The sequence below is a fragment of the Phoxinus phoxinus genome, assembly GCF_949152265.1.
Source record: "Phoxinus phoxinus genome assembly, chromosome: 1".
NCBI lineage: Eukaryota > Metazoa > Chordata > Actinopteri > Cypriniformes > Leuciscidae > Phoxinus > Phoxinus phoxinus.
The window spans coordinates 18169136-18241224 of record NC_136876.1 but is presented as its reverse complement, the minus strand read 5'-3'; the positions used below and the strand labels follow the sequence as shown (position 1 = coordinate 18241224).

Below are 72089 nucleotides of genomic sequence, written 5' to 3'. Positions count from 1 at the left end.
TGAATGCCTCCTTTTCTCGATCCTGCCTCCCAGTCGAGGTCTTGTGTCTTGCTCGCTGACTCTAAATGTTGAAAAAGTGCCTGTAAGAGTTTTGTGAGTGCAGTCCAGCCCCCTGCCCTTTCTGACACTGAGAGGGAGGGAGGGAGGGAGGGAGGCGGGGGAAAGGTTGCCAGCTAATGTAACAATAAAATGAAAATAGGCTTCATGGTGTCAGTTTGGTGTTGAGTAAAGTTCCTTGGGTGCTAATCTGTTCTCAGAATCTTTACTATTTCATTAAGAAGCAAAACAAATGGAATAAAAATCAATATAATAATACACATACAGCATTAAAGTCAAGTTGCAAATCAACACTCTTAAAAGGTTAAATGGGATTCTATATAGAACCCTGAGGTTCTTGACTGAATTTGTGAAAAACCACACATGCCAAATAAGGTTCAATATTAGGAGATGTGTCTTAAATATTTGCATAATACTTACATTTAATTGGTTATTTAATTTGATTTCTCGTGATAAAAAGTAACTACAAGATTTTTAATTCATTCAATTTAATAAAATAAAAAAATGAATTAAAACAAAATGAATTAATTAAAATGAAATACATAAAATAATCCCATGATGTGAACCTACATGAAGTGCCTGATAGAAATCTTTAAGGTTATATATATATATATATATATATATATATAGAAAGTTTTCTTCTGACGTAGGTACATTAATGCTTCTATATGTCTCCTAAAAAAAAAAAAAAAAAAAAAAAAGACAATGCGCACAATAAATGTGGCTTATTTATGTTTTAGAAACATTTATTATAAATTTGTTACAGTGTAATCATACATTTAAGTACTGAGTAAAATGATTTAACATGTACTCACTAAAGTGTTATTAATTATTTATTTATAAACAAATACTTTGAAAACCCTGAATTAACTCTGGAACTATATGCTGTTTCACACTGATGATGCATTTGTACGTGTTACTTCCTGTTTTCGGGTTGCTATGAAGGTGTCAAAGACCTTCTTCAAGAACGCTTTGCTTTCAGTGTTGATGTTTCATCACACATGCAGTTTCTAATGCAAAAATGTTTTTGGGTTAACAATAGTCTTATGTTCCTCCCTAAAAATGCTTTAACCGAAATAACCTTTTAGCCTGTATTCATATCAGAGGTTCCTATGGGAATGTTTGTGTGACAGATTTAAAGTCACATTGCGCTGACATTGTCCAAAGTTAAACAATGTCTTCTGGCTGCATTCCTTTGGGCTAGATTAATGAATTGGACAAGTCAACAAGTAATGTCCCAGACCCTTTTGTGTAGTGTTGGTGGTGCTGTGATGTGGTGATTGATTCTTTGATATTGCAGGTTTGCAGGAATTGTGGAACAGAAATGACTTTCTTTTTAGATCATATTTCAAACTTGATGTTGGAGAGATTATATCTCGACCACCAAAAAAAAGAGAAGATGATTCTGTTTCAAAACCTACACAACAGCAGAGTCTGTTTCCAAAAGAAAAATTAAGACATGGAAAAGACAATCCTCATGAAGACAATCCCATATAACACACTCTGGTGAACTATGAATTATGGGATTAATAAACAAACACCCTTGTTGTCTACTACTCCATCTGCTCTGGTGATCGTTTTTTTAGCTGGTTCAGACCAAAGTCCCTTTAACGCAACAAGTCATTTCACTCGTCGGCCATTTTTGAAACGCCTTTCGGGCAGCTGTATCTCTTTGAATGGGGAAACATCACATTCCTCAAAGCTGTTCTGTTTGGGTAATGTCACGTTCTGTTGCATTAGCCTACATTATATGTCAATTTCAAGGACTTGTATTTTGCAATCATCATTTCCCGAATTTCCTTTCTATTTTCACCCATTATTATGGTTTATCATTGTCTTATTAATTACACACACCTATTCCTAATTTGTTCATTAGTTCCAGTGTATATCCGTAATGTTGCTATTTTAGATCTGCTTCGGCTCGCCGCATCTTCATCCTCATCCTCAACCCGCAGTGTCAGAGTGTCTATGTAGAACATTCCAAATCAGTCACCTGTGTGCTTTCATTTTATTAGAATGATGGATAGATAAGACATGTTGTTTGAAATATGTTTGATAAATTAACTTTCTAATTCGGCCCACTGAACTCAATCAACACATGTAGAGTGATAAGCCACTTTTTCACTGATGACTATGTGTTTCCAACTTGTGGTTAGTTACCCTGAAGACACAATTTTTACGCCCATAGAAGTGTCATAGAAGTGTCAATGGATCATGTTGTGTGCAGTAGGTTAAATATATTAAGTACATATACAGCATAATATTTTACAAATTAACCTACAGTAGCCTATATGTTACTCTTACTAGAGCACGGTTAACAGGAAACATACTCAGAACATTGGCTAACATCCTAGCAAGGTCACCATCATTCCAGAAATGTTAATAGAATGTTAATTCAAAGTTATCTGGTCTTCAATAATGTTCTAAAAATGTTAGCAAAAAATAAATAAATTATACTGTACATAGTTCATGGAATTTTTTTCTGAAACATTTCAGAATGTTCAGAGAGCATTCAAAAGTATCCCATAATATTTGCAAAATTATGAAATGGAATGTGCTGGACACGCAGTGCTGAATTCCAGTCAAAATAGTGCTGCATGCACACTCAAAGCTCATGAAAATAATGTGAAGTGTCCTGAATGAGAACGCCAGGAATAACCACCTGATAAGTTTGAGAGTTTGAGGTTTACACACTGTACAACAAAGCACTCCACCCTTCAACACCAGTGTTGGGGAAAGTTACTTTTAAAAGTAATGCCTTACAATATTGCTTTACTCTCTCTAAAAAAACAAAAAACAAATTGTGTTTAGTTACTTTTAAAGGTACAAAATGTAAGAATTTTGTAATAAATTATCCAAAAATCACTTGCACAGTGTGATAGTATATTTCCTGCAGTTGTGTACTTAAAATATCCCGAAAGTTTCCAAAGATTTTTAATTTCAGGGAAATTCCAATTTTAAATAATGGGCCGTCCCGGAATTCCTGTTCACTTGTAGCCTGTCAATTACGTAATATCCGCGTTATCCCTAGTTTCGTACTGTCATAGTAACCATGGCGACAGACGTGGACAACTGTGTATGTTTAGCAGGGGGGCAGTGTTCCGGAAGACACTGAAGCATCCCCGGGCGCCGCCATTGGCTAGCGGACCCCCACCTGCTGTTAGCATTGACTCCCATTTATTTTGGCGTCACTTTGACAGCGAAAAACTTTACATCTGAGGCGTTTAAAGACACCGTTTGTCGATTGTTTATTTCTAAAGAAACACGAAAATGTATAAAAGGCTCCATTACCTTGAATCTTACGTTATGGCCCCGTAGAAGCAGTTTTTGTAAAAATAGGCTAACGATTGCGTCATAACCGCGCGACTCTGTCGCACAAGTCGAGAAATTACCGTATGGACAGGCAGAGAAGCTTGCATGCAATCGGGAGGACGTGGAGGCATAAAGTGAAGGGAGAAGTCCATAGAGAGTGATAAAGTTGTCCTTTCTCCCCCTCCCGTTTTGTCCTTTCTCCCGTGAAACTCCCGTAATTTGTGTTCCCAAACGTTGTTATATGAATAATCACATCAATATATTATTCCAAGGTTGCCCAGTTGTCAGATCTTGTATGAAACCCATCCTACTCGCGCAATCAACACATCATACACATTTCAACCCATTTGTGAGCTCAACCTGGCAACCTACAACTCAGTTGCGCTGTTGACGTGCGCAGATCGACGCGGGAAGTTGAATAAAGCGATCACTGGTAGAAATGGGAGGAGAAGACTCCGTGGTAAATAACGCAGCATCCGTTTTTTCTGTCATCCTTTGGCTGGCGTTACATTATATGATGCGCTTGTATTCTTGCAAATGCTTTTAAACCATTCACGCAAAGACAAATTGAGCGCCAGAATCGAGTTCTCTTTCGGCTTGAAGTTGACCGAACTAACACGCAATTCTGCAAAAATGTCCGTTTTGTCGAGTAGCCTATCCTCATAAGAGCAGACTGGGCACTCTTAAATTAGTTAAATAGTTTTAAATGAACATAAAGAAGAGTTGTGAGAGAATGATGCGCGTGTGAGATCCGCGTGCGTCTCTCTCTGTCAGCAGCGGCTGCTCTTAAAGACACAGTAGCCAAAAAACCTTTCTGTCAGTAAAGTTAATCAAAGAACACAGGGAACAGAGAAAAACACTCACTGCTCTTGACAAAAGAACATTTGTAACTTTAATAATGATTAATCTATGTATAATTTAACATTTATGCAGTGCAAACTGTTTGATAACTTTATAAAATTTCTGTATATTTCCTACCTTTTAGACAAATATTTAAAATATACTGTCTTTGTTGTTTCTACATTAATTTGGAGATTAAATGTGAAATTATGACATTATAAAATATATAAAAAACAAGTTTTTTTTATCGTGAGTAATCACATAATTTTTTTTGTTTCTAACCAAGCAACCCCCCCCCCCCATTAACATTATAACTTTCATCGCACTCAAATGCAGTTTAGTGTGATAGTGTAGACCCAGTGAAACAGCGCTGCGTCACCTCACAAGTTTCATTCGTCTAATAAACTGACCTGTGTGACAGTGTGAGTAGTAATACAGCACTTGCGGCAGTGATGCGCGGGTTGATCCAAAATGAGCGGTTGCCTGCGGTCACCCGCGGTCACCCGCGGTTACGAGTCATCCAAAAATATTTTTAATGATATTCGGGTCGCGGTCGGTCGGTTAGTTTGAAATAAAGATGCCAATTAAACCTTTGTAATTTATATAGTAGGCTACTAGACACAATGTTCTATGAAATACATAGGTGTACACTTTATTGGCTGAATAACTGCGCGAGGATGACGCACGAGCTCATCAGAGATGACAGTGGGAAATCCTGAATGTTGAGCGCGTTATTAACTTTTGACTAAAAGCTGACGCGGGACAAAATGCCCGATTTCCCAACACGTTGAACTGAGCAATGCCATTGTGCCATTTTAATAGGCTACTTTTAAACGCATAGCTCAGTAATGTCAGTTTTATGTATTTGCTAGGGGGCGGGGGGGTTTTTGTTGGGAAAGTCGGGGGAGAAACGCGCACTTCGATTAGACTGGATAAACACATGCAGCATCTTAATTGTTAAGAAAATGAAACGAATTAAATGAATAAATCAAGCCTTTATTACAAAACACTAGGCGATATCGTACAGCATTCAGAAAAATGCTGCGCCCTTAGTTCCTCCGTCTATGGCCCAATGACTACGATGAGCATTTACTATAGCTACTTTAAAAAAACGCGGGTCAGGAAGCGGGTCGGGTACAATATTTTCTTTCTTTTTTTTTGCGGTCCGAGTTGCGGGCGGGTTATTGAAAACGTTGGTCGGGTGCGGGTTGTTTATACATTGACCCGCGCATCACTGACTTGCGGGTAGTTCGGTAGAATTAAATGTCCTTATTCCTTTATATCAGCAGGACTCGCGGGACTCGTGTGTGGCGCTGATATCTGTCTCTCATTAGCAATCGCGGCCTACTTTATCCCACAGTCATGTTAAAAACATAAATTTATTCACTCATCCATAAACATTATTAGATCCATCAGCTTGACGACAAAATCCATAATTCCCCTAGCGGCGAAAAAAAATTGTAGCTTTAATTGAAAGTAATGCATTATGTTACTTTTGTGTTACCGTTTCTCACCTGGGCTGGACTTGTTTTTTTACCAACAAAAAAAAGAATAGTTTTATTTTTGGCAAATTTAAAGGCACTTTCACACCAAAAGTGACATGAAGGAAATGCAAATTCACTCCTGTACAGTGGAGGATGCAGCTCAAACAAACCTTTCAGCTGTGCTGCCATTCTGGATCACAGAAGAATATATAGAAGTCACAGTCTTTGATATATATAGCCTATGTCACAGTCTTTGCATTAATCTACAGTAAGCAGAGCATGCAATATGTGCAACAACAATAATACTCCTAATGGTTTTGTTAATACTCCCCTTGGTAGAAATCGCTTTCATCTAAAAAAACACACTTCGTCCAATGCAACCCTCTAAGGACAATTCCATTCCAATTCCATTATATTAGCCTTTTGAATGTGGATGGACTATTCTTAAAGCCCATAGGCATAAACTTAAAGTGATACAGTCCATCAGTGGTAAAGTCTTTTTCCTGTCATCCGGATTTAGTTCTACATGTACAATAGCCTAAAGTCATGTCCATTCTAGAAAAAGACAGAGACCCTGATAAAGCATCAAGACTATAGTCCACCCGAGGAAGCGGGTGTGCATCAGTAAGGGTTATGGAATTCAATTTGCTATAGTCAACGCAAATTCTGCACGTATTGTCTTTATTCCTCAACATCACCACAGGACTTCACCAAGGACTATCACTGTCCTCTAGTATATCTTGTGCTTTGAGTTTTTCTACCTGACTGTGAATTTCTGCCTTGAAAAGTCCTGTACACTTGCTGGGAAATGGGAGTGTCATCTACGGTCCTGATTTTGTGGGAAACCAAGCCAGTCCACTGTAGTCCTGAGCATGCAGAATGAAAACATCAGAGAAAGAGGTTAGTAAATATGTCAGTCTATTTTGCTGTGTAACAGATAGCTCAGTGTTAGAGAGATCTGGCAGTACAAATGACTTGGGTATTGACGCTCGACTGGAACCAAAAACTTCACATTATTCAAATTTTATCAATAACCACAAAACCATCCTGATCACTCTCAGAAATGGGATGGAAATAACAAATTGGAGTGCCTAAGTGCAGGGAAATGGCATCTGGCATAAAGTGAACCCTTATCTGCTTTCATCACAGGCCATGCAAATCCTAGCCATTTGTGTAGCCAGGGGTAGCCTTTTACCTCACACAGACATGCACTGAAAATTATTTTATGTTCAAACCAGCCTGTTCTCACGCAAATGCGTCTCTATAGCACGCATTGTGTTTATCGTGCAATTTATACGCGAAAATGAGTTTTTACGTGGATATGATACGCAGTTTTGCGCGTGCATATGATACGCACTTAATTGCGTGATATACACACGCACCCCACACCACTAATCCTACCCAAGCGTATAATACACACGCACCCTACCCCACCCTAAACCCAACCATGTGCTATCCATGCGTATACTATGCACGTAAAAACTCATTTTCGCGTATATATTACACGATAAACACACTGCGTGCTATATAGACGCATTTGGTGAGATCGGGTTGGTTCAAACCTAAGTCAGACAATAATGGAGAGACTCAAGAAGAAGTGACAACATGTAGAATGCAGCAGGACGTTTCTGAATGGTTAGTTGATGAATTTATGTAGTTTATGTGTAGTTATCTTCTAGTCATTGATTAGCATAGTCTGTCATGATAATCTATAAATCGTGTTCTGGGGGCGGGGTTTATGTACATTTTACGGTTAGTGATGTCAATAATCCGGGAGGCATGTCGTGTAGTCCTTACCAGCCGCTTGTTGTAGTCCTTAAAAAAATGATTTCTTTAAAAGCAAATATCTCCCTTTGCTTTGAACTTTGAGCGTTGTAACTTTGCAGATGTTGTTTATGCTCAAACAGCGACATTGCACACTAACTAACGTTAGAAAAGTGAAATCATACTCAACCACCCCTTTAATACCTGCCGAAGAGTAAGTTCACTCAAGCGCCATGCATGTCGACCAAACCCGCTGCCACTAGACATGTAAGAGGGGCTGCAGAACATAGGAGCTGTAGATGGGTTCGAAATAATAATGCAGGCATACACAGAAATACACTTTTGTCAGAGCTCATGCTGTTAGGAGCAGCTTAAGTTACAGCTTGCTTCATCTTCTCCCGCACATACCACATGTGTCAGCGCGCCAATTACCAATCCTTTTCAATAATGTCAAGTAAGTACACCGATAGACAGCAAATTACCAAATTACCCAATTTCCATAACCACTAAATATTCGTACAAAAATAAATCTAGCATCGTGATAGCAGCACGAATTGTTTTCATTTTCTTTCATAAATCTAGAAATTTTAAATGTTATTTCATTTGAACATTATGCTGCTTTGTTGGTGGATTGTTTTTTTTAATTTCATGATTGATAGAGAATATGAATGAGGGAAGGTTCAGTTGAATTACATCTCTATTCTGTTCGGTTTTCTCTGTAGCCTTATCTTATGGTGCATACAGTACATGGACAGGATATGAATAGGAAATTACAACAGATGGGACAGGTCTGAAACACTTCAAAATAAACACATACATCTCTCTCATTGTTCTCCAGTGAACAATGAGAGAGACTCTGCAGTGGTGTTGCAGTTTTCATCACTGTTAGAATATGAAATCATATAAAATCGGGTTCTCCTCCTCACAATGTGTCAAAACAATTGTTGTGGGGTCAAGAGACAAGAGAGCTGTGAGATGTTGCGTAGTAGTGGTATATATGTCCTTGTTTTCTCACAGACGCAAACTGTTATTGATAAGTGTTATTATGCACATACAAACTCAGCAAGCTCAGATTTCAGACATACATCTGTATTTGGGAGAAGAATAAGAATCTGTAAAAGGAAGTAGACAACCTTGATGTAAGCATTGGGATTTATGTGTGTGTGGATCATGGTTTGGATCATGGTAGGACACTTGTGTGAATTTGAGGAAACTGACTTCATACATTTACTAAAAATGCATTAAGTCAGAACGATTTAGTATTATCTGTATTTAATACAGTGATATTTAGATCATTTAAAGCATAGCTTAAGTGTCAAAAACATTACACTATCATGCAAAACTTTGTGGTCATCAATGTTACATTTATTTGATCGTACAGTAAAAACAGAACTCTTGTGAAATATATGATTTAATATAAAATGTAATACAATAAAATGTCATTTATTCCTGTGATCAAAGCTGTATTTTCAGCATCATTACTCCAGTCTTCAGTGTCACATGATACTTGAGAAATCATTCTAATATGATGATTTGATGCTCAAGAAACATTATTTAATATTATCAATGTTGAAACCTGTTTTTTTAAACTAATTTTTATTAATAGAAAGCTCAAAAGAACAGCATTTATTTTAAATTGATTTTTTGGTAACAATGTTAAAGTCTTTATGTCACTTTTGATCAATTCAATGTGTCCTTGCTGAATAAAAGCATTATTTTCTTAAAAATTAAATAATTAAAAAGATTCTTCCTGAGCCCAATCTGCATTGCTGCCATTTTAAGTATCCTATCAATCCAGTTCTGCTCAGTGTTCTCAACATGTTTATCTTGCACTATTGAAACCCACAGCTCTTCCTCTCATTCTACTCTTGTCCTACACACTGCTGACAGCAAGAGAATGAGTGCTGAGAAATGGTCTATTCCCATGGTAGGCGATGTTTGGTGGAACGGGGATTTTGGTCTCACAGCTTGCACTGTCAAACCTCTGCAACTGATGCTGCAGCTAGAGAGGTCTTCAATGAGCCGAAGAGAGCACACGTCACATTCAAGTCACTGACGTTTGCCTACAGAACAACCACTGGCACTGCTCCATTGTACCTTACTCATTACTTCAGACTTATGTGCCATCCAGAAACTTGCGCTCTTCAAGCGAGCGGCGTCTTGTGGTGCCATCTCAAAGAGGCACAAAATCTCTCTCTCGACCTTCACCACGACTGTTCCCTGCTGGTGGAATGATCTGCCTAACTCAGCCAGAGCTGCTTAGTCCTTAGCCATTTTTAAGAAACTGCTGAAGACGTATCTTTTTCGGCAGCACTTGATCAAGTAATACTAATACTTTCTCCTCTATTCTATTAAAAAAAAAAAAAAAACCTATAGATTGAACTGCAAAGGGTCATAGCACTAACATACTGTTGTCCTACTGCTAGTTTAATTGGTTGTTCTCATTTGTATTCGCTTTGGATAAAAGCGTCTGCTAAATTAATAAATGTAGCCTAAATGTAAATGGTGCACAGTATAAAACAACCCCACTTTGGGGAATACTCCAGCATAAGAGAACATGAATATCTAGAGAATGTGATTGCAGGTGTGAAGGAAGACACATGATGTATCATCAGAAACAAATATTCACTGTAAAATATAGTGTCACGGTTTTTCTATATAATATGCTTCTTAATTTCTCTAACATAGTCTTTCATTTGGGTGTGTTCGTTTTATTTCATATTCTATAACACTTATCAAAATTAATTTTTAAACCTACAAAGCAATACACAAAATTGAATCAATTTATTAGTGATTCGGTTACACCATCCCTACTTTCTCATTATCTTTGCTCTGCTGGGTTGCTTTCTCTGTATCAGCCTCTTTGTAAAATCTAAATTATGGTTCTGAAGTTATGGAATTCATATTCAATTCTGCTTCCATTAGGAATGCTCCTTCACTTGATGTGCTTTAAGAATCTTCTCAAAACAGTTTCTTGAAACAGTAAAGTTTTTAATATTTAATTATCTATAGCTGCGTTTCCATTACCCTTCAAATTGTGAAAACTAAAATTATGAATTGAAGGCTATACGGTCAAAAGAAACACGTCAGTTTCGCAAAAACTCCCATATATCGCAGAAACGTTTTTTACGCTTGCATGAGGTGGTTTTCCAGGCAATTCGAAAAAGGAATGTTTTGCAAAACTGCAATGGAAACAGTTTTCCTTGCCATTGATCCATTACCCTTCAAATTGCACAAATTAAAATTGCGAATTGAAAATATGTCCATGGAAACACGTAAATTTCACTAAAAATTCTAATTTATCGCAAAAAAGTTGTTATGCTCGCATGAGGGGGTTTTCAGGCAATTCGAAAAATAAATATTTCCCAAAACTGCAATGGAAACTATTTTTGCGCATTTACAGGTCAACTGACGTAGATGATGCGGTATTGTTTGGACAGAATACGAGACAGAGGTCTTTATTAAATTCATAAAAGATAAAATAATTACAGGAATACTGGATTCTAAACCTCAAAGAAATGCCACAATCAAGACCTCGGAGCAGATATGAGAGAGAAACACCCAGAAACACCACTCAAGTATAATGGTCTTTCCTTGCCATTAATGATTGATAACACACATATGTCTCCTTCGATTAATAATAATGGCCAGTGCAGTGGCTGGGATATACATAAACCTACCAATGGCCGTTGCCATGATTTTTGGAATGACTTATCGCGAGAGGAAAAAAAGAAGTTTTAGTCACATAACATAGGCATAATGGAAAAGTATCAAACATATATTACAAGTTAGGCAGAACCTCTAAATGTTAATGACCTCTAAATGTTCATTATTATGTGATGAAAGCGAAAATCTTCAACTGTCTCCATCCTGTCTTTCTGGGAGAAAGGATGTTATTTTCAGGTATGCTCTTTGAAGTGTGTCTCACTTTAACTTGTGTAAGTTTTCTTAAATCTTTCTCTTCTGCTCAGAAATTCAAGGGCATGTAGGTGTGAACCAATAGAGACGAAAGGAAGCATGGAAAAACAATCCAGCACAATCACTTCCTTATCACACAACAAATGGTGTCAGAACAGTGTACAACAACACAAACAATAGGAAGCGGGGGTCAAAGGTGACAAACGCACACCCTTTGGGTCATAAATCATTTTTGACATACAGTCTGTTATATTTTCTTATTGTGCTGTAGTGCTACGAGTAATTTAATATTATAAAATGCAAAAGATATTGTCACAAGGCTATAGCACAGACTGAAGGCAAATTAAGAAAGTTAAAATACGACATTTAATAAGGGTTCACAAAATAAACACTGGGCCCTGATCTGAGGAAAAGGAGGACCTTAAGTACACATCCAAACAAGGCTAATTAATTAAACAGCTGAACCAAACAAACTCATAATGATGGTGACCATGGAAACAAACGAGGAGTGGGAAAATGAACAAAGGAAGACAGAAAACTAGGGAATACAAACTAAAAGTCCATGAATACTAAAGCAAACTGAACATAACTGTGACATATATGTGCATACTTTTTTTTTTTTTTTTAAAGGTCAGATTAAGATGAAACCTGTAGTGGAAAAATACTGAAAAGTGAAAAGTCATGTAAGAGGAGGCAGTGCCTACACATCGCTGTGATTGGCTGATTTTAAACTGAATTCCATGACTGTGATGTTCATGAAACCCACTTTGTTTACAGCAGATTGAGTAAGAACAATTGTGTATTACTATTAATAGCTAAACATTAGTAGCAAATAAAATGTACACTTAATTCTGTATAAGTGTAGTTATTATTTCTGAATCAACACAAAACAAGTTTAAAACTTATAAACTTGGTGAGACTTTGATGTGAATTGGTTTGAATAAATATCGGCCCCTTTCAACTAAATGTTATGTAACAGTAATGGTTGATCAAGTAAAAATGCTACACCATCAGTGATTAATAGTCAGTACACAGTGTTCTGTCAGTGAGCTGTCCTTCCTCTTCCTTAGCAGCTCTTCATGCACTTTCATGTCTACTTTCATCTTAGTGCTTATATAGGGTTTAATTTTAACCAGGAACTCCCCAACAGCCGCCTCTTCCGCCAAGAAAACCACAAGACCAATAGTTTATGTGTCACTGCTTCACTCTGTGTGTAGGTGTGATGCCTGAAAGCAGATTAGTGACGAACACACAAAACATGATGCTTCTCTCTGTATGATGTTTTCATGAATCCTTCACATTTTACTAAGTACATAGTGTCATAGTTACACAGTACTTTGTACATAGTTACTAAGTGCCACAGTTGCTGGTGTAAACATCCGCTAACCATAATCACCAGATTTGTACATCTTATGAATAAAGTGAGTGGTACTTGAGGTTATAAATTATGTTAGGGAATTTCTATGTGGTGTTTGATTGGTTTTCTTGGTTATTTCTAGGGTTTTCTAGATGGTTGCTAGTCTCTGTGATGTTCTGGTCTGTAAATATGAATCTTTGGGATATTTTGAGCCCGCTTTATCGCCCATCAGGTGCGGTTTGTAAGTCTAATAGATTATAACAATATTAGTACATCTTCCCTTAACCAGCTGCATTATTTGAGACATCTTTCATGTCAATAGCACAAACGACGTGGGCCAAAGTTTAATAGGCCTACTAATATTTTATTGAAACCCCCAAGTGTGAGGAATAGTTACAGTGATGCTTGCCTTATTTATAAGCACTGGCTGTATCCATTTGAGAAGACTGAACATTAGCACAGTTATAAGGTTGTGTATTTGCTGTTTACTCAAGAACAAAACTGCTTCCTGTTTCCATTCAGGTTATTGACCTTTCGCACATCCTCTGTGTGAGGCCTAATAGAGGAGAACCATATAGTTAAAGCATAGTTCACTCAAAAATTCTGTCATCATTTACTCACCCTCATGTCATTCCAAACCTGTAAGTTTATGCTCTGATAATGTTCCCCAACTCGAAGGATTGTTTTTATCCCGCAGGACAATACTGTGGATTAAGGACCATCAGATCAGATAAAAAAATGTAAGATTTTTGTAATAAAATATCCAAAAATCACTTGCACAGTGTGATATATTTCCTGCAGGTGTGTCCTTACAATATCGAAAAAGTTCTCAAAGATTTTAATTTCAGAGAAATACCAATTGTAAATAATGTCTCGTCTCTGGTAAAAAAATAGGCTAACGATTGCGTCATAATCACGCGACTCTCTGTCGCACTGTAGAGAAATTACTGTATAGACCGGCGGAGAAGCTCGTGGGCAATCGGGGGGACCTTGAGGCATAAAGTCCGATAAAGTCAAGGGAGAAGCCCATAGGGAGTGATAAAGTTGCTCCTGCTACTAGCTCATGGACAGATAATACTCACGCTCTCTGTCTCTGCGAGATTCAGAAGGGAATGATTCAGATTTCTCTCGGCACATCTACTAGAAGACTGAAAACTGTCAGACACGTTGCTCACGTCACCAAGCTCAGTTTGAGCCTGCGCAGTACGCCTGGCAGTCAGGAAGTGAGTGCTTCAAATGGGCTTCACTTTTCTCCGTTGAAATCTATGGGGTCGCTGTGTCCATCTTATATACTGTCTATGGTAAAAACGGTAAAAACGCAAAAGTCTGCTAGACAGTGAAGGCGTCGCGTACGCGTTTATGTCACAGGCATGCGCCAGTAAATAACAAAACATTATCAAACTAAAATATAGCATTAATTTCATTCACAAAAAAAATAAAATAAATTCTGTCATTTTTGAGCGACACGCAAAGAGCACCGAGGGTCAAAGCAGCAGCTTTACCGTATTAAACATGAAAAACTGTGCCCGCGTCTCTTTCTCTTTCAGTGCTTCCCATTGCCACCTAGCCGCCTGGAGTGCACACTACATCGAATTTCACACACTTTTGCGTCACCATATGCACGCAGATTTCCCCCCCATAACGCTCGTCTAAACGCAGAATAAAAAGTGATAACGCAACGCCACTTTTGCGTTTTCTCTTCAGATTGTTTCCGTGTAAACATAGCCTATATTACACTAAATAGTTCCACTCGGGACCTGAAGGACAAAAAAAATCCCCATTGAAACCCATTAAAACGGCAATTTTTAATCCCAGGGCCATTTAACAATAAAATGATGCAATCTTTGTTAATAGGCTTTCATTCTGTTGGCAAGGCTTCAAAATTAAAAATTTTACTCAGTGCCATTTTCTCAGGTTTGACCTATAAAGCAAATTCTCACTATACAATACTTTATTCCTGTTTTCTGCCTCTGGATATTATAAAGCCAATTGTGTGAATTTTGCAGCTATAATTGTGTGGGTGTGTTGGTATGGATGTCAGAGTTAGATTGGTTTGTATGTGTGTAACAAAAAATAGCCTATTGTGTGCGTGATATTTACGAGAAAAATTCTACTGAAAATCACAAATCCAACCACTGTGTTGCACATTGCATCGCTTTCTGCCAGGACTTTTACGGGCTTTTCAGGTTAGCGGGAGCACAAGCCATCAGGCAAGTGTTATTTAAATAAACTCCTGATGTACTTACAAACTTTCCAATGCCTCGTTTTATGACTACAGAACATATGTGTACTACTGTAGAAGCTTGGTAGCCATTCCGGGCATTATTACGGATTATGGATCCATTAGTGCCTGCACTAAGCCATTCAGCTGATATCTCTAAATAAGCTCTATCTTTAATAATGTTCGACCAGGGGAAAAAAAGACCAGGGGGGTGTTTGGCTCGAGGTCATGGTGCAAAGGACCCTAGTTTGAAATTACACCTAACCTTCCTTTTAACAAAATAAATTGCAAAAAGTTTGCCATTTAAAAAGCTTGCAATTTCTACAACCTATAGCATTTCAGTCTAAATACAGTTTTAAACTGTAAACCTTTGTGGATGTTTTAAAAAAAAAAATTCTGATAACAAATGTTGGTTTGTAGTCATTGATGAACTTATATTTACGTGAAAGAAAATATTTATTTTTCATTTTTACAGATCATTTTTGAGGTGAATGTTTGTTTTTTTGTTGTTGACTTTTTGGATGTCATAACTTCATGAAGAAGTTCATGCTGTAACAGGTGCTGTAACAAGATTCAAATGTGATTTAGTGATAAACGATAAAAGTGTAAAAATAGTTATGGAACAACCATTCAAATATTAAGCAATCAGGTTAAGGTAATTAATATATATAAGCATATTAAAAAAAATATCATTCCTCTTTTTTTGTGTGGCTATGGCAGAGCAGTTCTATAGAAACCTGAGGAAAAAGAAGTGTGATCATATCATTTTGTGATAAAAAAAAAAATGTATCTGTATGTATAAAAATAATTTCTGGGTGTCCTTTTTTAGGCCACATCCACCAAAACAGTGTGTTTCAAAAATAACCTATTACTTCTAAATAATGATGTTTTTGATTTAAAAATCTTTCAATAAGCTTTTTATAAGTGCGGCCTCAGAGAACAGTTCATGACCCGTTTAATACTAATGCTAGAAATGTAAATGTAGACAACAAAGAAAAAGAAGATCATTTTATAATTAAATTAATTTATGTTAAATTAATTAACAGATGCTGATTGTAAAATGATTGCTCATTTCTAATCGTATTAGCCATTCATGGGCATAATATTCGAACTTTAATTTTATTCTAAGTAAATTCACGGACACACTTTAGTTCTGGTAATGAATACTAAACAGTTCACAGGTACAGACATACTGTAAATCACCCACACTGTCAGAGATCTGGTAAAAGCTGAGATGAGTTCAGGCAAGGGTAGGCTATACAGTAGCCACATCCGTGGTTTCCCGCAAGGGCAACTTTGAACTTTTACTTCTGTTGCCGCATGTTATGCAATACTCGTGGTGTTGTTTCTGTTAACCAAGCAGTTTTCACTACTTTCTGCTTTTATTTTTACTTCAATGAATTTGTTATTAAAGCCAGTACCATTATTACATGAAAGAACCAGATAAGCGTCAGTTCTAGAAACTCTATTGTAGATTAAGTCTTAAGGTTCTAACAGTCTTCAACCATCTATCAGTATTCAGTCAGTATGGAGCTCAGTCAACTTCCTCTTCTACTCTGTGAGTATTTTTTGTTGTTGTCTGTATGTATTCTTTATCTGTATGTCAGTGGATTTTATATTATGTGTATTATGACAGACACCTTTATGTTTCATGAAACTTCACTTAAGCACTGGATTTCAAAACTCATTTAGACAAAAATGTTGAATTTTTTTTGCATCTTTTCAATGTTCTATTTAATTTATCTACTTTCAATTTGGTGGACAGTAATTGCAAATACATTTATCTCAGCAGTGATGTCAACATTCAGTTGCTTATACATTGGTTAAAAAAGTACATATTTTTGGCACTTTTTTGAGTAGTTCCTTTAAAAGCGTTTTTCTTTTAAAAGAAATGTCTTTGTAAGAAATAGTGAGCAAATTGTGATCAGCATGTTGGCTTGAAGTTCCTTAAACAGTTCTCTCTGCAATGGCAAAATCTGTCAAATTCGTCTGCACTCATATGAATATAGCTGTCACATTGTTAATGTGTTTTCTGTTGTTTCCATGGACTTTTAGTTTGTTTTTCTTATTCAGTGTTTTTCTTCTTCTCTGTCATCATTTTCATTAGTTCATTTTCATCACCTGTCTAGTTTATCAGTTAATCATCCATCATCATCATCACCTGTCGTCACTCGTTATCATCTGTGTATTTAAGTTCCTGTCTTTCACCTTCAGTTGTCGGTCAATGTTTGTTTGTATATGTTATTGTGTATGGAGAGTGTTACCCTTGCCTGTACCAGTTTTGTTTAAGTTTTATTATAGTAAAAGTTTGAATTGGAACTTTGGGCCTCTGCTTGTCTTCATCCGCACCATACCCGTGACAGATTGACCGACCACCCTAAAATGGACGAGTGGGTAAAAATTTTCGTCCTGGCCAAGGAGAGCCAAGATCTCCCAGCCTTTGCCCATGGAGGGTCGTTTGAGGGAACCCGTCTGGCCAGATTTCGCGGGACCCGTGGAGGCCGCAGTAGAGGCGGTGGTCGAGATGGCCGACACCACTCTCTGCTTTGGTCACTCTTCGACCCTGGACCGTTGACGTCCAGCTCCAAGCCTCCTTCACCACTGGTCCCGTCCAGCACAGCCCAGCCCGAGACGATTCACGCCTGTCCAGCCAAGCCTGCACTTCACGCCAGTTCAGCAGAGCCCGCTGATCCTGCGCCAGAGCCCGCTGATCCTGCGCCAGAGCCCTCATCGCTGCCCAGCACAGAGCTTCCTGCACCGCTGGTCCCGTCCAGCCCAGAGCTTCCTGCACCGCTGGTCCCGTCCAGCCCAGAGCTTCCTGCACCGCTGGTCCCGTCCAGCCCAGAGCTTCCTGCACCGCTGGTCCCGTCCAGCCCAGAGCTTCCTGCACCGCTGGTCCCGTCCAGCCCAGAGCTTCCTGCACCGCTGGTCCCGTCCAGCCCAGAGCTTCCTGCACCGCTGGTCCCGTCCAGCCCAGAGCGTTCGCCGCTGGTCCCGTCCATTAATGATTATCTAAGCTATTCATTAATGATTGCCTCATTAGCAACTAATGAAGAGTCTGTCTGGTTAATATATTAGTTCATATTTTAATTGTTATTAATTAAATATGTAAGTGTGTATTAATTCCATACTACCTTATTTTATTAACTAATAGTGTTAATTAATTTGTTAATTACCACAATGAGCCAAAGCCTTATATTTCAACTTCCAGATAATACAGGTAAACTAATATGCATTAATACATTATTAATTACAGCATTAGTATAGTGTGTCAATTACTACAATGTTTTTGGAAACCAGTGTTTAATAAACAGCTTTTATAAACTCTAGTGATGGTCATTAATGATTAATTAATCATTAGCTAACAATCATTATGTTGTGACTTTACTTGTTGAGGCACATCATTATTAACTCATCATCTAGTAATTGCAGTAATTGACACACTACTAATGCTGTCATTAATAATGTATTAATGCATATCAGGCTCATTGTGGTAATTAACAAATGAATGAACACTATTAGTTAATAAAATAAGTGATTATGGAATTAATCCACAATTACATATTTAATTAATAACAATTCATATATGAACTAATATATTAACCAGACAGACTCTTCATCAGTTGCTAATGAGGCAATCATTAATTAATAGCTTAATCATTAGTAATACATTAATTCAGTATTATCTGTGCATTAGTTAAGCATGAATTAATGCTTATGTGCACCCTTATTGTAAAGTATTACCAATTTGGCTCTAGACAAAGTAGACAAACCTCACGAGAAATATGAACATTTGAGCTTATAATGGTGTTTCACAAGCAAAGAAGAAAATAGGCTACTGTTATAATATGTCTGATGTATAAAAAGCAGATCAGCTCACACTGTAATGAGTTTTTCTCTTTGTGTTTTTAGTGCTGATTTTAAACATCCACTCTGGACACACTGAAGGTGATTATATTTGATTTATATTTTTCATCAACACTTTCAACTGTTTCAAGCTGATAAATATTCATCTTACATTTGTAGGACTAAATACACCTTATTGCCTATTTAACAACGTTGCCTTTTTAACATCGTCATTCTATTATTCACAAATGTTGTCTATAACGTTGCTGAAGTCTTGAGATAGAACAGATGATTTCTGTTTCTGAAGTCTAATATGTTAATTGTTTTTCACAACCACTGTCAATTTTCATGGCCGCCCACTAGCCATTTACAGCTTAACAAAGTTGACGTGTCATTAAAAAATTGTAAGTCACGAATGATGCATGCATCTCTGTAACACTTTTTTTCATATAAAAAAAAAAATGGTTGTAGTCCTCATTGGTTTGGTGACAGCAACACCTACTGGTCAGAAACAATAGTATACTAGTATATCTAACATCAACATTTTTGGAGCACAACACTAAAGTCTAACCTGATCAAGTATGTTTTGCAATCAAGAAACCATATTCATACATTAAAAAACAGCATATTGTTTTCATTGTGAATTGTTATCGTTTTACAGAAATACCAAAACCCAAAGTGACCATTAAACCTGATCAGCATGTATTCAGAGGAGAGACAGTCACTCTCAGATGTGACATATATGATGGAGGAGTCACTAGCTGGCGGTACAACTGGTATAAAGATGGTTTAACCAGTGTTTCCAGTGAACGACAAGAACACACATTCAGTTCTGTTTCTGAGTATAACGCAGGTAAATACTTCTGTTATGGGACAGAGACTAAAGGATCACGCAGCTCACAACACAGTGATGAAGTTACACTGACAGTATCAGGTGAGTTTGAGTATCACTTCATAAACACAGAAGTTTAACATGTTATTAATGTTATAGATACAAATAATAAAGAAATAGAGGAGGTAGATGAGTTTAACTTTTTAGGTATTGTTTTAGACTCACAACTTAAGTTTGACAAACATATAAAAAAGCTCACAAAAATGGTAAGGATTAATCTAAATAGTTTCAGACTTATTAGAACATATATTTCAATTGAGGCAGCACATCTTTTTATGCATGCAATGATCTTGTCCCGCATTTCATACTGTATTACAGTTTGGACTCAAACAAGTGATTCCTTAATTAAAAAAATTGAAATGTTGTATAATCGAGCTATAAAAATAATGGATAAAAAGCCAATTCGATGGCATCACTGCAATGTTTTAAAAAAAATTGAATATGCTAAGTTTTATAAATTTAAAAAACCTGTCATATATAAAATTAATTTTTAAATGTTTGCACAATAAGGCACCATCTGTTTTATGTAAATTGTTAAAGAGACAGGATGATACAAGTAGAATCACTAGGAGTTCGGCAGGTGGGAATTGTAGGATTACTTTTCGTAGGACTACACAAGGGCAAAGAGCCTTTTCTGTTCAGGGCTCCAAACTCTGGAACCTGTTGCCAAATGAGTTTAAGGAATGTCTTTTACATTGAAGGTAAAGCGGTGGTTCAAAATAAACCAGAACTGCACGCATTTTTAAATGTAATAATTTTTGTATGTAAAAGTGTAATGTAATGTAACAAATTTTAAATTTATTTTTTATTTTTTGTTTTGTCTAGAAAAGCCTTTCTAGGGACCTGAGATGCAAATTAGCTTTCGCTATACTCTCTATGTGCAATACATATTTTCCAGCTTTGACTGGGATCATGTTTTTTGTACTGTCCCTATACAAATAAACGTATAAATAAATAAAATAAAATGAGCGATGTCTCTATTTCAGATCCCAGAGCAGTTTTAAGTGTTTCTCCTCAGAAGTGGTTGACTGAAGGAGATCCAGTGACTCTGATCTGTGAGGTTAACGGCTCCTCTACAGGCTGGACATTCAGCTGGTTCACTGAAACTGTCTCATCAGGTCAGTTATAATGTCCTTTATCTGATAACATCTAAATTAACTGGGTTTATTCAGGTCAATATGACTTAATCAACCTGACTAAAGATGACATCAATAACATTCTACCACAAACTCTTGCAATTGGCTAATAGTGCCAGTGTTTACACATTGGAAATCAACAAATGACTTATATTTATCTCTGCATATGAGGCTGGGCTAGGAGACAGAACTGTGACATTTACAAAAGTTATATTAGCTTTTAACGGTCTGATTAGGTAGAATTACATCTTTAAGATTACATCCTAACATTCTCACTTTATACAGGGAGCAGGAATGGTTATGACCTCCTCTCAGACAGCAGCAGAGGATCTGGAGGAAAATACACTGTCAGTTCTGCAGATCTAAATCACACTGGAGTTTATGTGTGCAGAGCAGAGAGAGATAAAACAGCCGTTTACTCAACATACAGCAACACACAACCACTGTGGGTCACTGGTGAGTATTTTTTTAAAAGAGAGTTTTGAAACTCAAATATAACACTTCCATATTATAGCTGTAATTGTCTTGTCAGGTGTTTCTCCTCCAGTGTCTCTGATCATCAGTCCCAGCAGAACTCAACACTTCACATCTGTCTCTCTCTCTCTGAGCTGTGAGGACCAGAGTAACTCTGATGGATGGACAGTGAGAAGATACACAGACAGCGGGGGGCTGGAAGATTGTTCATCATCAGCGTGGAGATCACAAACAGGATCTACATGTACAATCAGATCCACTGTCCCATCAGACACTGGAGTTTACTGGTGTCAGTCTGAATCTGGAGAGAACTATCACCATGTTAATATCACTATTCACAGTGAGTCTTAATTTCTGAATTTATTAATTTTACTGGTATGTTACAAACATTGCATTTGCATTAGCAGATTGGTGCAGGAAGCATTAGATCAGGGATCTTCAACCCTTTTGAAGTTTTGTCTAAAATAACTATATGTAAAAATAACTGTGTGTGTGTGTGTGTGTGTATTGACGTAATTTATTACGATTACACTGTAAATCTATTATAATAATAAATGGTCAGGGCTCCAGCACCAGCACATGATTTGGTCGCACCATTTTTCTTTTTCTTTTTTTTTCTACACCATAGATTAATCAATGATTGCTGATGAATAGTTGTCTCAATCTTTTCAATTTAATATGACTTATGACTTATTAGGAATTCAGGTTTTCAATAAGCCAGCTCGAGCATTTCCGGTGAACATTTTGTTCACTGTACATCCACACAAAACCATCAATTATGGTTGACTTTTTAATGTTGTATTTATATTTTAATGCCGTTATCACACTTACCTAATTTGCCATTAAAGCAGTTTTATTGATTGCAATAAAGACTTGAAGCTAATGTGAACGTTGGAATAAGAATCGTGATGCCTGTAAATCGACATGCACACGCAAAAAATGTTCAGCACTTCAAATGTTATTTTTAACGTGATGACCAAAAACTATAAATATATACCAATAAATATTATAAAATAAAAATAAACTGTCAAAGTGAAGTATCAGGTATTCACAAAAGTCTCATGAAAAACAGTAACTGTCAGTCAGTGCAGCGCTGCCAGCACAAGCTCACTGATTTCAGCACACTTGTGAAAACTTATTTGTTCAATAAATTTAACTAAAGCACTTTCTAATCTTTTTCGTTTTCAAACGAAAGTGTGAATGATGATCGAATTTAGCTGAGGAACACGTCTTTTATGTTTTATGTCGTCTTACATTTGAATAACTAAATGAATGGTAGGTCTGACTATTTAAGTGGCTATAGTATTGTACTGAACATCTTTATTAACTTAAAAAGAGGTTTAGCTGGATTCTATGGAGGACAGAGGGTACATCACACCACCTGCTTTAATTGAAAAATATTACTTTATTGACAATTTCATTTAGAAAAATATAACCATTATGTAAAAGAGCATTTGAAGTTCAACGAACAGTTAGGTTACTCGGTACGCTCACTAGGACAAAACGGCGATACACAAGTGAAACTCCCAAAACGTCACTCCACTTCACTCTAGTGGTTATCCTCAGGCCAGCACGGCACAATAGAAATCGTGATCACACAGCAATCAGTTTATCAAGTGGAAAAATCAGCACGTCCCCAGTCCAGCGTACACGAATGATAATGTCCGTACAACGTCTAAAGCTCCAAGTACAGCACCGTTCCTGGAATATGTGGCCAGCGCTCCTACACCCCTAGTCCCACTATTGTCTAACACAGATACAATCGATCTAGCTAGCTATCTTCGTTGCCGGACAAACCCTAATGGTCTCGAGCAACACAAAGCATCCCCGTTCCTTTCCCGAGCACGACAAGCCAGTCATGTTCACCACCCCTGGATGGCCACTCGATCAAAGTATATCATGTGCTGTTGTTGAGCTGTTTAGCCTTCACTGTGGGTGAGGCTGATGATTACATCGCCACTCAACCACCGCCTGAATGTCTTCAGGTCATACCTGCCGAGCCAGAGACTGTTCACGCCATGTCAGCAACGCCTGAGAATTTGCCGCCGGTTCCTGAGCCCGATTCAGCCCACAAGCCAGCTCCAGGGTCTCATCCCGCCGAGACCAGCCTTCCCGGGTCTCGTCCTGCCAAAACCATCCTTTCAGAGTCTCTTACAATCGAGACCACCCTTCCAGAGTCTCGTCCCGTCAAGACCACCCTTCCAGAGTCTCGTCCCGTCAAGACCACCCTTCCAGAGTCTCGTCCCGTCAAGACCACCCTTCCAGAGTCTCGTCCCGTCAAGACCACCCTTCCAAAGTCTCGTCGCGTCAAGACCACCCTTCCAGAGTCTCGTCCCGTCAAGACCACCCTTCCAGAGTCTCGTCCTGTCAAGACCACCCTTCCAGAGTCTCGTCCCGTCAAGACCACCCTTCCAGAGTCTCGTCCCGTCAAGACCACCCTTCCAGAGTCTCGTCCTGTCAAGACCACCATTCCAGAGTCTCATCCCGTCAAGACCATCCTTTCAGAGTCTCTTACAATCGAGACCACCCTTCCAGAGTCTCGTCCCGTCAAGACCACCCTTCCAGAGTCTCGTCCCGTCAAGACCACCCTTCCAGAGTCTCGTCCCGTCAAGACCACCCTTCCAGAGTCTCGTCCTGTCAAGACCACCCTTCCAGAGTCTTGTCCCGTCAAGATCACCCTTCCAGAGTCTCGTCCTGTCAAGACCACCCTTCCAGAGTCTCGTCCCGTCAAGACCACCCTTCCAGAGTCTCGTCCTGTCAAGACCACCCTTCCAGAGTCTCGTCCCGTCAAGACCACCCTTCCAGGGTCTCGTCCCGTCAAGACCACCCTTCCAGAGTCTCGTCCTGTCAAGACCACCCTTCCAGAGTCTCGTCCCGTCAAGACCACCCTTCCAGAGTCTCGTCCCGTCAAGACCACCCTTCCAGAGTCTCGTCCTGTCAAGACCACCCTTCCAGAGTCTCGTCCCGTCAAGACCACCCTTCCAGGGTCTCGTCCCGTCGAGACCACCCTTCCAGAGTCTCGTCCCGTCGAGACCACCCTTCCAGAGTCTCGTCCCGTCGAGACCACCCTTCCTGAGCTTTTTCATGTCGAGATCACCCTTCCTGAGCTTCTTCACGTCATGCCTTTCAAGTCTGAGATTCTTCACGTCATGCCTGTCAAGCCTGAGCTTCTTCAAGTCATGCCTGCCCAGTCCGAGCTTCACATCACGCCTGAGCCCTTGTCTCCGGTCAAGATAGCCGCCACCACGCCTGAGAATCCATCTCCGGCAAAGATGGCTGCACCCTCGCCATCCGAGCCCTCAACCAGAATGGCCGCCACCACCTCAGAGCCTATTTCTGTCCCAGGGCCTGTTCCTACTCTAAGACCTGTTCCTGAGTCTGCCCTGGCCGCCTGATCTGCAGGCTCTGCCCTGGCCGCCCGAACTGCAGTCAGACTCCCTGGAGTCTGCATACCCTGCTCACCCTTCGGATGAAGACTCCTGGAGTTTCTCTACAGGCAAGCACGTTCACTATACTGCGGAGATGACGAGTCAGCAACGTCAACTTCATCTTTGCAGTCAACACTCACTACTTTATTAATAAACATTATTATTAAACAATTAAAATTTCTCTTTGCTATTTTTTCCTCACATTCATTATCATTAGGCTACATTTGCCAGTGCTTTGTGCGTGCACTTAAGCGCGAAGCATATACTCCACCCCCCAGTGGCCTTTATGAGTCTTTGAGTCTGTAAAATATCAACAAACTGGAAAAATAAACCAAAGTTTTTTAGATTTCATAATATTGGTATCGAAAAAATTATCGTTTATCAAATTATCAAATTTAGAGATGTTAAAATGGGGCTGATGTGATCATATTTCTAGGATATAGTAAGGGAGCTCCTAGAGCCTGTGTGACATCTATCCAAAGCATTATGATAATCTAGTATTGAGGTCATGAACATTTCACCATTATACAGCATATGTCATATTTTGGCAACATTTCTAGGCGAAAAAAAGACTGTTAACACTGACAATGGGTTTATCAAAAGAAAGATTGCTATCAAACATAACACCCACGTTCTTAACTTTAGAAGACAATGTAACCGTTTGGTCCAATAAATATATGAGGAAATATACAGTTGAGTGTCGTCAGCAAAACAGTGAAAGCTTCCCAACGCAGTCAGCTATTCTGACTATTTGTAAATATTGCATGTCTCCTGTGTTTCTGTAGTTGGTGTGATTCTGGAGAGTCCTGTTCATCCTGTGAATGAAGGAGACAATCTGACTCTACGCTGTTTTTATCCATATATAAGCCCACCAAAACTCAGAGCTGATTTTTATAAAGATGGATCACTCATCCAGAAACAAACTACAGAGATGATCATTCCTTCTGTCTCAAAGTCACAAGAGGGTTTCTACTACTGCAAACACCCAGAGAGAGGAGAGTCTCCCAAGAGCTGGATCTCAGTCAGAGGTGAATCAAGGCAAGGCAAGTTTATTTATATAGCACATTTCATACACTATGGCAATTCAAAGTGATTTATAGAAAGGAATTACAATTATCACAAAATAAAAGCAAGGAAAATTAAAAAAGTTATAAAAAAATTAAAAGAGATATATGGTACAGTTATAAAAATGAATTAAAAGAGTAAAAAGATGTTACATACAGTAGATATACTTCTCACCTTGGCAAAACACCGGTGTACCATATTTTTCACAACTCCCAGTTTTACTCTGATATTTTCCCATGGTGATTACACTGTGTCTTTCGGTGCGTTTACATGATGCATAATGAGATTATAATGAGATTTTGTCAATATTGCGAATAAACTTTACCTCATGAACGCAATACTTCGATCAAACTGATGTGTTTAAGCTCATAATCGTAGTAACCATATTCACATTAAACTATGTGGCGCATGAATTTTGAATTTAACGTGAGTAGATTAAAACAACAGTCAGTAACATGCATATGTCTGCATATCTGAGTGTGGTATAACAATACTTATAGCGAATAATCAGAATAATGAAAATTGCATGTAAACTGGAGTGAAGAGTTCTGCTTGTGTCATGTAAGCATATTACTGCATCCTTAGTTACTGATTATTAGAAATAATTGCATTGGTGCGTTGGTGCACGTGTAAATGTAGTCACTGAAACTGTGAGCTGATTTATTTTCTCATTTGCCCTCGTTCAGATAGTGCATGATAAAGTGCTTGTGTGTCTCTTTTTCAGGGTCTCAGATCCCTGTCTTCCACATACTCAGTTCTGCACTGGCAGCTTGTCCATATCTGATAGTGACGGTCGTGATCATTTACAAATGCTGCAGAATGAGAGGTAAAACACCTGAGTGATTTATTAGAAATCATAAGCAACATTAGGCTACCTATATTTAATTGGCCAATTGTGACTGCTGTCTTTTGCTTGTTCACTGGAGGTACTGTGACAATTCATTTGAATTTGTACCTTTGCTGGGAAATCAATACAGTAAAAGATGATGAACAAACCTAACTTAAGTAAAATGTTTTGTGTGTATTTAACAGTTATATCTGTTGAAGAAGAAGAAGAAACTTCCATCTGATATTAAACCATAAAAACTTCCATGCTTCCTGGAATCACTCAATATCTCATTCACAAGCTTGGGCAGAGCGTGCTTACTGTAAAGAAAACACACTAAAACTGTGTTTTAGTGACAACAGCTAATGTTTCTTCTTTTAAAATACAGAACTAATGCTGATTTAAAAAAATTATAATAATCTGGCGCTGTTTGATGTTAATTCTTGCAGTGTGTTACTTGTAGTCAGAATAAAATAACTATGACCTATGTAGCTATACCATCTACATCAATTATTACAGTTAGCATATGCAGATAAAAAGAATACTCCCACATTTGAATCAATTCCTGAACATGCATTTATTTTCTATCCAAAGCCAATGACTTCACATGTGATTTTTTTTGTTTTGGTTCTGACTGGTGTGTGAAAATGTTGCATACTAGTGGTTTCTGAATGTAAATATGAGTTTAATGTGTAATGTAAGTAATGGCAATAGCAAGCACCACTAATTAAATTTCTTATGTGTTATGTGTTAAGTCTCGTTCTGCATTAAAAAGGAATAAAACAAAATCTGAAGACCATTGGTGTATGTTTCTTTTCACACTGCATGAGGTTTATTTTGCATCAAGGCACCATCAACTAGAAATTTGCTTGGTGTATCCAGAGGAATCTTTGCTGTTGGAGAAGATAAATTTCAGTGGTTTTCTTTTTTCTCCATTGGGAGAAATTGTGGAATCGTTTATGTTCATATGGTTTTGGATCGCATCATGTGAGAAACTACGAGCTGTGCGGAGTACCTTGCAGTCATCTCCTGTGCTACCAGGAAGTCCAGGAAAAATTCAGGAAGTCAGCCTAAATTTGACCAGTGTATAGGCTCTCCCCTATTACATAATCATAAACCCCTACTCTTTTTCCGAAGGACATCCTGGGATTTTTTAATGACCACAGAGAATCAGGACCTTGGTTTAACGTCTCACCATAAGGAAGGCGCTCTTTTGACAGTATTGTCCCCGTCACTATACTGGGGCGTTAGGATCCACACAGACTACAGGGTCAGCGCCTCCTGCTGGCCTCACTAGACAACAAGACAACCGTAGGGTGTTTATTTATCAATCCCATAATTCATAGTTCATCAGAGTGTGTTATTGTCTTCATGATGAATATACTGTATGCAATGCTGTGAGAACATTGAAAGAATTGAAGTATCATAAGTATCATACAATTATCTTTTTCCTTTTGAAACAGACTATGCTGTTGTAGGTTTTGAAACAGAGTCTTCTTTTTCTTTGGAATTTTGAAATATGATGTAAAAAGAAAGTAATTTCTGTTCCGCAATTCCTGTGAAGCTGCAATATCAATCGCCACATCACAGCACCACCAACACTACACAAAAGGGTCTGGGACATTACTTGTTGACTTGTCCAAATCATTCATCTAGCCCAAAGGAATACAGCCAGAAGACACTGTTTAACTTTGGACAATGTCAGCGCAATGTGACTTTAAATCTATTACACAAACATTCAGGCACCTGATATAAATCTGAATACAGGCTAAATGTTATTTCAGATAAAGCATTTTTAGGGAGGAACGAGTGTTAACCCAAAACATCAAAAACATGTACGCATTAGAAACTGCATGTGTGATGAAACATCAACACTGAAAGCAGAGCGCTCTTCATAGCAACCTGAAAACAGGAAGTAATACGCATCATCAGTGTGAAACAGCATATAGTTTCAGGGTTATTTATAAATAAATGGTAACACTTAAATATATAATTACACTGTAACAAGTTTATAATAAATGTTTCAAAAACATAAATAAGCCACATTTATTGAGCCCATTATTTTTTAGACATATCCCTAAGCATTAATGTAATATATGTTATGTACAATATATGTACAAACTGTTATATATAAAACCTTAATGATTTCTATCTGTGACATAGAGGCGGAGACGGTCGAATCCATTTGCAGATATTTATTAAAAGTGATGACAAACAGAGAAATAATCAGCCAGGAACTCAAATGATGTCAAGGGTAATCCAGAATCGAAGTCAAACAGGCAAAGTTCAGAGGCAGGCAGCAAAGGTTCACAAAACGAGTTCAGAGTCCAAGTTCAAACACACGAGATCAAATCCAAGCACAGAGAAAACAAGGGTTACACACTGAGACAGAGGTTGGGTAAAACAATACTTCACAAATGACACAGAACAGTCCAGATAAAGGGTAGCTGAGGGTGCACAGGTGAGACTGGTGAAATCATAATTAGGTGATTAGGAAATAACGAGCATGGAGGATAATGGGAAATGAAGTCCTAGTATGCAGGAGAGAGGGATCTAGTGAAACCAGGAGGAGGCGTTGTCGTGCGTTCCGTGAGAGCGGGAGAGGGCGTCAGCTTTGACGTTCTGGGAGCCTGGTCTGTAAGTAATCCTGAAATCAAATCTTGAGAAAAACAGTGACCAGCGAGCCTGGCGGGAATTGAGACGTTTGGCTGACCTGATATACTCCAGATTCCTATGATCCGTGAGCACTGTGAATGATTGACGGGTTCCCTCCAGCCAGTGTCTCCACTCCTCAAAGGCGGTCTTCATGGCCAGAAGTTCGCGGTCACCCACGTCATAATTTCTTTCTGCAGAATTGAGTTTGCGAGAATAGAAGGCACAAGGAAACATCTTAGCTGGCTCACCATGCCGTTGTGACAACACTGCCCCCACACCTGTGCTAGATGCATCTACTTCCACGATGAATTCCTTTTCTGGATCAGGGTGATGGGGAATAGGAGCAGAAGTGAACCACTCCTTGAGTTGAGCAAAGGCCTCAGTACAAACCGATGTCCACTTGAAACATTTACCTCCCCCTCGAAGCAGTGATGTGAGAGGAGCTGCAATCACACTGAAGTTGCGGATGAATCTGCGGTAAAAGTTAGAAAAGCCCAGGAAGCACCGTAGCTCTTTAACCGAGGCTGGCTGGGGCCAGTTAATTACTGCTCTGACCTTGTTGTCATCCATAAGGACACCGTCCGCACTGATGACATAGCCCAGGAAGGAGATGCGTGTGATGAAATTCGCACTTGGACAGCTTGGCAAAGAGTTGATTCTCAATCAGGCGCCTGAGAACTGCACGAACATCCTGGACATGCTCTTCAAGGGAATCAGAGAAAATCAGAATGTCATCAATGTACACAATCACTTTACGATGCAACTTGTCCCGGAAAGTCTCATTAACAAAAGCCTGGAAAACGGAAGGACTATTGGACAGGCCGAAAGGCATTACCCTGTATTCATAGTGCCCGGATGTAGGCGAAAACGCCGTCTTCCATTCATCTCCACTCCGTATACGAATCAGGTTGTAAGCATTCCTTAGATCCAGCTTGGTAAAATAGCGGGCAGTGCGGAGCATCTCCAAAACTGCTGGGACTAGAGGAAGAGGATAGCGATACTTGACTGTTACCTCGTTAAGACCACGATAATCTATGCATGGCCGAAGACCCCCGTCCTTCTTTACGAAAAAGAATCCAGCGGAGGCCGGGGACGTCGAGGTAGTAATGAAACCCTTTGCCAGCTGTTCGTCAATGTACACCTTCATAGCCTCCGTCTCGGGTTGTGACAGCGGGTAAACTCTTCCGCGTGGAATTACAGCCCCTGGTAAAAACTCAATAGCACAGTCACCAGCGCGATGAGCAGGAAGTTGGGAAGCCTCAGTTTCGCTGAAAGCCAGAGCGAGGTCATGATATTCAGAGGAAATTTTCCGAAAACCCACTCCCTTAAGGGAAGTGTTGTGGAGTTCAATTCCTTGGACAGCAGCACTGCAATTGATCTGGCAAAATTCAGACCACCGGGAGATTTTCCCCTCAGACCATGAAATTTGGGGGTTACGTCTCTCCAGCCATGGAAGTCCTAGAATTACTGGATGTCCGGGTGAATGAATTGTGAAGAATTGGATGGTTTCAGTGTGCTGTTTCCCAAAGCCTAGCGTGAGGGGTTGGGTGATGTACTGAACCACTCCGTACTGGAGAGAGTACGCTCAAGAGGACTGGATCTAAGAGGTGTGAGTCGGGCGCGTAACAAGTTGTCCAGGCGGATAGCAAGCTCCATAATTTGATTTAGAGTTTTACCGTCGTCGCGACATGCCAGTTCTCCTTGGAGGTTCGGGTTAAGTCCCTTGCGATAAATGAGCTTGAGGGGTTCCTCCGTCCATCCAGTTTGGGCAGCCAGGGTACGGAAAGAGAGCGTGTAGTCCGCTGCGGTCGAATTCCCCTGGCATAACGTGAGCAGCAGTTCACCTGGATCCTTTCCTCCCACTGAGTGCTCGAAAACCTCTCTAAATTGAGTCAGAAATTCGTTATAAGATGGGAAAGAGAGCTGACCGCCATACCAGAGTGCAGTGGCCCATTCCATGGCTCGACCCGTGAGTAGGGAACATATGAAGGACACGCGGCTTCCATCAGTGGAGTAGGACTGTGGCTGCTGGTCAAAATACAAACTGCACTGCAACAGGAATCCCTTACAAGCAGAGGGTGAGCCATCAAATTTCTCTGGGTGCGATAATTTGGGTTGAAAGAAGTTGTTACTCACGACAGGTGGTGCAGTAGGATGATAAGGTTGATCCACAGTCGCGTCGGGCTGCGATAGGGATTGAACAGTTCTTGCGAGCTTCTCTGTGAGAGCGGTTAATTTGACCAGCTGTTGCTGATGAGCAGTGAGAACATTAGCTTGATTAGATACCTCGGAGGTCAGTCAACTGAGATCTGCTGGATCCTGATGTGGTGAAGTATTCTGTGACGTAGAGGCGGAGACGGTCGAATCCATTTGCAGATATTTATTAAAGGTGATGACAAACAGAGAAATAATCAGACAGGAACTCAAATGATGTCAAGGGTAATCCAGAATCGAAGTCAAACAGGCAAAGTTCAGAGGCAGGCAGCAAAGGTTCACAAAACAAGTTCAGAGTCCAAGTTCAAACACACGAGATCAAATCCAAGCACAGAGAAAACAAGGGTTACACACTGAGACAGAGGTTGGGTAAAACAATACTTCACAAATGACAGAGAACAGAACAGTCCAGACAAAGGGTAAAAGAGGGTGCACAGGTGAGACTGGTGAAATCATAATTAGGTGATTAGGGAATAACGAGCATGGAGGATAATGGGAAATGAAGTCCTAGTATGCAGGAGAGAGGGATCTAGTGAAACCAGGAGGAGGCGTTGTCGTGCGTTCCGTTCCGTGACACTATCAGGCGCTTCATGTGGGGGCTAACATCATAGGATCATTTTATGTATTTTGTTATAAATAATTCACTTTGTTTTAATTCATTTTTTAAATGTTTTTAAATTGTATGAATTAAAAAGCTTGTAAACACTTTTCATCACAAGAAAAATTAAATGTAAGTATTATGCAAATATTTAACCATGAATCTTAATTTCATTTTATATTTAAAAAAAAAAGACCTCTCAGTGTCAGCAAGGGCAGGGGGCTGGACTGCACTCACAAAACTCTTAGAGGCACTTTTTCAACATTTAGAGTCAGCGAGAAAGACACAAGACCTCGACTGGAAACAGGAAGGAGGCATTCAAATAAAAAAGCCTCACAACTTATGTTTTTTTCTAGATAGTGAGAGAAGAGTGAAGAGTCTAGCCCTGCATGGAAACAGAAGATAGTTGGTGAGGAGCTTGAAGAAAGACGACTTTTGAAGAGTCTCAAGAACTTTCTTGCATGGAATTGATCAGGATCAGATCATAAGCTGTTTTCATTTATTTTTTAATTTGTAAGTCACTTTCACTCTTTGACCATGAGGAACATGTATCTGCTGAGTTTGGGTGAGTCGCACTTTTTCTTTTTAGGGTTGATTCCACAGATCAGTGTAGAGACAGATGTTTGTATGGAGCCACTGTGTGGTTTTGCTAACTTTTTTTGTGTGCTAAAAACAAGGACTGCAAACACTGCCATGAACCTTCAAAGACACTGAAATAGTAAAATCACAATATATTGTGAGTTCAGTATGGGATGTTGTGGGACAATCATAAGTGAAACTGGGTGTTGTTTAGCTCAAAGTTAAAAGGTGAGTTCAGCCAAATATGACAAATCTGTCATTATTAACTCAACAAAATGGTTCAACTATCATAGGGTTCTTGACTAAACTTGAAAGAACTCTTTATGCCAAAAACTTTCTATATAAAGAGACATGTCTTAATTGTTTGTATAATACATATAAATGTATTATATGTTACATTAATCTGGTGTCTAACATTGTCTGGTGCTTACACATGAGCAAGACCACAAGGTTATGGTGGAGTCACCACTGTGGGTTGTAAAACTTATTTTTTAAGAGTCTTCTGTGTGACAGTGTCGGTCTGAGTGCTGGTTGTTTAAGTTAAATCTGTTACTTACAGTATTGCACAGCGCCTCGACCAGAGCACTCATACTTCCTGAATCGCCATCATCCTAATGCAACAGCATTAGATGAATAGAATATATAATTTATATATATATAATAATAATAATAATTTGTTACATTTATATAGCGCTTTATCTGAGACCTCAAAACGCTTTACATAGAAGGGGGGGAAACTCCTCAACCTCCACCAATGTGCAGCATCCACTTGGATGATGCGACGGCAGCCATATTGCGCCAGAACGCCTACCACACACCAGCTTACTGGTGGAGAGGAGACAGTGATGAAGCCAATCAGTGTATGGGGATGATTAGGAGGCTATGATGGACAGAGGCCAATGGGCAAATTTGGCCAGGATGCCAGGGTTACTCCCCTACTCTTTTTCGAAGGACATCCTGGGATTTTTAATGACCACAGAGAGTCAGGTCCTCGGTTTAACGTCTCATCCGAAGGAAGGCGCTCTTTTGGCAGTAGGCTATAGGGTGCTTCTCAATATCCCTCCTCGTCTCCTCGCTCCTCCGTCCTCCATCCTATGACCCGGAAACCGATCGAGCTCAGCCATCTTGAAGGACATCTCAATTCTCTAATTGCACCGTGAGGAGGCGAGGATCGAGGAGTGAGGAGGCTTCCAGAGGAGCTATGAGTGAGGATACACAGGTGTATCCTATGCGGAAGTGTTTTATTGACTTAACGTGACGCACGTGTAAATTCTCCTCCCCCTTTACATCGGTCACAATAATTTTATAGTTATATAATTTTATTGCAGTTTATATAAACCACACGTCACATATTTCAACAGGGTATCTTGCTTTATTATTATTTATTAAATAACCAAACTTCAACAACATAAGTGCAGATCTTTTTAGCGCTGCGGATGACGCTGTAAAGTGACGCTCGAGTGATCAAGTATTCCAATGTAGAAAAAAGCTTTCATTCGATTCCTCCATCCTCATTTCCTTTCCTTGCACCCTTCCCTCGCGTCCTCCAGGGGGTGGAGCTGAGACGCGAGGAAAGGAAACGAGGAAAGGAAACGAGGATGCACAAATAAGAATTGAGAAGCACCCATAGTGTCCCCGTCACTACACTGGGGCATTAGGACCCATACAGACCACAGGGTGAGCGCCCCCTGCTGGCCTTACTAACACCTCTACCAGCAGCAACCTGGATTTCCCAGGAGTCTCCCATCCAGGTACTAACCAGGCTCAGCCCTGCTTAGCTTCAGTGGGCAACCAGTCTTGGGCTACAGGGTGATATGGCTGCTGACTTCTATTTATGTATATATATAAATGTATATATATATACTGTATACTCCTTCCAATTTTGTCTTCTCAGACTGTTTTTCCCAGTGAATAACAATTAAGCCATTAAGCCAAAAACATGGCTTAGTTTGAAATGCTTGACACTTAAATGCTCAATGGCACCAATGTTTTCAAACAGTTCATTTACAGTGATGTCCATTATTCTGAGGCCACTACTGAAAATGATTCTATTTTCTATTAAATACAAACGTTTTCATTACATAACTACTTGAAGAGTAAAAAGATGAATGGAAATGAACACAAATATCAGAATGTCTCAGTATTTTGTTCTATTTATTTGCAGGTTAATATAAAAATATACATTTTCAATGTGGTCTCAGACATTTGGACATGTGCATCAAGCTATTCACCAAAGACACTAAACGTGCAGTAACAGACACTTTTTATTTGTGTTTATAGGTCTCCTAATGGCACTGACAGAGAGCACAGCGATACCCTGCGGCGTTGGATTAACAATCAGAAGGCGAAAATGTGCAGGTATGAATACAAAGACTAACATTTGATATACATTTCTTAGAAATTCTTTTTCAAGAGCTTTAAGCAACATCATGGCCCAACATGATTTTACTTGGATTGTGCGTGTACAATACAATACTGGCCCCACACAAAAAAATAATAATAAACAATTTGATGATATTGTAGTATAAGTAATACAGGTGAAACTCAGAAAAAAAGAAGTAATATCGTGCAAAAGTTTATTTATTTCAGTAATTCAACTTAAAAAGTGAAACTAATATATTATATTATTACATGCAAAGTGAGATATTTCAAGCCTTTATTTGTTATCATTTTGATGATTATGGCTTACAGCTTATGAAAACCCCAAATTCAAAATTAAAATATTGTGAAAAGGTTTTCATAGCTGTAAGCATTCACCTTTAAAGTTGAATTACTGAAACAAATTAACTTTTGCACGATATTACAAATTTTCGAGTTTCACCTGTATATGATTTAAAAAATAGCTGCAAATTATATTGCAGATAGGACATATTTATGTACTGAATCTGCAGTCATTAATAAACTGTAACCAAAAAAAGTTTTGTGGTTATTCATACATTTTCTGTCATTACTATAGATGATAATGGGTGTGATTCTACTCCAAACATTTGTGGAAAAAATGCAACATGTATCAATACACCTGGAAGTTACTACTGTCATTGTGAAGGAGGGTTCACACCAACTCAAAATTTCACACAAACAAATGCAGCTGTTTGCCAAGGTAAAGAGAGCTTGATATGATACATCTCATACATGACCTCTGTGCAGCAGAAACAACATCTTAATCTCTGTTCTTCTCATTTCAGACATCAATGAATGTACGGATGGAAGGACTGATTGTGGTCCTAATGCAATATGTGTCAATTATGAAGGAGGTTATTCGTGCACATGTGAAACTGGTTACATTCCCAGCAATGGGAAAGAGGTGTTTATTGCAGGACAAGGAGTTCAGTGTATTGGTAAGAAACTATTAGAGCTATAGACATTTTGTGGCCAACTATTGTGAAAACAGGATGTAAATACAGGTATTTGCGCTGGCTGAAATAACATAATTTTTATTCATATCTTTCACATCTACTGCAGTCAGATTCACTCGTGTTCACTCTGAAGGAATCACTCAACATGGCTGGGCACTTGTAATGACACATTAAGGATGTTAAGAGACTAAAAGCAGGTTTAAACCATGCCCTATTGAAGTCAACAGGGTGCAAATTTTAAAAAGAGGATAACACGGTGTAGGCAATGCCGATTTTTGTCGTTGTTCTCTGTATTGACAGCACTCCAAATTTACTAAAAATTGAGCTCAATGTTAAAATTGACCGGAGTTCTCCTTTAAGTTTTAATCCAAACCAAGCCAATCTGAGAAAGCTGCGGCTGTTAAAAATACTCATTATTTCACCACAGGGTGTCAGTGTTCGTCTACACTAGTGATCGCGACGCTGAAGTGTGTGAAAACGGATGAATAACATCAGGGCCTACGAACCATGAACATATTTATTTGGATTAAATATTTGAATCACGGTAACACTTTACAATAGGGGTGCACTAATATGCATTAATTCATGCTTAACTAATGCACAGATAATCATGTGTTAATGTATGACTCATGAAGAACTAAACCATTAATTAATGATTACTGCATCCGCAACTAATAAAGATTCTATGTGGTTAATAGATTAAGTGATATATTAATTATTATTAATTAAATGTGTCATAATGTATTAATTTCTTAACATATTTGATTAACTAAGTGTAAATAATGCGTTAATTACCACTATTGGTCAAATCAATGTACTTCAACTTCCAGTTGTCTGCTTTAATTAATCATTAACTAATGATTTGCAAATGTATCATTATGTTATGACTTTACTTGTTGAGGCACATGATCATTAACTAATTGTTAAGTAATATGCCATTTATGGATTTTGACAGTTGCACATGCAGTAAATGTAATGTCAAAGAACGTGTTTTAAGGATGGGTAAGTTGGGCTGCACACAGATATCAACACACCAGAATCTGAACTCCTCAGTCAGTGTTATGAAATAGCAGAGCTCGGCCGCACGTTCTCTGTGTTCCACGACCTCAAACTTAACCTGACATATTCCTGTGCCTGAACAACAAGGTAGGCTACTGGATGCGGCAGTTCATCGGACTCAGTGAAATCGTGGTTGTAGATGGTTGGAAATTGAAATCCATGGCTTAGTGTGGATGTCAAAACCAAAATGACATTTGTTTTGTGGATGAAGGTGGAACGAACCTAATCGCAGACTGAATGCTGGTGCACAATTTATTATACAAAACAGAGAAAACAAAACCCACGAGGGGGCAAAACAAGACAACAGGTAAATAGCTTTGACTAAGACTTGACGATGACGAGGACTAAACAGTAACTAACAACAAAACAATTCTCACTAAACATATAACAGGATTCCAGACAAAGTACTCACAGAGGTATCATAAAGATAGACAGCAATGAAAGAGAGTTTGACTAGGTTTAACAATGAACCGACATAGGACAGCAAACACAAGGGGATTAAATATCTGATACTGACCGCAAAAGGGATTCAGCAGCCGAATCAGCCGCGGCCCTCTCTGAGGCGCTCATGACGGCAGGTTCGGAAACTGCACCTTCAGCAGCTGGTTCAGTAACAGTACCCTGAGTCGTAGCGGGCTCTGGGACAGCGCTTGCAGTAGCGGGCTCTGGGACAGCGCTTGCAGTAGCGGGCTCTGGGACAGCGCTTGCAGTAGCGGGCTCTGGGACAGCGCTTGCAGTAGCGGGCTCTGGGACAGCGCTTGCAGTAGCGGGCTCTGGGACAGCGCTTGCAGTAGCGGGCTCTGGGACAGCGCTTGCAGTAGCGGGCTCTGGGACAGCGCTTGCAGTAGCGGGCTCTGGGACAGCGCTTGCAGTAGCGGGCTCTGGGACAGCGCTTGCAGTAGCAGTAGCGGGCTCTGGGACAGCGCTTGCAGTAGCAGTAGCGGGCTCTGGGACAGCGCTTGCAGTAGCAGTAGCGGGCTCTGGGACAGCGCTTGCAGTAGCAGTAGCGGGCTCTGGGACAGCGCTTGCAGTAGCAGTAGCGGGCTCTGGGACAGCGCTTGCAGTAGCAGTAGCGGGCTCTGGGACAGCGCTTGCAGTAGCAGTAGCGGGCTCTGGGACAGCGCTTGCAGTAGCAGTAGCGGGCTCTGGGACAGCGCTTGCAGTAGCAGTAGCGGGCTCTGGGACAGCGCTTGCAGTAGCAGTAGCGGGCTCTGGGACAGCGCTTGCAGTAGCGGGCTCTGGGACAGCACTTGTCCTCCTCTTCTTTCTCCTAGGTCGCGTTATGGAAGTCATAGCCGGACTGGTGACCGGTTGGAGAAGCTCAGCGAGATCTGTGACTTGAGTTGGAAGGGCAGTCTCAGGCAGCGCTGACTCGGTCGAGGATGACTCCGACGGAGAATCCCACACAGTCCGTCTCCCTCGTTTGCCACGAAGATCAACGGGAGTGGAAGAGACCTCGGGAGAAGTGGAGTGGGCCTGCTCCCCTTGAGAAACGACAGCCAGGACCCGACCCTCCAGGATCACGGGCAGCTTGGCTGGTGGCGACAATACGGTGGGACCCTGCGGCTCCTCCCGGGAGAAATGATCCCAGAGTTGGGCATAATTCCTCAGGATCCACTCACCCTGGGGCGGAACTGGACAATTGACCCTCTTGTCAGTGGGAGCCGACAACCAACATTGTTTACGGAACTGGGAGGCCATTCTGTCTGCTAGGTTCTTCTTTGGTCGGTTCATTCTGTTATGTGGATGAAGGTGGAACGAACCCAATCGCAGACTGAATGCTGATGCACAATTTATTATAGACAAAACAGAGAAAACAAAACCCATGAGGGGGCAAAACAAGACAACAGGTAAATAGCTTTGACTAAGACTTGACGATGACTAAACAGTAACTAACAACAAAACAATTCTCACTAAACGTATAACAGGATTCCAGACAAAGTACTCACAGAGGTATCATAAAGATAGACAGCAACGAAAGACAGCGTTTAACAATGAACCGACACAGGACAGCAAACACAAGGGGATTAAATAGGGAGACTAATGATAACATAACAGGTGACACTGGTAAAGCAATAATGACAAAACGAGGATAACAAGGAGGGCGGGGCTATGACGAGACAACACAAGCACATGGCCCAAACAATTGGCTATGCGCTTGTACACAAAACATGGGTCTGCCATGATCCTGCCACAAGACCAGGAAAAACAAGGACATGATGGCAGAATCATGACAATATTACTTAACAGTTAGTTAATAGTCATGTGCCTCAACAAGTAAAGTCATAACATAATGATACATTTGCAAATCATTAGCTAATGATTAATTAAAGCAGACAATGCGAAGTTGAAGTACATGGCTTAACCCATTGTGGTAATTAACACATTCATTTACACTATTAGTTAATAAAATATGTTATTAAGTAATTATGACACTTTAATAACAATTCATATATTACTTAATCTATTAAACATTTAGAATCTTTATTAGTTGCGGATGCAGTAATCATTAATTAATGGTTTAGTTCTGCATGAGTCATACATTAACACATGATTATCTGTGCATTAGTTAAGCATGAATTAATGCATATTAGTGCACCCCTATTGTAAAGTGTTACCATGATTCAAATATTTAATCCAGGTAGTACGCATTTCCGTGACGAAGGCATAGCTAGTAGGCTGTAGTAACTAATAGTACTGACAGTTACTCGCGATTGAGCGGTGAACTGATGTGAATGTGCTCTATTTTTAGGGGAGGGGCCAGCGTCAGTGGCTCCAGTGCGTCATCGAGCCCCCATTTTAGCCCCCTTGATTTGTTATAACTTTCGGCAGTATAGTACTCCAAATGTTTTTCCCAGTCCGACCGATTAGTACAGCCCAAAACACAACAGTAATGGACCGTTTTCGGCAGCAATAATCAGTAAAATTTGCGAGTTCTGTTCGGTTCAGTGGCATTGTTTACGTTCAGTGCCACCAAAATGGCCGACTTCCGGATTGATGACTTGTCGTAAAAACACCCTATTCATCCTATTCACAACAGTCACTTGGCACAGGTTGCTCAAATCACATAAGGGGCCCTATTTTGACGATCTGAAACGCAAGTGTCAAAGTGCAAAGCGCAAGTAACTTTGTGGGCGGATCCCGGCGCTGTTGCTATTTTCCCAGCGCGATAAATGACTCTTGCGCCCGACGCAAATCTAAAAGGGGTTGGTCTGAAGTAGCTTCATTATTCATAGGTGTGGTTTGGGCGTAACGTGAAATAAACCAATCAGAGCGTCCTCTCACATTCCCTTTAAGAGCAGGTGCGCTTGTTCCATGGCGGATCGCTATTACGGCGGATTTGCCGGCGCACGCCAGGAGCGGTTCACAGCCGAGGAAACCGACGTTCTCGTCAGGGCCGTAAAACACAGAGAAGTGACATTGGGGATGATGGGAGAAACCCACCCAAATTAGCTTCGGTTAAACAGGCGTATAATTTGGGTAGTAAATGTGTAGCCTAATCTAGATTTTTTTTTTTTTTTTTTTTATCTAGATAGATCTTTTTCACATCTTCACGGACACAACAATGATTTCCCTCGTGTGTTAATATTTTTCCTTGTAATAATATGATTTGCAAAAATGAAAACTGCTGCATCTGTTTATATTAGAGAATCAAAGTGGATGCGCGTTAACATTATGGCCAAGCACGCGCCCTTAAAATACCATATCACTAACGCACAACGCGCCACTGTCTTTAGACTGTTTTTTTCCTGGTCAATGGCGCAATTGCTTTCTAAAACTGGAAAATAGCACCATGGAAGTTTTGCGCCGGAACACGCCTTCTCTTTGCGCTGAACCGCCCCCCGCGAGCGCAAGTTCATTCCCTAATTTACCGACGTGCGTCTGTGGAGGGAAAAGTCCGCTGTGCGCGGGTGCAAAATAAGAATGATACATGCGTCGGTGTTCAAAGTCAATTGCGCTGGGTGCAAGATAGGGCCCAAGTACTGTGAAACTAGGCCTTGCAAGTAAGCAAATTTAGAGATGATAAAATGGGGCTGATGTGAAGTTTTGAGAAGTTTTCTAACTTCTAAACTCTCTGAACACAACTCGCTGCGCAGTCTCTGATCCGTATCTTCATCCAGACGGCAGGAAGAACGCAACGGCAGCACGTGCAAACCCGGCATTGCTATGTTCATTACGGTGCCGAATAATATCCAGCACGTCCATAAAAATGTCAAAACAATGGCCAGTAACATGCACACTATGTCTGTCTGTATGTCTGCATATCTGAGTGTGGTATAACAATACTTATTAGAGAATAATCAGAATAATGAAAATTGCATGTAAACTGGAGTGAAGAATTCTGCTTGTGTCATGTAAACATATTACTGCATCCTTACTCTGATTATTAGAAATAATTGCATTATTAGTGCACATGTAAAACGTAGTCACTGAAACTGTGAGCTGATTTATTTCCTCATTTGCCCTTGTTCAGATATAGTGCATGATAAAGTGTTTGTGTGTCTCTTTTTCAGGGTCTCAGATCCCTGTCTTCCACATACTCAGTTCTGCACTGGCAGCTTGTCCATATCTGATAGTGACGGTCGTGATCATTTACAAATGCTGCAGAATGAGAGGTAAAACATATGACTGATTTATTAGAAATAATCAACATTATATTTAATTGGCCAATTGTGACTGCTGTCTTTTGATTGACTTGCTCACTGGAGGTATTGTGACAATCACTATACAAATTACAGTTTTTCTCGATTGCTTAAACACTATAACCAGGCTTTTGAACTAAAATTTCAAAACCATAATGCCATTTATCAAAAAGCACACCCATTTCACTAAACTATAAACACTATTCCCTGGTTTTGACACATGAGTCAGATTTGTTGAACTGTCACGGCAAAACTGTACACACAAATCCCTTTATTTCTCATTGCCTACACCATGTGATCATTTAGAAAGCACTAGTATTCAATATTGTTCACTCAAGTCAGCACAGCTTCAGCTCAGTTAGCACACAATTACCCAGGTGGAAACACTAAGAGTCAAAATTTAACACACATCAATCAGATCCTTCAATAGATAGATAAAAGGACCCGAATCAGTTTGTTGAGTTTTGGAACAATGGATCCAGAAAGTCATGAAGGTAGAGGTCGAGGAGGGATAGGAGAAGAAAGAGAAGGAGGAAGGGCAAGGGCAAGAAGACAAGCAGTCTCGGATGAAATTCAAACCACTTTAGTTGACCATGTCTTTGTCAATTGTATGATTATGAGGGAGGCTGGGCAACGAGTACAGCCAAATTTGAGTCGCTTCACCGTCGCCTCCATCATCAGAAGCTTCAGGGAGGTGTGCTGGCAAACAAAACTCTGTTACTGAATAAGAGACAAACATTTCCAATTGTCTTTGATGAGGTTTATTTTCTTGCAAGAAAAGGTCAGCAGTCGTACAGTCACACAGAGTGTCTGCAGAGTGCGACAGTGAAGCATCCTCTCTCCTTTATAGTCTTGACTCCCAGAATGTTATCTTTCTAGGCCAATGATGGTATTTCAACCATACGTGGAACATTCTTAGACTTGTTCATCATATTTTATCCTTGAGTGGAGACCCTCCTGTCACGACCAACACTCTTTACCATTCCAATACAATTCCATATTAGAATAAGGTTTGTGTGTGCTCTTTAACTGTCATATGATGGTCACACACATCTTACGTAAGTAAATATAAAAAAATGTTTAGAGGAGAGAGTAAAAAAAAGAAAAAAGAGTAAAAGTGGGAAAACATTTTTTTTTTTTGTATTCTGTAGTCCATGAATGTATAAAAATGTGCCAGTGTATCCATTGGTTGTGTCTTTTGTGTTCATCAAGTGAAAAGGTTTGTGAGGAGGGGAACCACAAGCAACTTACCAGTTTTGAAAATTTTGTTTTGAATTTATTGCACCAGTGTGTAAGACTATGTTGTAGTGCAACCCAGTCTCACGGCAGTTCGTGAAATAGTCACGAAATTTAATCTATTGATTCGTGTTCATGGACACGAATTGCCCCATTTTTTCGTGTCACTCGGCACGACTTTCAATCTAATGTATTTCAATGGGACGTATTTTTCGTGCCTGCACCACGTTTTTCTTTCGAGAGCACAGTATTGTTTTTTCTCAATTGTTATTCATTTTGCAAACTTTAAGAGCTACATTACTCTAATCAAGAGATTTTAATCCTCGTTTTTATTGCTTTATATTCGTTAGGCTACTCAACATTAATCTATTTATTCGTGTCCAAGGGCACAAATATCCTTCTTTTTTTTCGTGTCACTCCGCACGACTTTCAATGTATTTCAATGGGACACGTATTTTTCGTGCCTGCACCATGTCTTTCTTCCGAGAGCACACTATTTTTTTTTACAATTGTTATTCATTTTGTAAACTTTAAGGGCTACATTACTCACTCAACATTTAATCAGGAGATTTGAATCCTTGTTGTATTGCTTTCTAATCGGTAGGCTACTCAACACGAATTGATTCGTCTCCTAGGCACGAATTTCCTTCTTTTTTTTTCGTGCCACACAACACGACTTTCAATATAATGTATTTCAATGGGACGTATTTTCCGTGCCTGCACCACGTTTTTCTTTGCAACATAGGCTATGCCGTTTGGTCATTTCCCCCCTCACGTCCAAAGCCGACGTTGAGGGTACCCCCATTCGTCACTTGATAACGGAGAGGGTCGTCCGATAGATTTGAGAAATCCCTCATCTTTGAATTTTGAACTTTAATTATTTAACACTAACTCTTTTTCCTTTCTTTTTTATATAATTTAATACATTAAAATTACATAATTACAGGACGGTATATTTTCTATATGCTTAAAACATTCATTAATTTAGGTGGGATATTTGATAATTTTCGATCACATATTGTAATTTCCCCCTCACGTCCATAACGTCGAGGGTAGCTAGCTGAAACCCTTTTCTAATTCGGTAATATCACGATTTTTCCTCTCTTTTTAATATAATTTTGGACTACATTAAAACGACATAATTGCAGGACTGCATATTTGCTGTAGGCTTAAAACATGCCTTCATTTATTGTGGGATATTTTATAATTGTCGATGGTATTTCAATTTGCAATGGCTTAATTATAGTGAGCCTACTTTGTTGTTTTTTTGTTTTTTTTTGCGCCAAAAAAAGGAAAAAAAGAATAGCCTACTTTTATAGAACTTTCATCTCAATACTGATTATGAAGTTGTAATAAATTAATTATATAGCCTACTGCAGAAATGTTTATATTACTTTATATGGACATATCCTTTGGCAAAGAGATGGATGCATTCTGGGAAGTGATATGTGTTTAAATGTAATGGCTACATACTCGTGTTTCCTTCACTTGGACATTTGCTGACCCCTTTAAAATTTTGAGCACGGATATAAAATATTAAGACTGTACTTTTTAATTATGATTGATATTTTGGCGCAATATTGTGCAACACGTCACTGTGTGTGCGACCATCGCAGAAACCATTGCCCAGCGCGATTCCACCACGGTAAGTCGCTTACAACAGTCTAATAAGCAAGATGAATTCATAAGCATTATTTACACATCCAAAATTAATAAAATTACGATGTTATTATAAAAAAACATGTTCTAGTCCTAGATATAGGTTCTATATATATATATATATATATATATATATATATATATATATATATATATATATATATATATATATTAATAAAAATGAATAAAAAAAAAAATGTTACGCGACTTTTAACAGTAGCACAGGAAATAGGAACAACGTGATATGTATTTATTTATCCTAAGCATTTATAAGAAAATGGGAATCACTCACTATTAGGGTACACTTTTTAAATCTTATATCAACATAACACTACATAATTAACATTTTCTGTTGTTCTCCCTGCAGATCCTGTAAAACATATCCGAACCTCATTGTCAAAAACCCAAAGGCACTTTTAAGAGCCAACCTCTATCTCTTCATTTTCTATATCTTACATCCTCTCTGTTCTCACTGTATCTATATTTCTGTCCATCTCTTCAATCTTTATCTATCTCACACGGTCTGTATCTATTGCTCTTTCTTTCCTCCCTGTCTGTCTTTGTCTACTTGTCTGTCTTACCCATCTTTGTCAGCCTGTCTGTTTGTATCTGTCTGTCTGTCTGTATCTGACTGTCTGTCTGTCTGTATCTGACTGTCTGTCTGTGTCTGACTGCATTGCAATGGCCACCAAGCACAAACTTGATTCAAAGGATCCCCACTACCAAGAGGGGAGACGCATGGCTCTGGAGCTGAAACATGAACACATTCTAGCTGAAGCCAAGGTTAGAGTTTTTGTACACCTCAATCATTTTATAACAAACATAACAAATTAAAGTAAAACGTGATGAGGAATATGTAAGAATGATGAGTGCAGAAGATTGAATACAGGTATATTGCATGATGCATCCTACCATGCTCTGTGACATGTGTTAATAAGGGAATATAATAATAATAATAATAGTATATGCAGTTCCATCCCTCTGAGTTACAGAGACTTGGAGATTCTATTCCAAGGCTCATTTAAGCTGTTCAACACCTTACTAACACACTATGTTGTGTTTTCCTTTCACAAGTTACCTGCCTTTTGGTTACCGTACTTTTATCAACATCAGTCTTACAAGAAATATTCACTCCAATACACAGAAAGCAGCTGATGAGAGGAAACGTGTACGAGACCCTCCACACACCTCTAAAAGAGACTCTGTAGGACGTGGTAAGCCGAGGGGGAGGCGAGGAGGGCGACGCCAAGCCTCCGCTACAGGTTATATCTGGATTATTTGACATTTGTAGGAATTTACTATGACAATGTTGGACCAACTCAAATTAGAACAATGTAATTGTTTATTTAGAGTTTAAAATATTCAAATATCTAAAAAGACATTAAAAAGTAGATAAACCTTTCAGTGACACTAATGTAGAAGACACTACCAACTACCTAACAAAAATATGTCTGATTTCATAAATTGTTTAGTATATAGTTTGAAAAGAAGAACAAGAATAGAGTGTGATAGCCTAACTTGTTCTAATTCTTCTATGTGCTGTTTTACAGCCACATACCCCACGGTTGAGTGCTCCCTGTCATCCAGTGTGGAGGTTCCACTTACTGCAACCTCAACAAAACTAAATCATCAAGAGGAATTTGGTAATTCACAGTGATGAATTAATTTATGCATGTGTACAGTATAAAAAAAGTGTTCATTCTAATACTGATCAGTTGACTTTTAATTGTTCCTTATCTACAGTAAATGATCCCTTACCGCTTTATTTTTGGATTTTCTTTACAGAAAAAAATATGGAGAGGCTCTCTGATATTTTGGCGTCATGTTCTTCTGCTGCTCAGCCTCAAAGTAGCTCTGCATCATCATGGTCTTTTCGGCAGCAGAAAGCCTCTGAGCGCTGGAAAGAAGCAAGACCATACCACCTAAAATGCCTTATTTCAAAAGAGGCTGTTGGTCATCCCCTGTGTTGCCTTTGCAACGAGCCTGCTGTTATTAGGTTGGTTTTCATTAATACCAAACTTCAATTACCCAGGGTAGGTTTGCTGAGTGCCCTGCTTTATAGGCTAAGATGCATGTCTTTTGGGATGGGAGAAGACTTAGATACCCAGACAGGGACGGACTGGGACTAAAAAACGGCCCTGGACTTTGACTAGGCCCGGCCCAAAGCAATCGGCGCGCCGTGCGCGGAAACTCGACAACAACAACAATAACGCCTGGCATGAGTGTCACAAGACTTTAATTGTCATGATACTTTTATCCATTGTGGCATATTATTCTAGATTAACTTGAACACTCACATTCTGCACACTGAACGTCTCAACACACTGCAGTCCTGTGTAAAAAAAAACTCTATGCTGTGACTGTCTGACTTGGGGCGCTTAAAGTAATTTAAAGTTGAGCTGGAGTGGGTGTCTTTCTCTGCTCTTGGTCTAAGCTCAACCTGAATAAACAAATGATGGAATGGATTTTTTTTTTAAAAACAGGTTTTATTCCAAGATAGCATGGAATAGATTATATAGATTATATTATATTATTATATAGATTATATAGATTATATAGTATATGCTGTTATAACAGCATATTATACAATCTATCTTAAAATGAATTCATTACTTAATAATCTTAATTAATTTATGCAGTAATTAATCTTACTGCACAAATAATAATACCACATCTAAATGAAAATACACCATAACAAATGTAACTTCTGTATTCAAAATCTTCAAAGTTTGTAAGCATCAACTGTAATGTTACCAACATTTTTAAAAGTAAAAGCACAACATATTTCTTATTAGCTACTGCATGTGGCATTTTACAGCTAAAATGTTGAAGTTTAGCTGTTTTAATACTGTAATCATTAAAAATGCAGCAACCTGAATATCACTTTCTAACATCATCCCTAGCAAAGTAACTCTCTTTCTCCTCTCATATTCCATACTTACTTGCCCTGGATCTACCTGCTCATCTCTCTGTCCCTCATCATCACTGGTGTTGCTGCACAGCTGTCTGGCTCACTTCTTCACTGCTGCTAATATTTAACTGTGAGGTGCTGCTGCTGGCTGTGCTGCTAAATATTTCAGTTAGTTTGCGACATTTAGCGGCTTCAGTATCTAAATTCCGCAATTTTTTGCGGAACTCTCGCCTTCTCAGCCCCGCCCTTTTCTTTCCTTTTTTACCCGCGGCCGCGTTAACGGGGGAAAAAAACAGGCGATGACTGCGTGCGTGGCGGGTGGTGGGCCGGCCCGCCGGCCGTCCTGGAGTACCGGCCGTTCTGTGATTCTCCAGATCAGACAGATGGCCAGTCCGCCCCTGTACCCAGATGAAAAACACATTAATGAGAAAAGTACATCTAGGACCTTCTTGCTGTGAGGTGACAGTGCTAAACACTGAGGCACTATGCAATCCTATACAATAAAATCAAACCTAGTAAAAGTGAAATAGCTTAAATATAGTGTACAGTACTTTATATGAGTTATTCACCTGTAATAATGTATTATATTATAATATTGTTTTATTTTCTCCTTAGGTGCAGAGAGTGTCTTCCTGATGAGTGGTTCTGTGGGGACTGTGATGTATTGCATCACAAAAAACAGCCACTCCACAACAGGGAATGCGTGATTCGTGGTTTTTTTGAAGCCATTCCTCCGACCACATGCATCATTAAAGGGGAAGATGGATATTGCACCCATGAGCAAGGTACGTTCTCATGAAAGCTTTAATTTTGCTGTTCAATGTGTGTCTGCAGACAGTTATAGATAATCTAAATAATTGGTTTTCCTTCTTTTTGCCAGCTTGCATTTTGCCAACTGTGAAGGTGCCAGACTGCTCCTGTGGAGGCACAAACTTTACTGTGTTACCAGGCAAACCAGTGATTTTAATTACCATCAATGGTAAAATATATATATATATATATATATATATCTATATATTGTAGATTTTATGTTTTTCACACTAGTGTGCTGTGGAACTTGTGCAATGTCTCTCAACCATTCACAATGTGCATAATGAACTAAGTGTTGTAAAATTAAGTATGTGGTAAATGTGTATTATATTTTTAATTATTTTTTTGGTTCCAAGGGCGTTTTGACTTGCATCAGCCACTGTATCAATGTCAAACATGCCAGCAGCAGTGGACCCCTGACTTTAAAGACCTCCTAAGAAGTGGATATTGGCCAGCCTCCATCACCAATTCCACACTTTATACACTGGACGTCTTGAGCTCCCTCCAGGAACTCAAGATCATCTCTCCGGGATTCTCCAGACAAGCCTTCGCAAAGCTGCTGGAACATCGCACTAAGTGTGGAGGAAGAGTAAGTGTAAATGTTATTACCATTTTATAAAAAAAAATTCCATAAGCAGACAATATCAAAATACTATTTCATTCTATATATTTTCCAGTCTGGACCTATCAACGGCGATGCATTGCAGCGCAGCTTCTTAGAGCTTTCGTATGCATCATTTGAGGAAGACCAGCTCTGCTGTAGTGCTCCTTTCACTTGCCCAGCCTGCACGCCGGAAATGTTGGCTGTTTCAGCAGATGGAAACAGAAAGCTATATCGCTTTCGCCGAAACGGAAGGTGATCTTTCTTCCAGTCTTTTTATTGATTTATTTTCTTACTTCATATATTTCATGAATGGATTTTCTATTTTTCTTTCTTCCTCAGCTCTGATGATCCTGGCTTTTTTGAGGGGCTCTTTGTGGCTGAAGACAGTGCAGTGTCTAGATTTGTTGACACCATACAGAAAGCAGTGAAAAATGCAAGTTGACAAAATAGTTGTTACAATAATAAACGTAACCCCCACTTCAATTACTCTTGCCTACCAATTACAAAATCAAATTGAGAGAATAAATGCCATATATTGAATGCCGCCATTGCTTTTATTTGATTTGTCGTGTTTGTTATGTGTGTCATAGACACAGGGAAGAGGCACATGTGGGGACTCCCAGTGGACAGCAGCGAGGGAAACTTCAAGGAGGGCTTCAAAATTGGATGAAGAGGGGATGGAGGTTGCTGTATGTCGCCATGGGTTCCTTTTGAAAGCCCTTAATATGTACAGGGGGGAGATATTTGCCTACCCTCTGTACCTTCAAAGGGAGCTCATGCCAGCCAAGGCACAATTCTTCGCAATGGACGTGGCATGCAAATACTGGCCATACCTGGAGAAAGTTGCTAGTGTCCTTCCTGCTCTTCAGGAATTGACCACTATGAAACCCTTTCTCAGTGTAATGCATGCTCGAGCCCATGCTACTAAGTGTGAGGTGTGTATAATATTTTGGCATCATATGTACATTTGTAATATTTACAAGCACATTAATGATATGAAATATAAGTTAAGCTACACTATATTATCTTGTCTTTTTGCATAACCATTTCTTGCATGGAATGTAATGCCCTTTGATGCAAATTTTGGTTTGTGATATTGGGCTGTATAAATTAAATTAAATTGAATTTCTTCCACCCTTTACTAACAGATTAATTGGAGTGGCAGGAACCAGGAAGGAGCAGGGACAACCGCTGGTGAGGAGGTGGAGCAAGTGAACAGCTACCTCTCACGTTGTGCCCTGACGACCAAATATATGTCCAAAGCAGGTGATTGGAGTTTGCAATATTCGTGTATACTTTTTTTTAGATTGATCATCATAACCTCATTATTTGCTTTCAACAGCACGGGTGGACATGCTTACATTGCATGCAATGGGGTGGAACGAGAAAAAAAATCTCTCTTTACATCAGGCACTTTCCACAAGATATGTGAAGGTAAGTCTCATATTAATTGTTTTGTGTGTCCTTTTGTTGTGTTTACTTGGCCTGTTGTTAATCATACAAAGTTTTAATCCTGATTATTGTATAACACTGTTCATCAGACTTGTCAGAGACTCCATGATGAGACTGCAAGGCTAGCTGACCAAAAAACAGAGCTAGATTGCACAGATGAAGTGGTGTCACAGTGGCTATCTGATGTAAAGGAATGGGCAGCTGGTGGTAAGCATGACCAGATAAAAGAAACAACAAACATCCCTTTCTACAATCTAAATTTTATGTTTGATATTAAAGAGCAGAAAAAAATAGTAGGCAGATCATCATCTAATGTGATTCCACATTTATGTCAGGTTTATTAGTATATTCCAGTTCCCTGCAGGAAGTGCACATACAAAGTTTAAATAAGTTGGATTAAAATTCAAACAGAGAAACGGTTCTGTGTTGTTTTAACAGTGAATTTGCTTTCACTATATCTTCTACAGAGACACCTGATACATCTCATGCCAGTCAAGGCACAACACACAGAGGAATGCAGCAATCGATTGAGGGGCTCTACCTTAGTGTGAGGCACCGGAAGCAAACCCTCTACCGTCAGAATGGTATAACTATATAATATATTAGGTGGATAAATTCAGGCTACTGTATGCATCCTACTCCACCAACATGGAATTAGCAAATAATGTAGTAGCACAGTTCAGCTCAATCATTGAATTCTGTTCTTTAAATGACCAGTCTGTAGGATTTAGTGGTATCTATCAGTAAGGTTTGACGATTGCAACCAGCTTCCCTCACCTCTATCTTTCCAAGCTACGGTAGCCGACGAGAAAATGTGAGAGGTACTATCTAAACCCAGTGTTTTTTTTGTCCGTTGTGGGCTACTGTAGGAACATTGAGGTGCAACATAGCGGCCTCCGTGGAAGGGGAGTGTATTTAGATAAAAAACTGCCCATTCTAAATGAATTAATGCACAATTATTATTTTCAGGCAATCATGAAAAGTGTGTGTTAGTTATTCCTGCAAATAGATTCCCCCAAAAATGCTACACACTGGACAATTTGTTTCCCATGTCAGTCTACATTATAATTTTCACATACTTCAATAACTGAAGCTTTGCTTTTCAATTTTTTGGTGCTATAATTTTTTTCTTGTTGAAGAGTTCTGTCAAAAACCTCTGCCTCTGTACTTCATGTCTTTCTAGACAGCAGCAAGTTTCGCCATCGCCTTCGAAGGAAGCTGGCAGAAGACAAAAAACTCCTTCTTCAGGAGATACAGAAATACAATGATCTTGTACTAGACTCTGCAACAACCATTGACGTAGCTGTGGTGGAGCATTCCCTAACTGGAGAGAGCACTGTGTCTCAAATATGGCCGTGGGAGGTTCATGGCAGTGGTATGTCTGTTTTTAGATGCTTCACAGGAATTTATTTACAGTTCTGCTTTATAGAGTATACTGAACTAAGGCATGCATGTTACATATTGAGTGTTGTAATATTAATTTAGTTTAATGGTGTATTTTCAGTTTTCTTATGTATCAATTTGATAAAAAAAAGTCAATGTTTGTAGTGATTATGCAAGATTGTCTCATGTATACATATAACTGTTATTGATTCTTAGCAAACATTTCAATCAAGAAACGAGTGCACGACCAAGTGATGTTAACAAGGCGACTGCATGAGGAAACAAGAGTTTTGGTTTTGGAGATGGCACAACACTGCACGTGGTTGCAGAGCCTGGCAATGGTTCTCAAGAACAAGTTGGCTGAGGAGGGTAAGTTTAATTAAAACCCTGTCCATCTAATGTGTTAAAAACATACAACAAAACACATCAGTCACAGAACTTGGATGGAGTAGTACGGTTATGGCTCTCTTTGCCGTGGTCCTTTGGGATATACATAAAAGTTGTTTTATACAGAAGCTAGCCTGGTCCCATGTCAGCGGTACACATAAAAATGCCAATCATCCTGCTTTGATTTGAAGATTTGAATTGGTGATATCTTTTTTACTCCATTTAAGTTATTTGGCCTTATGAAGCAATCTTAAAGGTTGTATCAGTGATTTCAGGTCCAAACATAAATTATCACATTCATCTAATCTTTCCTAACGATCCGCTAGCTGACCGCCCCATAAGCAAGCCGTCAAAAAAACGCGTCTCTATAGGCAGCCTCTGAGATCTGCACACAAAAACAATTGCGCTTACCACAACTCAAAACCAAAATACATAGTGTTCCAACCAATCATGGCGGGTGTTGTGAGGTTTTGCGCTCGTGCACGGCTGCCTATGACGGCTGCACGCGAAAACCTCACAACACCCACCCCTGTCGGTGATTGGTTGGAACACTATTTATTTTGGTTTTGAGTTGTGGTAAGCGCAATTGTTTTTGTGTGCAGATCTCAGAGCCTAGGCTGCCTACAGAGACACGTTTTTTGACGGGGCGTTTTGTTTTTTACTTATGGGGCGGTCAGCTAGCGGATCGTTAGGAAAGATTAGATGAATGTGATAATTTATGTTTGGGCCTGAAATCACTGATACAACCTTTAATATAGTTTGTCTTTAATGTAATCTCGTTTGTATTTTGAGACGTAGACCAGGGAAATGAGGGACTTTGCTGTCTCTTAAGAAGAAGACTGTCAGAGGTGTCAGAAAGGTTCCAAGTGGTCCTCCAACAGTACAAGACTGCCTTAGGTCCTGAGGCCTCTGTCCTTCTACATGTTGAAGAGGAAGATCAAAGTGGCCTCAGTAGTCCAGACACCAGTGAGGATGAAGAGGAAAACACAATTTAGGTAATTTATTTATTATTATGTATGTTTGTTTGTTTGTTTTTTGGAATAACCCCCTCTTACTGTTATTCTTAATAATTCATTTGTGTATTTTATTAATGCTTTACACACCTTACTTATTCTAAAACAGCTGAAATTCATCCTCTTATCCTAATTCTTGCTTTCTTGTTTTTCTGTATTTCCCCAGATGGAAGCTGCACGAAGGACTATGTTGAAGGAAATGGACTTGCCCTATATCTGTGTATTATTAGTATGCTGATTGATGAACCACATCAAAATCTTGTTGAAAATTCAAACTGTGTCTTTAGATTTTACAAGCAATTTAGTAAGCACATTGCACAGTTCATTGAAAATGCACAAACCTCTCAGTATAGGTGCACCAATATTATCCAAAAATGTAAACTTTGCATGTATGATATTTCCAGATGTAATTACTGGGCTTAAATGATATTAGGGTAGTGTATACTCTTTTAAGAGAGACTCCCCTTAATTGTGGTGACCCTGTGACCTTTCCTTTTGCACCAACGTTAGGCTAAACTTTTGACTTGCATACAACAAATGTTATGAACCGATTTCTGTAATTTGCTGAGCAATGAATCATGTCATGTTGACCTTATGACATTCCCTGTAGCACAATCATTAGACCAGAATGTAAAATTGAATATTGTCTAATTGGGCAGATTGCCATGAAATCTTGTAAGCACATGATGACCTTGGTGACCTCATGACAATTTATCTATAATCTATCATCACATTTAGGCCTTAATGTAAAAACTCATTCTTGATTGCATTTCTTAATATTCACTTATTCTGTGGTGCAGCAGCAGTGTCTGTGTCAGTCAATGACATTTTGTTTTTCCCCAGAGGAGGCTGCCTATGGATCACTACTTGATTGAGTGTATATAACTGTTGTGTAACTTTATATTATTTACTGCAAAGATGCATTATAGTATGTAACAGAAAAATACACCGTTTTTTATTTTATGATTATAATTTATATTGTATATTATTACAGTTGACAGATGACTTAATTCTTTGTTCTGCTGGAGCTTTTTGCAAGTGAACTTAACCTCACAGTCCAATGTTTTTAAATACAGCCTTATGGGTTGTTTGACAAATATGCATTTGGTGTATTTTCACTGGTATTGTTGTGAAAGACAAGAAATAAAGTATTTCCAAAGATGAATATTTTGTTTTTACTTTTTCATACTTTATTGAAAAACAATATTTTAAATTTTTATAGTTGATAAAAACATCACACTATGGAATCTTGTTTACAGATAAACTGTTTAACATCAAACTGCATTATTAATTAATTACTTTAATGCATGTCTTTTTACTTATTTTCAAACAATCAACCTTGTTTGTAATTAAACAAGATCTATCATAATAAGTAATGTTTATCTGTTAGGTGTATATGTTACAGTTTTTCTCGATTGCTGAAACACTATAACTATGGATTTGAACTCAAATTTCAAAAACACAACACCGTTTATCAAAAAGCACACCCTTTCCCCCAAACTATAAACACTACTCCCCAGTGTTGACACATGAGTCAGATTTGTTAAACTTTCACTGCAAAACTTTACACATTATCCATTTATCATTGCCTACACAATGTTGTAATTTAGAAAGCACTACACAAAGAGTCAAAACTGATCACACAGCAATCAGAACCTTCAACAGATCGATGAAACGGATAAGATGAGAGGGGGAGGAGAAAGGGAAAGGGCAAAGAGACAAGCAGTCTCAGATGAGATTTGTGCCAGCTCCCTAGTTGGGGTTATCCCTCTGTTCCCACAGCTCTATGTTACAGCTATGTTATGCTACAGCTAGTTAGGGTTAGGTTTAGGGTTAGGGTAACCCTAACCCTCTGTGGGAACAAAGAGCTGTGGGCACTTAGGGCTGCGGGAACATAGGGCTGTGGGAACATAGGCACGCTCCCCCCTGTAGAGACGTGCCATTGAACTTGTTACTAAGCGTACAAATCAGCTTCCATACTTGAAGTTCTTCCAGTTTCCAGAGTAGGGTTAGTTTTAGGGTTATACAATTTTAGCTTACAACCGAGGTATGCAGCAAAGCATTTGTGAAGCCACAACACGCACAACCTTGAGGCGGATGGACTACAACAGCAGAAGACCCCACCGGGCCCCACTCATCTCCACTACAAATAGGAAAAAGAGGCTACAATTTGCACGAGCTCACCAAAATTGGACAGTTGAATACTGGAAAAATGTTGCCTGGTCTGATGAGTCTCGATTTCTGTTGAGACATTCAGATGGTAGAGTCAGAATTTGGCGTAAACAGAATGAGAACATGGATCCATCATGCCTTGTTACCACTGTGCAGGCTGGTGGTAGTGGTGGTGGTGTAATGGTGTGGGGGATGTTTTCTTGGCACACTTTGGGCCCATTAGTACCAATTGAGCATTGTGTCAACGCCACAGCCAACCTGAGTATTGTTGCTGACCATGTCCATCCCTTTATGACCACAGTGTACCAATCTTCTGATGGCTACTTCCAGCAGGATAATGCACCATGTCATAAAGTGTGAATCATCTGAGACTGGTTTCTTGAACATGACAATGAGTTCACTGTACTCAAATAGCCTCCACAGTCACCAGATCTCCATCCAGATCACCTTTGGGATGTGGTGGAACGGGAGATTTGCATCATGGATGTGCAGCCGACAAATCTGCAGCAACTGCAATATGCTATCCTATCAATATTGGCCAACATTTCTAAAAAATTCCTTTAGCACCTTGTTGAATCAATGCCACGTAGAATTAAGGCAGTTCTGAAGGCAAAAGGGGGTCAAACACAGTATTATGGTGTTCCTAATAATCCTTTAGGTGAGTGTATTATATCAACAATCTCCTACAGTTGAAACATACATTATACTATATTTAAATGATCAAGATGAAAAAAAATCGCGAGGCTATCAGGTCATTAAGTATATTTGACTGTTATTGTAGTTGTAGAACAACCATCAGGGCCGTCTCCAATGTACACTATTTACAGTTTTTTTCCAACTGCTTGCACACATTTTCAAAACTATGTCACCTTTTTTCAAAACTTTCCCAAAACTGCACACACAAAATTGTGTGTAGCCTAGTGTTTTGAAAAAAAGTGTTTTATGCAATTGAAAACTGAGTCAAAGGCTGAGAAATAGTTTATTGTTTTTGTAGATGTGGTGTGCAGTTTTGCACTTTGAGTGAGAGGTTTAAAAAAATCGTGTGACATAAAAAAGATTTTGTGTGTAAGCAGTTGGGGGAAAAAACTGTATAAACTACAATTCCCACGAGAGACGCGCCATTGAACTTCTTACAAAGTGTACAAATCAGTCACCATACTTGTAGTTCTTCTGGTTTCCCGACCAGGAATAATGTTATAAATGTTATATGTCTTTACTATTCTATATTAAAAAACATACATTATACAGCCGAAACATACATTATGCTATACTTATATATGATTAGGATGAAAAAATAAATCGCCAAGACTTCAAATCTGTGGTTTTAGCTGGTAGGCTACAATAGACATGAATTCAAGATTGTCGGCGGGAGTTATGTTACCCTTCAAAGAGCGACTTAAAAAAAAAAAGTTTTATTTAACATTATGTTTATTTATTTAATTATGGCCTGCAAATGTTTGTTTTACCAACTGATGAATGTAATAAACTGCCACTTATAAATATGTCAGCATTAGATGCAATAAGTATACAAACAATATCATAATATTAAAGAATTACAAAATGTGTGAAATAGGCTACTCTCCAGATCAAGACCTTCTCAATAAATCAATATTTGGCTTTTTAACTAGTGACAAAAACTGTTCAGTTCTAGAAGATAAAATCATATATTTTATTTGGATCAATTAGTCTGTTAATCAGATTGACCAATTGCTATAGTTTGTGCTGGTCAAGAACAATAGATAAAATTGAACTGCAAGCAAAAACTTGGGGCCACTGTTTCAAATATGTGAGTGGCTCCTCTCCTAACAAATGTAACCTCACTCCAATTTTTTTATAAAAACGTGAGAGCCCTGATTAAATTATATATGGATAATTCGAATATCTAAATTTTACCTACATTTTAATTAAAAAAGAATCCACTTGTAAAGTTAAACAAATTTCACATATAAATATGCTCAATGTAGTCTGTTCCTTTTGTCTCAACCACTTCATCCTCATATTGTTTTGAATTAAATTTATGTATGGAAAAGTAAAAACAAAAATGATCATCTTTTGCAAGTGTTATTGTAGTGTATTTGTGTTCTTTCACAAAAATATAAGTGAAAATATTCCAAATGCTTATTTATTGCTTAATTACTCACTAGAGACTTAAAGAATGATCAAACAAATTTATTGACAAGGTGCATAACAAATTGAAACTATAGTCTTTGGCAATTGGACCACACCAAGACATTCTTTTAAGAGAAATGCATGATATGAAAAGGGATATCCCCTACATGGAGCCGACACTGGTGGTGGTGAAGGGGTGAGTAGCAATGCTGAGATCTAGATGAATGTGGAGCTCTTCTCCTGATGACCACAGTGGAGGGACCTACTGTATGACACGATTGGTTCAAGAGGGTTAAGATGAAATTACATTTGGTTTAAGACATAAAACACCCAGTTAGCTGATGAGTTTGGAGTAGAAGAGAGTGAGAGAGACAATGTAAAAGATATGATATAATGTGCGAGTATAAAGAAGGACAGTCTTATTTTTTTTAAAGCACAGAAAACAGAACATGAAATCAAATTACACGTCAACTGTAATAAAATAACAGTGCAATTTATAATCATGAAATATGAAACATGCTTTTGAATAACATCTGAAAAAGAAAATTCAGTTGGATTGAGTACATTTCTAGTACATTCCCTTTCAAAATTAAACTCCAGGTCATATTCTTGGAGATGTTCCCCTTTTCATTACTACAGAAAGATGAGATATAACTTCAAATGCAGCACAGAAACAATTTAATAAATAGGCTGAAACCAAAATGGAGTTCAAAACATACATTTTATTTATTTTCATTATTTTGGAGTGAATCCTTTGGCTGCCAGGAATGGGCCCACTGCTCACCACTAAAAACAGAAGGGATTTTTTTTCTGTTACTGGTTGGGGTTTCCAATAAACTTAAAACATTACCGAACATGTCTTTTATAAGTATAAGCTTCATTTTCCGTCTATGAAGGACCACCACCTTCATGCATGCATTAATGGTGGTGGTCCTTCATAGATGGAAAATGAAACTGTTATACTTATATGTTCGGTAATGATGTGTGCTTTACACTTGTTTAAAAGGCTTGTTTAATCTGAAACAGAACAGATTAATAAAAAAATTGTAGCAAAAAAATAAAGTTTAAGTAAATAAATAATGAATGCATTAATTCATAAAGCAGAAGAACAGAATAAGACATACCATACTGGACAGGGCTCCCAGTCAACCAGCATTTCTGCTTTGCCCTAATGTAAGAAAAGACAACAAATAAAATCCATTCTTAGCATAAGGCTATTATGTCTGATTATAGGCATTGAGTTTCACTGATTATCAGAAGACACTCCTTCATTAACTGTAATTCAAAAAGACTGAACACATAAAAAGTATCAACCTAACAATTATGGTATGTATAATATGTATTTGCCAAAACACACGGAAGTTTCTAAATCCTATATTACACTGCATACTGCCTACACTCTGCAGTTCCTTTATGACTGTCTAACCTTTCTCACTCTTTCTCTTAATACACTCCTGATGGGGAAAGCCTCTAGGCGAGTATGGTAGGAGCAATCTGTGAACATCAAAAACACATTTCAAATATTTTTTAGATCGTTAGATTAGAAACAAAATAAAACAACTATGAATACTTAAGTAGTGACCAGACTTGCAAGGATGACAAGTGATGTTTATCACTAATCAAAACATGTATCATGGAACCAAATTACTCTCGGTTCCAATGTGGTATGCTTGCTTGAATAACCATACTACTGCTAAGCCACAGCTCACAACTAAGAACACTGCTGCTACTTCTACTACTTGGCAATGCATTTTGGTCAAATTTGACTAATTAAGCCTGTTGGATTTTATAGCTTGTCAATTGTAATAATCTCAATAATACTAATTCCTATTCTATATCTATTATGAATAATCATGGTTATGTGTGCTACGCTGGACTAGCTGGACTGGTCACGACATTTACATACAGTATTGTTGCCCTGTTGTTGATTTGACTGTTTGTATTGTAAATATTGTATTTATTTGTAAGTCACTTTGGATAAAAGCGTTTGCTAAATAATTCATTAAATAAATAAAATTGTGACTACCGGAAATTGTCTGTTGTAGTAGTTTAAAAAAATAAGCAATTGAACTAAAGCGAATTAACAGGGGTTAAGTTGCAATGTTTAGCAAAGTATGAATCATTGCATTTACATGCACTTACTCTTTTGTGGCCTTTTCCTTTCAGGCATATGCCTTGGTCCCCCTGTGGGATATAAGATTACAGTCCAGTCATATATCCACTCAGAAAAAAAACAAAACACATTTACAATAATTAGACAGAATGCACTTTTTAATGTCTTTTCAACATAAATATGTGTCCCTGGTATGTCTAGACACCCCTGAAATATGAGAAAAGACCATCCTCTCAGTTAATGTGTGTGCAAACACGCTGTTTAATTTGGCTCCAGATTTTACATCACATGCAGGCTCATTGGAAAATAGTAATCATAGTAGGCTTTTAGAATACTCCATCTAAAATGACCTGTTTCAGATAGGGTCTGCATAAAGGACCAGTTTAAGATAAATAAGGACTTTTTTAGGATCATGCAAAGCTACTCTAGTGGAGTATCAGAATACAAATATAGAACTGGAAATTTGTATAATAGGTCCCCTTTAAATTCTATTTAAGTAATTAATTTACTTATTAGAGAATCTGCTTGACTAATGAGTTTCATAGTTACCAAGCTATGGTAACAGTTATCAGAACCACCAATAATTACCCTAATAATAATAATAATTCATTACATTTATATAGCGCTTTTCTGGGTACTCAAAGAGCTTTACATTGAAGGGGGGATCTCCTCAACCACCAACAATGTGCAGCATCCACCACACACCAGCTTACTGGTGGAGAGGAGACAGTGATGAAGCCAATCAGTGTATGGGGATGATTAGGGGGCCATGATGGACAGGGGCCAATGGGCAAATTTGGCCAGGATGCTGGGGTTACAACCCTACACCCCACCGCACCCTACTTTTTCGAAGGACACCCATTTTTAATGACCACAGAGAGTCAGGACCTCAGTTTAACGTCTCATCCGAAGGACGGACAAACATTATTTACATACCTGACTTTTTTTTTTTCCGACTTGCGACTGTGCCCCTGGCTGACCCTGTGAAGACAGCTGTGGGTTTGGAGAAAGAAAATTACTCGTATACCAAATCAATATTTAACTTATTATTTAAAATTCTTGAAGATCACAACATCGCACAAGTGTGGCAGTACATGTATTAATAGGTGTAAAGTACATGCATTCTTATTGCGATTTAATTAAGGTTGCTCCATTAACTCCACGTGTTTCATTTTCTCATTTATGTCCATCCTGTTTGTGATAATCCAAATTTGTTTTTAACAAGCGCTGATCCTGTTCATGGGAGACTGACATTCCCAATTATTTTGAATATTTGAATTATCCTAATATCTTTAATAATAAAATTTGGCCTAGTAATTTCAGGATTTGATTAGTAGTACTTATTTTACTTTTAGATTTATAATGGACTCACAAAATTACTTCCAACAGCCCTAGTACAGAAACAGATAGACCTATCATCTATCTAATTATGTAATATCAGATCAACTTTTCTAGAAGATTATCCATTGAAAATGAGAACCCTGTAGGTGATGAGACACAGGGCCCACAACCCATCTAAATTATCCAGATAGAAATGTGTTGCCCATTTTCAATGTGAAAGTGCCCAAGGAACAATCACTCGGCAAGATTGCCCAGCAACATTGCTCAAAAAGTTGCCCTGTGTATCATCACCTAGTGAGTTTTACTTTTTCAAGCAGCAAAAAAGTTATAGCATGGTGTGTTTGAGTTCATTTCGTTGAAAAGAGCCCTGACCTGCATCAAGCTCTATGGGGGAAAAACACAGGAAGTCAAGTAAAGTTAAGGTAACCCATGGGTCAAACACTTTTGGCCTTTACAAATATAAACTGTAACTCTTTAAATTTGTTCTAATTACCTTGCCCCTCCGTGGATTCTGGCTGCTCCACTTGCCCCTCCGTGGATTCTGGCTGCTCCACTTGCCCCTCCGTGGATTCCGGCTGCTCCACTTGCCCCTCCGTGGATTCTGGCTGCTCCACTTGCCCCTCCGTGGATTCCGGCTGCTCCACTTGCCCCTCCGTGGATTCTGGCTGCTCCACTTGCCCCTCCGTGGATTCCGGCTGCTCCACTTGCCCCTCCGTGGATTCCGGCTGCTCCACTTGCCCCTCCGTGGATTCTGGCTGCTCCACTTGCCCCTCCGTGGATTCCGGCTGCTCCACTTGCCCCTCCGTGGATTCTGGCTGCTCCACTTGCCCCTCCATGCATTCTGGCTTCTCCACTTGCCCCTCCGTGAATTCCGGCTGCTCCACTTGCCCCTCCGTGGATTCTGGCTGCTCCACTTGCCCCTCCGTGGATTCTGGCTGCTCCACTTGCCCCTCCGTGGATTCTGGCTGCTCCACTTGCCCCTCCGTGGATTCTGGCTGCTCCACTTGCCCCCCTGTGGGGCTCGCCTCGCAGGGTGTGAGCTGCAGAGTAATCAGCTGATCCTCATTGCCACTGGAATCCTGGGTCCATCCTGTGCAAGTTAACAAGTATTGTGTTTTGCTTATTTAAAACATAGAGGTTAACCATAAGCTTGATCTGTACCTGTTTTAACTGTTAGGTAAATGTGTACCAAATTTTCCCCAACCAGATTTGAAGGCACTTTTGATTGCAGGAGAACTATTGAGAGTCTACTGGATGTATTAGATATCTGTAATATATTTGATTGATTTTCTATGACGATAACCAATATATCTTTAAGTCAGGAAAATAAAACCCAGAGTGCTCATAATATCTATTGAAAAAAATGACAAGTATAATGTTTGTTTACAGTCTGGGTCAAACAATTCAGTTAAGACTAGATTGTGTGCGCTAAAAAACTTTGGGCTTTATGCCTCAAAGTTAGTAGCAGTGTAAGTTTGTGGTGTATCCAGCAAAAATTTGATGGTTTTCTTTTTCTCTGTGTTATTTCCGTTAATGATCTACATTTTAGCACTGTCCTCGATATTGTTTCAATGAGTATAGATTCATCGTCATTTAATTAATTGACCCAGTGACCAAAACGGGTCTTTGCTAATGTAATGTGTTCAATTAGTATGTCACTACAAAAAATGCTGTGGTCAGTGTGCCTAAACATTAAAAAATATGGTTGTATGTGGGCTGAAAACCGATATGAAATATGGCTCCTACAAAAACATACCAAACATAATTCTAAAGTTGACAGTATATGCTTGAATGCACTTAACTCTGGGTGCCAAATCCCATTGTAGACCAGTGTGCTGCATGCTATTAATACAAACAGGGCTCAATACACTTAGAATCTACATGTCTACATCTGCAGTTGCAGGAAACTACTGTTTTAAAACAGTTTACTTCAATTCCCATAATCAATTGCCAGGTGTGAATTTTTATGTTTTTCTACCCATTTGCGTCTACATTAAATGTGTTGGTAGAGACGTCACATAGAGTAGACTATGATCATACAAGCATTCAGCAGCAGAGGTGAATTTTAGAGGTGAGCCATTCCTTTAAGATTTAAACATTAATAAAATATTTTGCGTTCTCAACACAAGTTGTGAACTGTGACTTTAAGATACAGTGCATGCATCTCACCTTCACAAAGGTATTCATAAAATGAACCTATCTTCTGTAGGTAGTCCTGGGCAAAGGTGGAGAGTGTGCAGCGAGGCGTTAATATTTCGCACTTAATTTCTTTTTTTTTGTTCTCCTTTCCGAGTAGCAGAACAGGTTTGTAGCCAATGGCATGGAGTTTCTCAAGCTGCAATGACAAAATTGTGTGTTTGCTGTTTAAAGTAATAGAAAAACAACATAAAAAATAACTAAGAATATTAATTTAAATTACAGTATGAATGCAGTTCATGTGTTATTTCTCATCCACTCGATAAGAAAGTTTGATTATTAAATTGCACCTGTAATTCCTTCATAATGCATGCCTGTATATGTTATGAACTCAAGAATTCCTGAGTTTCAATTATATTTGCTGTGTGTTAAAATTTTGCTCTGGTAGATCATTTAGGTATGTGATGTATTACGGTGAAGATGTGATAACTTTATGGTTGTATTACCACCACTAAAATAAAAACTACAAATCACAATTACGTGTGCCTTCAAAGTTGATAGTTAAATTATACTTTTAAATTGATTCTGATGACACAGGGAGGACAAAGTATCATTGGGGAAAAAAATATTCAAATTTATCTATATTGGCAAAAAATAATGCCTTTCTGATCTTGCGCTGGCATGCTCAATAACAAATGGTACCACTGAATGTACTTCCTAGATGATCGTTTACTGTCATGTATGAAATTGTACGTACCATGATAGTGGCTTCATCCTTGATGGATGCAGTGTTGTGGTTTTTCTTACGACCAACCACCCATTCCTCTCGCTTCTCATCAAACCTCTGAAGCTTCTTCTTGAGGCGCTGCTTGAGAGGCTGCTCCTTCTTACAATGTGAGCAGATTCTTTGAGCACAAAATATTATTCCCTGACAAAAGGGGCAGATCTTTTTTGTAGACCCCCCTGGCATTATAGCAAACAGTCAAATACAGACAGACAGACAGACAGTCAGATACAAACAGACAGGCTGACAAAGATGGGTAAGACAGACAAGTAGACAAAGACAGACAGGGAGGAAAGAAAGAGCAATAGATACAGACCGTGTGAGATAGATAAAGATTGAAGAGATGGACAGAAATATAGATACAGTGAGAACAGAGAGGATGTAAGATATAGAAAATGAAGAGATAGAGGTTGGCTCTTAAAAGTGCCTTTGGGTTTTTGACAATGAGGTTCGGATAGGTTAGACAGGTGATATGTTTTACAGGATCTGCAGGGAGAACAACAGAAAATGTTAATTATGTAGTGTTATGTTGATATAAGATTTAAAAAGTGTACCCTAATAGTGAGTGATTCCCATTTTCTTATAAATGCTTAGGATAAATAAATACATATCACGTTGTTCCTATTTCCTGTGCTACTGTTAAAAGTCGCGTAACATATTTTTTTTATTCATTTTTATTAATATATATATATATATATATATATATATATATATATATATATATATATATATATATATATATATATATATATAGAACCTATATCTAGGACTAGAACATGTTTTTTTATAATAACATCGTAATTTTATTAATTTTGGATGTGTAAATAATGCTTATGAATTCATCTTGCTTATTAGACTGTTGTAAGCGACTTACCGTGGTGGAATCGCGCTGGGCAATGGTTTCTGCGATGGTCGCACACACAGTGACGTGTTGCACAATATTGCGCCAAAATATCAATCATAATTAAAAAGTACAGTCTTAATATTTTATATCCGTGCTCAAAATTTTAAAGGGGTCAGCAAATGTCCAAGTGAAGGAAACACGAGTATGTAGCCATTACATTTAAACACATATCACTTCCCAGAATGCATCCATCTCTTTGCCAAAGGATATGTCCATATAAAGTAATATAAACATTTCTGCAGTAGGCTATATAATTAATTTATTACAACTTCATAATCAGTATTGAGATGAAAGTTCTATAAAAGTAGGCTATTCTTTTTTTCCTTTTTTTGGCGCAAAAAAAAACAAAAAAACAACAAAGTAGGCTCACTATAATTAAGCCATTGCAAATTGAAATACCATCGACAATTATAAAATATCCCACAATAAATGAAGGCATGTTTTAAGCCTACAGCAAATATGCAGTCCTGCAATTATGTCGTTTTAATGTAGTCCAAAATTATATTAAAAAGAGAGGAAAAATCGTGATATTACCGAATTAGAAAAGGGTTTCAGCTAGCTACCCTCGACGTTATGGACGTGAGGGGGAAATTACAATATGTGATCGAAAATTATCAAATATCCCACCTAAATTAATGAATGTTTTAAGCATATAGAAAATATACCGTCCTGTAATTATGTAATTTTAATGTATTAAATTATATAAAAAAGAAAGGAAAAAGAGTTAGTGTTAAATAATTAAAGTTCAAAATTCAAAGATGAGGGATTTCTCAAATCTATCGGACGACCCTCTCCGTTATCAAGTGACGAATGGGGGTACCCTCAACGTCGGCTTTGGACGTGAGGGGGGAAATGACCAAACGGCATAGCCTATGTTGCAAAGAAAAACGTGGTGCAGGCACGGAAAATACGTCCCATTGAAATACATTATATTGAAAGTCGTGTTGTGTGGCACGAAAAAAAAAGAAGGAAATTCGTGCCTAGGAGACGAATCAATTCGTGTTGAGTAGCCTACCGATTAGAAAGCAATACAACAAGGATTCAAATCTCCTGATTAAATGTTGAGTGAGTAATGTAGCCCTTAAAGTTTACAAAATGAATAACAATTGTAAAAAAAAATAGTGTGCTCTCGGAAGAAAGACATGGTGCAGGCACGAAAAATACGTGTCCCATTGAAATACATTGAAAGTCGTGCGGAGTGACACGAAAAAAAAGAAGGATATTTGTGCCCTTGGACACGAATAAATAGATTAATGTTGAGTAGCCTAACGAATATAAAGCAATAAAAACGAGGATTAAAATCTCTTGATTAGAGTAATGTAGCTCTTAAAGTTTGCAAAATGAATAACAATTGAGAAAAAACAATACTGTGCTCTCGAAAGAAAAACGTGGTGCAGGCACGAAAAATACGTCCCATTGAAATACATTAGATTGAAAGTCGTGCCGAGTGACACGAAAAAATGGGGCAATTCGTGTCCATGAACACGAATCAATAGATTAAATTTCGTGACTATTTCACGAACTGCCGTGAGACTGGGTTGTGTGTGTGATTTTGATGGCTTGTGTGTCCAGTCTGAGGACAAAGTTTGGTTTTTCAGCAAGAGTGAATGGATTTGAATGTAGAGCTTCATTTTGACCTGAAAATAGGATGTTTGGGGAATTGGGTGAGACATTATGGATTTGTGTTTACTGTTCTGAGAATACGAGGCATAGTTTCAAGAAATGTGTTTAAGCAATCGAGAAAAACTGTAATTCACTTGAGTCTGTCCTTGAGCACACCTTTGAAAGTGAAAGATGCAATACAATACAATACAATACAATACAGTGAAAGATGATGAACAAACCTAGCTTAAGTAAAATGTTTTGTGTGTATTTAACAGTTATATCTGTTGAAGAAGAAGAAGAAACTTCCATCTGATATTGAACCATGAAAACTTCCATGCTTCCTGGAATCACTCAATATCTCATTCACAAGCTTGGGCAGAGTGTGCTTACTGTAAAGAAAACACACTAAAACTGTGTTTTAGTGACAACAGCTTGTTTAACTGTTCATGTTTCTTCTTTTAAAATAAAGATCCAATGCTGATTAGAAAAAAAAACATCTGGAGCCGTTTGTTGTTAGTTGTTGTTAGAGCTGACTGTTACAGTCAAATCAAAATAACTATGACTTATGTAACTATGTCATCTACATAAATTATTACAGGTAACACATGCAGATAAAATAATACTATATCATTTTTTTAATCAATTCCTGAACATGCATTTTTTTTTCTATCCAAAGCCAATGACTTCACATGTGATTGTTTTTTGGTTCTGACTGGTGTGTGAAAATGTTGCATACTAGTGGTATCTGAATGTAATGTAAGTAATGGCAATAGCAAGCACCACTAATTAAATGTCTTATGTGTTATGTGTTAAGTCTCGCTCTGCATTAAGAATGAATAAAACAAAATCTGAAGACCATTGGTGTATGTTTCTTTTCACACTGCATGAGGTTTATTCACCAAGGCACCATCAACTAATTTGGCGGGTGTACACGGTGCAATCTTTACCATTGTAGAAGCTAAATTTCAGTGGTTTTCTTTTTCGCAGTGTACGCCCAGCATACACTTAGTTAATGCATTTTTTTTAACCCTCAGTATCTCAGCTAAATATTGACTTCTTGTTGATTTTTTTTTATCTATGCTTTTTTTTGTTACAGTTTTGTTTTTTACAGAGTGTGATGCTCAATCCACAGTGTGAAACATACAGGCGACCAGTGTCCGATTCTCCAAACGACTCTTACGAGCCGTTTTTCTTTAATTAATTTAAATAATACAGCGCGATCAGTGTAGAATAATTCCAGAACGAATAACTGTAATGAGATGGTTCCTACTCAGTAGATTTGTAATTTGTTTAATGGTTCATTTAAAAAAATAAACAAACAATGCCTTTTTAAAATATTCTAGAGGTGATTCTTTGTTAAAAATCTTGCAGTGTCACCATAGTATGGCAAGCCGTTTTAGCTTTTATTCATTTCCAGGATATGAATTCTTGATATCAACAATTACATTTTTGATATCAACAATTACATTTTTTGATATCAAAAATGTAATTGTTGATATCAACTATTTAATTCTTGATATCAACAATTGAATTCTTGATATCAAAATTGCAATTGTTGATATCAAAAATGTAATTGTTCATATCAACAATATAATTGTTGATATCTGTAATTGTATTTTCACTAGTGAAATGTCATCATAGGCTGCCATTCAAAATCATTTGTTGATATCAAGAATTGATTTCTTACCAGTAGAAATATAATTTTTGATATCAATAATTACATTGTTACTAGTAAAAATGCCAATTACTGATATCAATAATTCAATTGTCACCAGTTGAAATGTCTATTCTTGATATCAACAATTGAATTGCTACTAGTAAAATTTTTCATTTTTGATATCTAAAAATGTATTTCTGATATCAATATTATTTCAGATATCTAAAATGGCTTTACAATCACATTCATGATATCGAAAATTAACATTGTCACTAGTGAAAATGGAATTATTGATATCAAAAATGAACATTGTTACTAGTAGCAATTCAATTGTTGATATCAAGAATAGACATTTCAACTAGTGACAACTGAATTCTTGATATCAAAAATAAAGGTTTTTACTAGTAAGAATTGTATTTCTGATATGTGAAATTGGAATTTCAACTAGTAAGAAATCAATTCTTGATATCAACAATTGATTTTGAATGGCAGCCTATGGTGACATTTCACTAGTGAAAATACAATTACAGATATCAAGAATTAAAATCTTGATATCAAAAATGTAATTCTTGATATCAAAAATGTAATTCTTGATATCTAGAATTAACATTTTAACTAGTAAAAATGTAATTGTTGATATCAAGAATTAGCATTGTTACTAGTGGAAATGTAATTCCTGACATCAAAAATTGCCATTAGTTACTAGTATAAATCTAATTCCTGATATCAATAACTATCATTTTAACTAGTGAAAATGTAATTGTTGATATCAAGAATTCATATCCTGGAAATGAATAAAAGCTAAAACGGCTTGCCATACAGTGCCAAACTCGACACCTTTATTGTTGGAGGCCTGATAGATGAGAAATAGATTGAGATGAGCTCATAGTCGTGGTTTGGTTTCTTCTCTTTCAGATCAGTGGCATTAACCAGTGTGGGAGGAACAACGGCTGTTTACCAGTTTCACTTCTTAACGTATAAAGTTATAAATACATCTAATAACATTAATACAATAAAGATCCATCAAAGTTTTGATTCCTTTTCCATTAAACACAACAACATTACTTCTCATAATGGCAAATGTATGCTGTTCTCCATTAGGTCACCTGATGGAGTTTTTCGTTTCCTTGCCACTGTTGCCTTTGGCTTGCTCAGTTGGGGATATTTAATTTAATTAATCAATGAATAATACTATTGATTAGCATTACCAAACATGGACGTTTTATTATTATTTTAATTTAATACTGTGAAGCTGCTTTGATACAATCTGTATTGTGAAAAGCGCTATACAAATATTCTTGACTTGACTTGACTTGACTGTTCACAACATTTCAGTAGGAAACTTGCGTGACATTTTTGAAAATGTGTTACAAGATTATCAACTTCTTAAAAAGGTTTTCTGTAACACATGAGGTATTTAAACTGTCATTATGTTCCTAAAGATCTGACTATATGTATCAGGAAGTCTTGAGGCTTTAACTCAGTCTGTCTTTAACCGTCAGTCATTATTCAGTCAGTATGGAGCTCAGTCAACTTCCTCTTCTGCTCTGTGAGTATTATTCAGAATTATTTCTCTGAAAATAATTGCACTTACAGTATATTATGAATAGGATTGTGTTCCTGGATTTTCTTTTCTTCTTCATGCTGCTCTCAGAGTTTCAAATCCAGCTCAAGTTCATGATATATGAGTGAAAGACGAGCTTGAGAGAGGAAGTGTGCAGTTAGTGCTGTTTGTGAAAGAGAAATGCACTCAGTTGTGTTTGGGTCAGTCTGTTTATTCACTCACTCGGTTTAATGCTTTGTGGTGTTTGCTGTATCATGTCTGTTGGTTAGTTTTGTACAGTTTGCTGTCGAGATGCACTAGGTAGATTTTCACTATAGTCTTCAGTAGATATTCACTAGTTAGTGTTAGATGTTCACTAGTATGCAGCTAGTAAGAGTTTATGAGTTTATTATTATTGTCACTGTTTTCAGACTCTAGAAAGGTTTTTACAGAAACACTCATCCAGGTGTCACTAGATCTAGACAACTTAGAAGAAAGACTTCAAGAGAAAGTAAACATTTCTGTGTTGTGAAGCTGAGAAACGTGCAAGAGTGAAATTCGTATGTGTAAAGTAGAAAAATATGCATTTATAACGTGTACAGTATAATACAAAGTTGATCAGCTCCATGTTCACAGTGTAATAATTGTCAGATGTTCCTGTATTTGGCTGAACTGTCACTTGTGAGCGTGTAGTAGATTTCTCTTATACATAAAATAAGTTCTTGTGGAGAGAGTTCTTCTGAACCCAAATATCTGTCAGAGTTTGGGTGGAAGTAGCGAGGACTCAAGTGCAGAGAAATAAGGCTATTATTATAGGTTATTAATAGGTTATTAAGTATAAGAAATAAAACAGGAACAAACAAAAATTACCCCTGAAGGGGAAACTAAGACAGACTGGACTTGGCAAAAGAATAGGCAGGACACAAGAAGTACATTCGACGACAAAACAGCACAAGACTGAAAACACAAGGAGAATAAATAGGGAGAACAAACAAAAGAGGTAACAAGGGAGGACAGGTGGGGCAAGTTAATCAATCAGGTAACGAGGGGGGACAGGTGGGGCAAATAAATCAGTAACAAGATGGGAGGGGCTAGACAATCGACAGGAGAACACATGGCACAAGGAAACATACATGACAAGCCATGTGCTCACACCAAACATGATGAAAACACAAGCACATGGCCAGTAAAACAAATCACCAGCCATATGCTCACACTTAATGAGACATGAACACGCAGCCAATGAGAACACTCATAAGCCACGTGTTCACACAAAACATGACAACATGAAAGCACACAGATAGTGTAAAACACAAGTTGCGTGGTACACAGTACAGGACAAGGCATGAAAGCACATGAAACAAGGCACTCAGACAAGACAACGTGTCAGGGCTCTGTCACAAAACCAAGAAATAGACCAGACAGAAGTGACAGAACACTCTGTGGGACAGACCTTCATACCTATTGCTAATTTACAAGCAAAAAACATCAGGGAAAACTAAGAGAAACACAGCCGGTTGTTTCACGGGAAGAACTTTGCAAATAAGATCCCATAGAAAAAGAAAAAAAATCGGGTTAATCAACGGATGAGTTTGATGATCTTTACTAACATTTAAAATACACAACCTTCAATGAGTCTCTTTTTTTTACTTTGTGTTTTTAGTGCTGATTTCAAACATCCAGTCTGGACACACTCAATGTAAGTGAATTTGATTCATAAATGTTATCACAAATGTGTGATTCTTTTTCAAACCAGGGGCCGGATTCACCAAACATTCATAGGAATAATATTCCCAAAAACTTTTCTTAAGAATGTTCTTATCTTTCTTTTTAAGGTTGTTCTTAAGACAAAATTTGGTTACACTTTATTTTAAGGTGATGTAGTTACATATACTTACTCAAAAACTGAGTAATATTAATAACTACATTACTATATAGAGTTACTATAGGGACGTCCCGCGTGACGTCACGCCATTTGGAGCAGCCATTTTGACGGAATAGAAAGTGCTAAACCGCCGGTGATACTACAGCTCGTCGCAAAATATTCCTATCATGCCCGAGCGATGCTGTGCAGTTGGATGCGATCAGATACGTGATCATACAAAAGGAATATCTTTGTAATGTATCCCAAAAGAAATAAAACGGAGAAACAAGTGGTTGGTGGCAATAAACAGGTGATTTCGTTTTGTGTTTTCCCCTGTAAACTCAGTTTAAAGATTATTACAGGTAACGTCACTATAATTTGGTTATAAAAATACATAGACCAACTTTTGCGGTGATGATTGAATAATCCTTCCCCGCTGGCGTCCAAATCAAAGAGTTGCTGACCCATCCGGACTCGTGATACCGATAGCATGCTAACGTTAAGCTTCTGTATGCTTTTAATGAAGCTCCGGTGTAGCGTTAGCGTGATGGGAAGTGAATAATGTAGCTGTAAATGTCACCGAACTCAATGTCAGGAAGTTGTTCTACACATTTAATGCCTGTAAAAAGAACTTGTGGTGCTTCATATGGATCTATGATTCCTATAATTTTCCTTTTGCAGG

General features: G+C 38.4%; 4 protein-coding genes across 8 annotated transcripts in view; 2 read left to right on the top strand and 2 right to left on the bottom strand.

Moving 5' to 3' along the window:
• The window catches only part of adgre5a (adhesion G protein-coupled receptor E5a), a 13877-nt gene extending 13799 nt beyond the window's left edge, over positions 1-78 (bottom strand). The window contains exon 1 of the mRNA XM_079612639.1: positions 1-78. This exon is cut by the window's left edge and continues 246 nt beyond it. The gene's annotated coding sequence lies outside the window, so the exon portion shown is untranslated.
• Positions 79-16177: 16099 nt separating this feature from the next.
• Positions 16178-27418, top strand: LOC307010821 (Fc receptor-like protein 5). The gene is made up of 9 exons (XM_079635841.1): positions 16178-16511; positions 18866-18901; positions 19461-19733; positions 20678-20809; positions 21113-21283; positions 21360-21641; positions 25515-25772; positions 26519-26620; positions 26827-27418. The coding sequence occupies exons 1-9, from the start codon at positions 16481-16483 to the stop codon at positions 26862-26864; spliced, it is 1323 nt and encodes a 440-aa protein (XP_079491967.1). The 5' UTR covers positions 16178-16480; the 3' UTR covers positions 26865-27418.
• Positions 27419-45145: 17727 nt separating this feature from the next.
• On the top strand, positions 45146-54247 carry LOC307009977 (uncharacterized protein). Its single transcript, XM_079634253.1, has 18 exons — positions 45146-45402; positions 45764-45833; positions 46170-46262; positions 46405-46615; positions 48146-48315; positions 48411-48509; positions 48697-48929; positions 49018-49196; positions 49284-49377; positions 49535-49879; positions 50093-50210; positions 50287-50378; positions 50486-50603; positions 50864-50980; positions 51580-51771; positions 51996-52148; positions 52959-53161; positions 53346-54247. Exons 1-17 carry the CDS (start codon positions 45301-45303, stop codon positions 53159-53161), a joined length of 2589 nt encoding a protein of 862 aa, XP_079490379.1. The 5' UTR covers positions 45146-45300; the 3' UTR covers positions 53346-54247.
• Positions 54248-57326: 3079 nt separating this feature from the next.
• Positions 57327-64148, bottom strand: LOC307010825 (uncharacterized protein). Of its 5 annotated transcripts, none has more exons than XM_079635863.1 (9): positions 63808-64148; positions 63084-63249; positions 61408-62004; positions 60510-60566; positions 59603-59644; positions 58887-58954; positions 58585-58628; positions 58180-58246; positions 57327-57725 (listed from the first exon to the last, which is right to left on the bottom strand). In XM_079635863.1, exons 1-8 carry the CDS (start codon positions 64018-64020, stop codon positions 58183-58185), a joined length of 1251 nt encoding a protein of 416 aa, XP_079491989.1. In that variant the 5' UTR covers positions 64021-64148; the 3' UTR covers positions 57327-57725; positions 58180-58182. The 5 variants fall into 5 exon arrangements, with proteins under 5 accessions (XP_079491989.1, XP_079491991.1, XP_079491992.1 ...); XM_079635864.1 differs by having other exon boundaries at positions 57698-57722; XM_079635865.1 differs by lacking the exon at positions 58180-58246 and having other exon boundaries at positions 57328-57725.
• Between the last annotated feature and the right edge of the window lie 7941 nt (positions 64149-72089).

What these genes read in the sequence shown, in the direction of transcription:
- LOC307010821 (XM_079635841.1), top strand. Translation starts at nt 16,481, where the DNA reads ATGGAGCTCAGTCAACTTCCTCTTCTACTCT. An exon ending in TCAACTTCCTCTTCTACTCT is followed by an intron (nt 16,512 to 18,865) that starts GTGAGTATTTTT and finishes TTGTGTTTTTAG; the next exon opens with TGCTGATTTTAAACATCCAC. An exon ending in TGTTAATATCACTATTCACA is followed by an intron (nt 21,642 to 25,514) that starts GTGAGTCTTAAT and finishes GTGTTTCTGTAG; the next exon opens with TTGGTGTGATTCTGGAGAGT.
- LOC307009977 (XM_079634253.1), top strand. Translation starts at nt 45,301, where the DNA reads ATGGCCACCAAGCACAAACTTGATTCAAAGGATCCCCACTACCAAGAG. An exon ending in GCACTAAGTGTGGAGGAAGA is followed by an intron (nt 48,930 to 49,017) that starts GTAAGTGTAAAT and finishes TATATTTTCCAG; the next exon opens with TCTGGACCTATCAACGGCGA. An exon ending in AACCCTCTACCGTCAGAATG is followed by an intron (nt 50,981 to 51,579) that starts GTATAACTATAT and finishes ATGTCTTTCTAG; the next exon opens with ACAGCAGCAAGTTTCGCCAT.
- LOC307010825 (XM_079635863.1), bottom strand. Translation starts at nt 64,020, where the DNA reads ATGCCAGGGGGGTCTACAAAAAAGATCTGCCCCTTTTGTCAGGGAATA. An exon ending in AGAATCCACGGAGGGGCAAG is followed by an intron (nt 60,567 to 61,407) that starts GTAATTAGAACA and finishes CCAAACCCACAG; the next exon opens with CTGTCTTCACAGGGTCAGCC. An exon ending in TAAGAGAAAGAGTGAGAAAG is followed by an intron (nt 58,629 to 58,886) that starts GTTAGACAGTCA and finishes TTCTTACATTAG; the next exon opens with GGCAAAGCAGAAATGCTGGT.